This window comes from Meriones unguiculatus, chromosome 21 (genome assembly GCF_030254825.1).
Source record: "Meriones unguiculatus strain TT.TT164.6M chromosome 21, Bangor_MerUng_6.1, whole genome shotgun sequence".
Lineage (NCBI taxonomy): Eukaryota > Metazoa > Chordata > Mammalia > Rodentia > Muridae > Meriones > Meriones unguiculatus.
Genome location: NC_083368.1, coordinates 16904373 through 16974845, shown reverse-complemented (window position 1 = coordinate 16974845; position 70473 = coordinate 16904373). Strand labels below are relative to the sequence as shown.

The following is a 70473-nucleotide window of genomic DNA, read 5'->3' as shown; positions in this document are numbered from 1 at the left end:
AGAACCTGCACCAAGGCGGAAAGAGATAGCCAATTCCGCAGAGTTGTTCTCTGACTTCACACGTACTCTCCAGCACAGGCTCAGCCACACACAGTCTGTGCACACAGCAAGAGAAACAACGGTGCTGCAGAGAGAGCGGCTAAGAGCATTCGCTGCTCTTCCGGAAGACCTGGGTTTAATTCCAGCACCCACAAGGCCGCTCACAACCATCTGTAACTCCAGTCTCTAGAGACATAACACCTTTTCCTAGCTTCAGCAGGCATAATGAATAGACATACATGCAGGCAAAATACCCATACGATAATTGATTGATTGGTTGGTTGACTGATTAATTAAATGAATGGATATTTGAAGAACAGAACACAGGGCAGGGGTGGTGAAGAGATGGTTACGAGGACTCACTGCTCTTACAGAGATGCCAGGTTTCGTTCCCAGCACTCATGCGGAGAATTACAGCCATCTATAACTCCAGGTCCAGGGAATCCGACCTCTTCTGGTCTCTGAAGGCACCAGCCACATGTGATGCAGATATACGTGCATGCAAATAATCACACACATGAACTGAAAATGATTTTTTTAAAACAGAGGGAGAGCTAGAATAACAAAAGCCAGCATCACAGAAAACGTCTTTCAAGGAGCCAGCTGCTGAAAGCCACAAGTCAGCATGACAAAAATGACTGTGGGAGGGAGGAAGAGGGGCATGACGACCCCAAAAAACAGAGGGTGTTGCAGGCTCAAGTCATGGGTGAGGATGAGAGAACCCCAAGGAACTCAGACTGCGCCCTCTGAGCTGCACAGAACAGAAAGCAAAACCAAAGCAAACAAACGAAAAACAGCACGGAAGAACACTGCTGAGGAAGAAGCCAGAAGGGTGAGTTCAGGGCTGGTGGGGAAAGGAAGAGAACTAGGGGAAAGGTGAGCAGGAGAGGGAGCCAGGTCCCGGTGATCAGGAGGTGGAGCTCTGGAAACGTTCCCCAGGAAAGACAGATGCAGGATCGGACAGTCTGAAGAAAGAAAAGAGGGGTCAGGGTAGAAAGAAAAGCAATGTTCTAGAAATAAAGACCAGATCAGAAGGCGCACACCTGGGAATAAACACCTGGAACGTGACATTTTTGGTGAAGTAAAAGGAAAAAAAGGGAAAATCTGGGGTCAAAGGGCAGAGAGGAAAGTGGAAAGGGTTTGCAGGTAAGTAGGCAGAAATAGACGCAGAAGGTCGGATGTTCGAGTACCAGTGAGCCCCGAGCACACAGGAGCACGTGCACCCATTAAGCATACTAATACTAAGAAAGGGAGCTCCAAAGTACCTCTGAGCTAGAGCCTCTGAAAACTGCACCTCAAAGGGCACAATTCATAGCAAAAGCACCCACGAGGCTCATGTGCCCGGGAAAGTACATCCTAGACTTCAAATGTGTGGGGAGGGGACCATCACCACAACAACAAAAAAAAAACATCCTTGGTCTTCAGGTCGCGTAGACCACAACTCTCTCATGGGGTCACAAGTCAGTTCTTCTACAGCCAGGCATTATGCCAGAAGACAATGGAAGAATTATCCAGAGCACTCACAGGAGAAAATGGAAACCACAACCGCCATAGCTGCGAACACTGCAGACCTCTCGTGAGCTCTTCCTGAAGAACCTACCAGAAAACTGACTTCAGGCGACAAACACCACTGAGAGGGCATCACCAGGAAGGCAGTCAGCATGAAACCACAAACAAATATGCGGGAGACTGGACCGGAGGCCAAGGCTAAACAAAGATGGAAAGAATCAAGAGACAGCTCACTTAGGTAATGCTTGCCTTGAAGCATGAGGACCTGAGTTCAATTCCAGGCATGGTAACCCCAACATCAGAGGCCAGAAACAGGGGTTACTTGCTGCTCTCTGGCCAGTCAGCCTAGCCTGGCTGCTGAGCCCGGGTCCAGTGAGAGACACTAGGTGGAAAGCTCCCGAGGAACTTGAGGTTGACCTCTGACCCCTACGTAAACTTGTATATGCATGCATGAGCACACGCAAAATATGCAACACATATGTCGAATAATGAATAAAACTAAGCCTGCGAATGTCCACCAAAGCAGCAGAAGAAGGCTGCATGTTGCCTCAGGTACCATTCTGGGGCACACAGGGAAGAGGGGACAGAAGAGCTGACTTGCTGAGTCTAACACCGCTGAGTGGAGAACTCACAGAGCAAAACCAAAACTTAGCAGTACTGTGTACAGAAATAAAACACATGGGCTGGGGAGGTGGCCTTGCAGTTAAGAGCACAGGACCCAGGTTCAATTCCCTGCACCCACTTGATGGCTCATGAATGTCCATAAATCCAGTTTCTTCTTATGGCCTCCACGGGCAACAAGCAATCACACAGAAAAGTAAACAAAATTTTTTTTAAGATTTATTTATTTATTTATGCTGCACGCCAGAAGAGGGCACCAGATCTCATTATAGATGGTTGTGAGCCACCATGTGGTTGCTGGGAATTGAACTCAGGACCTCTGGAAGAGCAGCTGGTGCTCTTAACCTCTGAGCCATCTCTCTAGCCCCAAATCTTCTTTTTAAATGACAAAATTGTAAACCTTCACAAATGCCAAAGGAACAAAACTGACACCACTGACATTCAAATAGATGCAAACACATACGTACATCACAATATATATGGCCACCCACTGTGACAGACAGAGCTGAAATCAGATATATGCCATATAAACCATGTCAATCAATGTACCCTGATTCAGTCTCCTAACAAAAGAGAAAGATGTCTGCGATGGTTTAAAGTAAAAAGGCCAAAAATCTAGTGGTGTGCTCTAGATCATGTATTTCTGAAAACTGAGATTTACAAAGGCAAAAAGAAAAGTTTTTTTTAAGGAGAAAGAGAGAGAAGTTGAGGTTGTGTGTGGGTGGATCTGGAGGGAGTTGAAGTAAAGGAAAAATATGACCAAAATATAGTGTATGTGATTCTCAAAGAATTAACAAAAACATTATCAAAACGAAAGGATATAAAATGGAAAATGTAACTGAAAGGTACAAAAGGCAAATAACGGGTAAAAAGAAATTGCGTCAAGCCAGCAAAATAGCTCCAGGTGCCTGCCAACCCTAGCTCAACTCCCGGTACCCACAAGCTGTCCTCTGAGACACACACACACACACACACACACACACACACACACACACAAATAAATAAATAAACATAGTAAAAATATTTTAAAGCATGGCCACCATCTTGACATCCAGCAAAGTGGAATTGGAACCAAAGGGCATTGACCTGAGAAAAGGGCACTGCCCGCTTCAATAGCCTGCCGTTTGTGGTGAGGATTGCACAATAGGTGCTACGTAAAAAGGTGATGCTTGACCTTCGAAAGCAGAGAGTGCAGACAGAAGCACATATAAGGCACACCTTTGGGAAAGCAAATTTTGCTCCAAGAGCAATGAACCAGATGGCTGGCTAAGCTGAACGAATGCATGGACAGACAGCAAATAGAGAAATAAATGAAGATCTTACAGGTAAGATTGGCCTTCGGAAATGAGTGACTCCTCGCCACCCCTTGTGTAGGCCTCCAAGGATGTCCCTCTGTTGCCGGCCGCCTGGATTTGCAGGAAAAAAAAAGCGAAGGTGACACCTTCTAGGGCAGCCCACATCTGATGATGGATTACCTTGGAAAGAAAGCAGCGAGCTTGTCTCCCAGCTCAGCATCTCTGGAGGTCCTTTCCAGCCCCACAGGTCCCGGTGGCCTTGGCAAGGTCCCCTGCAAAGATGGCGTAACAACTCAACTTGCCCCCAGCCCTTACCCAGTCCTACGTCCTTCTTTTCTTTCGATCTCTGAAACCCTGCTCCCAGGAACCTCAACCCATGACAGAAACACACAAATTTAAGACCCTGGGATACTCTTTCTCATCTGTCAAATGGGGCAAAAATCCAAAAGAATGGCAGAGCATCTGTTGGCAAGGTTAGAGCAAGGATTCCCACATTGCCAGTGGGAAAATAAGCAGCGTCTCACAAATTAGCTGTGCATTAACCTTTGAACCAGAAAGATCAAGGGATTTGTTCCAAAGTTATCTAGTAAAAACATGAAAAACTACATGAGCTAAGATGGATACCTATTGTAGAACAAATTTTGTAATAGCAGCTGAACACTGTAAAAAAAAAAATGAACAATGGGTAGGGGACTGGCTAGGTCACCTGTGCACAGCCACCTTGCAGCAACATGAAGCAGCTGCGGAGAGAGTACTGTACTTTCCTGATCCCCAGAGCAGACGTAGAAGAGGAAAATGCGTGCAGATGCTCCCACTCATTTAAAACAGGCGTAGAAGCTAGAAACCAGACCTCACAGTGATCCCAGCACTCAGGAGGATCAGGTGTTCAAGGTGACATCCTTGAGCACATAGCCAGTTGGGAGCCAACCTGGACCACAGGAGATCCTGTTTGATGAAAGCAAGAATGGGGCTGGGAGAAAGCTCTCTGGGTAAAGTGCTTACTACTCAAGCATGAGGACCTGAGTTCAAATCTTCAGGTGCCATGTAAAGCTGGGCTCAGTAGCGTGTGTCTATAATCCCAGAGCTCATCCAGAGAGATGGGAGGTAGGGACAGCCCAGAAGCTGGAGAACACAGCTGGTAAACAAGAGACTCTGTCTCAATCAAGGTGGATTTTTTGAGAAGATGAAACAGAAGATCACTGAAAAAAAGGGGATGGAAGGAGAAAGGGGAAAAGGGAGGACAGGGGAAAGGGAAGGAGGGAGAAGGGATGGAAAACAAGGGAGGGGAGAATGGTGCTGCTTTTCAAGCCATAGCGGGCAACTGTGGTCATTAGCAGCTCTGGCACAAGAATGGCTTATAGTCAGCCAGCCCTTCAGCAGCTGGCCTTTACTGTGGGCATTTGGGCTATGGCCCAGCGACCGGAGCAGCTTCCTGGCTTCCCGAAATTACCCTTTCCTCAGGTTTATTTGTGCAACTCGTCTCCTACCTCCATAACCAATGTTCCTAATTTTCCCGGAGCCACTTTCCTCCTTGCTTTCGGTACCTGGACTGAGGTCTGCCTGCAGGATTGACCCCTTAGGATATGCAGCCACAGCAAGGGTGCAGCTGGTGAGAAAGGTGAATAGGGGAACATTAGGCAGGGAAAGGGGTTATTCTCATCTCATCTCAATCATATCTTGTTTCCCCCCCCCCCAGCTTGTGTGGTGACGGCATGGTCTCTGAATGATGGGGCTATGAGAAAATAAGAGGTAGGGCCTACGGACAGCACTTGGGTCACTGGGAGTGTATGCTTGAGCAGTCTACAGGGGCCTGACTCCTCCTTGCTTCTCACTGCTTCCTTCCTGAGGTGAGAAGTCTCCCTGTACCAGTCACTCCTGCCATGATGCACCATGTTGCCGTAGGCACAAGCCAACTGGATCAAGCAACTATTGTCTGAATTCTCTGAAGCCAAGAGCACAAATAAGTCTCACAGTTTTGTCATCATCAAGAGAAGGTGACTAACACCAGATCTTAAGGTGACTAACACCAGATCTTAATCACAGGCAGGGTGTGGTGGTCTGAATAAAAATGGCCCCGGTAGGCTCATATATTTGAATGCTTGGTCACCAGCGAGTGACACTACTTGAGAGGGATTAGGAGGCGGGCCCTTGTTGGAGGAGGTGTGGCCTTGTTGGAGGAGGTGTGGCCTTGTTGGAGGAGGTGGGTCACTAGGAATGGGCTTTGAGGTTTCAAAGGCCCAAGCCCAGCCCAGTGTCTCTTTCCACCTGCTGCCTGCAGATCCAGACATAGAACTCCCTACTGCTTCTCCAGCACCATGCCTGCCTGCGCACCGCCATGCTTACTGCCGTAACGAGAAACCTCAGAAACTGCAAGCCAGCCCCAATCGCATGCTTGCTTGTGTAAGAGTCACCGTGGTCGTGCTGTCTCTCCACAGCAATAGAACAGTGACTAAGACACAGGGTGACACTAAGCCGCAAAAGTGGTGGTTAATATAGTCTTCATTCTCAGAGCCCATAAGCTCGGTTCAAAATAGGAGCCTCCACGCTGAAAGAAGAGTTAACAAACACTGAAGACAAATGTTCAGCAGGCTTGGCAGTGCAGAGCTGTGCTGGTTCATCTGCTGGCCCTAGACACGTGACACCAGCACTGGTCTGTCATCCCCATTCTTTCTCCAAACCCCTAAGAAGTCACTTCCAAGGCTGGAGAGGTGGCCCAGCATTTAAGAGCACGTGGTGCACCCCCATGAGGATCCGGTTTCTACATATAGCGCCTCACAAATGCCTGTAACTCCAGGTCCAAAGCCTCCAACACCGCCTGATGATCCCTGTGGTCCATGTACACACATGTACGCACAATAAATAATGATTTAAAGTCGTCTTCTCTATCATGCTTGGGGATCAAGGAGATGTCCCTTGCGATGGTGCCTGGCTCCTAACTGCCTCTCTCTGGCCCTCTGTACTTGCTGAGCAGCTGTCATTCTGGAAGTGTTCCCTTCCCCCGTCACTCTGCCCCACAGCAAGGTGTGTCACAGACTTTTGCAGAAGATTTGCAGGCAACAAAATAATCCAGGAAAGAGAATTGGGGGCACAACCCAGCACTAAATGCTAACACCAATCTCCTCCAAACGTCACCTGACATTTCCGCCTAAAAATAATGTGTCTTCTGGGTCCTCCTTATGGTGCCCCCCCCACCAGGATGCCTATAAAATCTCAGAGATGATTTCCATTATGCTGTCTCTGGCCTGCCCTCACTGGGCCACTGTCTGGGAACTTTAATAACCCAGCAGGCTCAAAAATATATATATATATGAACAGAAGAACCTCCTCTTCTCAAAATGCATATTCTGCTTGCAGGGATGCTCAGCTCAGAGGACGGCTAAGCTTCTAAAGCCTCCACTCTGCCACACATAGGGGTTAGACAGGACACTGCTGCTTTGGGTGAGAAAGCACGGCAGGGGGGAGTGGAGTGTTTGACAGTGACGTCACATCCTGAAGAAGGGCAAAGCAGGGCTGCTCAGCCACAGCCCTGCTCACAGTATACACTAAGTGGGTCTACGTGGGGGCTGTGTGATACTTCACATAGTGTTAGCAATGTGCCAGCCGTACCCCCTCGAGGCCACCTCCACCCCTACCTATCACAACCAAAACCCTATCCAAGCATTTTCAGATCTACCCCAGATGGGCAGACCACTCCTTCTGAGAACTATGGCTGCATGAAGAATGCTCCTGTTTAGACACGGGACAAGTCTCTGTCTGCCTTTGTCCCTTCTGATATGAACACGTCCTCTCAGGTCATTTGAGGCTCTACTGGCAGGAGCCCAAAATGGGGAGTTAGAGGAGGAAAGGGTGGAAAGCTAAGATGATGTGCTGTCATCCACGTGGATGGTGACAGAAACAGATTCCATGCCCCTTCTCCCAAGCAGGACAGCACCTTCTGCAGTATTCTAGGTACATTTGTGTCATTGCAATAAAGCACCCCTGCAAAAACAGCATGACGGGGTGAGGGGGCTTATTCGGCTTACAGCTCTGCCTTAGTCCTGTTCTGTTGTTGTGAAAAGACACCTCAACCCCAGCAACTCCTATTAGAAAAACGTTCAGCTGGGGCTGTCTTACAGTTTCAGAGCTTTAGTCTGTTGTCGTCATGGCAGTGAGCATGGCAAAGAACATGGCAGTGGACATGACAGTGAGCATGGCAGGGGGCATGGCCATGGGCATGGCAGGGGCATGGCAGCATGCAGGCACACATGGTGCTGGAGTTGCTGAGAGTTCACATCTTGGTCCGAAGGCAGTAGGAAGAGAGGGACACTAGGACTGACCAGGGATGTTGAGACACCAAAGTTCACTCTTAGTTCATGTCCTCCAACAAGGCCACACCTCCTAATCCCTCTCAAATAGTGCCACTCCCTAATGACCAGGCATTCAAATATGCCTATGGGGGCCACTCCTATTCAAACCACCACCAAGTCCAAGTCACAATCTGTAATTGAGGGGAAGTGGAGGCAGCAACTTAGCAGCTTTTCACATCATATCCACAATCAAGAGCAACGAGAGGATGCACACCACTCAAGACCGCCTGCCTAAGAAATGGCCTACAACGGCCTAGGTCTTCCTGCACTTAGCAATCAGGCAAGACCATCCCCCACAGACACCCCCACAGGCCAGCCTGATCTAGATAGTTCTTTGTCAAGTCTCTCTTTCCAGATGATTCTAGGTGTGTCAGGTTGACAGTTAAAACTGACCAGCACATAGGGAGATGTGGAGTTCCAGACTGAATGACTCCTTCTTACCCAGAGGAAACTCCCCAGGCCAGGCCATTTGGTGAGAGAGCTGATCACATCTTACCAAGGTATGCTCCAAGGACAAGAAGGGTCACAAGCTGGGCACTTGGTGGGAAGAAGTGGCCAGAAGACCTGCATTCTAGTCCTGACCCCACTCTTAGCTGTCTACATGATATACACCCAGTGAAGGTCCATCTGGATCCTCGTTCCTCCATCTCTGTAATGAATAGGCTGGGCCTTGACTCTGAAGAGGCTTCCAGCCGGGTTGTTGGCCCCAAACAGAACCTCCTAGCCTTCAGTTCTTTGCCATCCATCAAATGCCCATGATATCCACCTTTGGTGAAACTTTCAAACAGCCAGTGATAAGTGACAGCGACAACAATGGGCAAAATTAAAACCTCAGGCCTCTGTTTTCTAGACTCAGAAGCAAGGATGTCAATAGAGATGCATCCAAGAAGCGCCATCCTGTGGCTGGTCTGTGTGCCCACCTTTGGGAAAAGAGTCTCTAATACCCCCTCTCGCACTCCCCCGTTCCCCCCCCCCTTTGTTTCAACTGCAGTCTCAGACCTCAAGGAATTTATAGCTATGTTAGGGAGACAAGATTCACACTCATTCTTCCTTTACTTTGCCACCTCCCCACATAGCCTTTGCCAAACTTACCCCAAATAGCTTGGTTTCCATCAGGTCTGTTTTATAATGTTTAACCTGTGCTTTAAAATTCTTCCCAAGAGAAACAAAGAAAAGAAACCTATCATTTTACAGCCGGTCTGTGGTCACCAGCTCCCTCCTGTTCCATCCAAAACCATGCTATCTGACCTACCTAATGCCCAAACCTCCTCCCGTGATTCCTACTTTCTCAGAAACTTGCAAGCTGGTAAAAGAGCTTCATGCCCTGCCCAGGCCTGGGCAGGTGTGGCAGCCCTGGGTGCCAGTGTCACAGTGCCAGCTAGTGAGGTATAGCAGCATGTGACTTCAGTTAAATTTCCACCAGAGTGGTTCTGTGCGAGGACCCAGGGGACCAGTGGCACTCTTTTTTTTTTTTTAATTTTTATTTTTTATATTAATTTATTTTATTCACTTTGTATCACATCTGTAGCCCCCTCCCTCATTCCCTCCCAATCCTACCCTCTCTCCTCCATCTCCTCCCATGCCCCTCTCCAAGTCCACTGATAGGGGAAGTCCTCCTCCCCTTCCCTCTGATCCTAGCTTATCAGGTCTCATCAGGTTGGCTGCATTGTCCTCCTCTGTGGCCTGGTAAGGCTGCTCCCCTCTCGGGGGGGGGGGTGGTCAAAGAGCCAGCCACTGAGTCAGAGACAGTCCCTGTTCCCCTTACTAGGGTACCCACTTGGATACAAGCTGCCATGGGATACATCTGTGCAGGGGTTCTAGGTTATTTCCCTGAATGGTCCTTAATTGGAGTATCAGTCTCAGAGAAGACCCCTGGGCTCAGATTCTTTTGGCTCTATTGGGCTCCTTGTGGAGCTCCTATCTCCTCCAGGTCTTTCTATCTCCCCTTCTTTCATAAGAATCCCTGCACTCTGCCCAAAATTTGGCTTGAGTCTCAGCATCTGCTTTGATACACTGCTGGGTAGAGTCATTCAGAGGCCCTCTATGGTAGGCTCCTGTCCTGTTTCCTGTTTTCTCTCTCTTCCATTGTCAGTCCTGTTTGACTTTCTGAGTGAGGATTGATCATCTTACCCAGGGTCCTCCCTCTTGCTTAGCTTCTTTGGTATATAGATTTTAGCATATTTATCCTATATTATATGTCTAATATCTACTTATAAGTGAGTATATACCATGTGTGTCTTTCTGCTTCTGGGATACCTCATTCAGGATGATCTTTTCTAGATCCCACCATTTGCCTGCAAATTTCATGATTTCCTTGTTTTTAATTGCTGAGTAGTATTTCATTGTGTAAATGTACCACAATTTCTGTATCCATTCCTCACTGAGGGTCATCTGGGTTGTTTCCAGGTTCTGGTATTACGAATAAAGCTGCTACAAACATGGTTGAGCAAATGTCCTTGTTGTGTACTTGAGCCTCTTTTGGATATATGCCTAGGAGCGGTATGGCTGGATCTTGAGGTAGCACTATTCCTAATTGTCTGAGAAAGCGCCAGATTGATTTCCAGAGTGGTTGTTCAAGTTTGCATTCCCACCAGCAGTGGAGGAGGGTTCCCCTTTCTCTGTATCCTCTCCAGCATGTGTTGTCACTTGAGTTTTTGATCTTGGCCATTCTGATGGGTGTAAGGTGAAATCTCAGGGTCGTTTTGATTTGCATTTCCCTGATGACTAAGGACATTGAACATTTCTTTAAGTGTTTTTCTGCCATTCTGTATTCCTCTACAGATAATTCCACTGTGGACTGATGAGGCCCCCAGGAGCCAGGTATTGGAAGAAGAGACATAAAATGGCTCTACTGGGTGCTATAGAAGTGGACCTATCTAGGCATGGAGCTACGCAATTGGACATAGTGATTGTGGTGGTTTGAATGAAAATGTCCCCCATAGGTCCATAGGGAGTGGCACTATTTGCTGAAAGAAGTGTGTTACTGGGGTGGGCTTTGAGGTCTCAGATGCTCAAGCCAGGCCTAGTGTGACTGTCTCTTCCTGCTGCCTTCATATCCAGCTCTGTATCCCATTTTTTAATTGTTGCTTTTTAAGTTTTTGCCACTATTAAGTGTATTTGCAGGGTCTTCTCCTCTTCCTCCTCCTCCTCCTCCTCCTCCTCCCACTCCTACTCCTCCTCCTCTTCTTCTTCCTCCTCCTCCTCCTTCTGCTGCTGCTTCTGCTGCTGCCGAAGTTTTGATGTTGAATATCCCCTCAAGGGGGCAAAATGGAAGGAGAAAGAGTGATGGGGAAGGTGGGGGCATTGTTTCCTTATCTTGAGCCTGCCCTGCCATCTGCATACAGACTCCAGGTGAGGTGAGACTTTCAGGTAACCAGGAAACACAAGAGACTGTGGGAGCGATTGCTTCTACTTGGAGTTTACCTGAGTCCCAGGTCATTATAACTCACTCAGAACCTGGTCTTACATAGGAACACTTGGATTTTGTGGGAAGAGATCATTGCAACATGGCAGATAAGCAGTGGATGCCCTCTTTGAGTGAAGAAAAGGTGAACCTCCTTCCCCAATCTGTAAGTTCTCCTTGACCAACACAGAGGTAGGGCCAGAAGCAGGCCCAGAGGTACCACCCCAGAACTAGTGGCACCCCACAGCCAGGGAGGAAAATGGAAGTTAGAAAGATGGGGCAGAGGTGGAACAGCTGGAAGAGGGGATAGCAGGTGCTCTCAGATCCTTGCTACTCGCTGGTGTATATATATACAGGTGTGTGTGTGTGTGTGTGTGTGTGTGTGTGTGTGTGTGTTCCCCCTACCTCAAGGGAAGCCCTGGGTGAAGCAGAAAACATATGCATAAGTTCAGGCAAGAACTTTTGAAGGAGTAGACACTGTCATTATTATGGCTTGTCTAATGCCATAATATGGTTGTCAAGCTGTACTTGACAACACAGTCTTTAAACTAAGCTTGGCTACAGATGGTGTGTTGCAAATGCCACTGTGGACCACTGTGGACTGATGAGGCCCCCGGGAGCCAGGTATTGGAAGAAGAGACATAAAATGGCTCTACTGGGTGCTATAGAAGTGGACCTATCTAGGCATGGAGCTACGCAATTGGACATAGTGATTGTGGTGGTTTGAATGAAAATGTCCCCCATAGGTCCATAGGGAGTGGCACTATTTGCTGAAAGAAGTGTGTTACTGGGGTGGGCTTTGAGGTCTCAGATGCTCAAGCCAGGCCTAGTGTGACTGTCTCTTCCTGCTGCCTTCATATCCAGATAGAACTCTCAGCTACTCTCTAGCACCATGTCTGCCTGCATGCCGCCATGCTTACTGCCATGATGATAATGGACTAAACCTCTGAACTGTAAGCCAGCCCCTTTAAAAGAGTTGCCATGATCATGGTGTCTCTTCACAGCAATAGAAACCCTAACTAAGACAGTGGTGCACATATGTAATCCCAGAACTCAGGAGGCAGAGGTAGGAGGAACACGAGTTCAAAGTTGTCCTCAGCTACTAGTGAGTTTGAGGTAGCTTGGGATATATGAGACCCTGACTCAAAAAGATGGCCAACAAGATTGTTCAGAGTATGTCTTAGGCTTTCTTTTATTTATTTCTTTTTCTTGGGGAAGGTGTTCTGTTTTGTTTCAAGATGTGCTCTAACTATGTACCTCTGGCTGGACTACAACTAGCTATGTAGATCAGGTTGGCCTCAAACTCATAGAAATCCTCATGTGTCTCCTCCCAGGGGCTGGGATTAGAGGTGTGAGTCACCATTCCACACCCCTTATTAAGACTGCCACCAGAAGGCGTGGCCTAGAATTAAAGTGGATTTTTCCACCTGGAAAGATTTAGGGTGGGTCTTCTCACTTCAAGCGATTTTAATTAAGAAAAATTTCTCATTGATGCCCAGCCACTTGAGTTTTAGTTAATTCCAGATGTAGTCAAGATGACAATCAGAAATAACATCGCATGTAGTGAAACACTGACCAAAAGCAACTTGAGGGAAGGAAAGGATTTATTTCATCTTACAACTTCCAAGTCACAGTTCATCACTACAGGAAGTCAGGTCAGAAACCTAAGGGAGAACAGAGGCAGAGGCTGTGGAAGTGTGATGCTTATTGGCTTGCTCCTCATAGTACCCTCAGTCTTTCTTCTATCTATCTATCTATCTATCTATCTATCTATCTATCTATCTATCCATCTATCTATCTTTTGTGGGCATTGGTGTTTTACTTGCATGTATGTCTGTTGTAATAAATAATAAAAAAGTGTTGAGCTATATAACGTTTATTATTATTTGCCCTATGATTATCTAACTCTTTATCACAAATAATATGACATAGACACCTGTGAGATTTTATAATTGCCTTATTTACCTTGGTCCAGGCAGTTATTTTCCTTACACTGTCTCAATATCCTCGCCATTCATCTCCCAGCCCCCATCCAATGCCATCCACCTTAATCCTCCTCATTGGGTCTGCCTTCCATACATAATCTCATCGTACTTGCTTTTATTCTTTATTTGGCCCTTTCCAAGCCATTATTGGCGTCCTTTTTTTTTTGGCCCACATCTTTCTTCTCCATCCTAGCCCATCATGGCATCCTCCTTTCTACTCTCTTCCCTTCTGTCTGTACTCTCTGTCCTCTTCAAGTCCGGGAACCTTAGCCACGCCCACCCCATTCTGCCCTGTTCAGGTATAGGCCATTTAATTAGCCAGTCAGGTAGGTTTACCCAACATGAATAGGTGTATCCAGATCTTGAGGGCTGGTAACATGCATCAGACCAACCTTCCACATATGTCTGTGTGAGGTTGTCAGATCTTGGAGTCATAGACAGTTGTGAGCTACCATGTGGGTGCTGGGAATTGAACCTGGGTCCCCTGGAAGAGCAGTCAGTGCTCTTAGTCGCTGAGCCATCTCTCCAGCCCCCTAGCTTGCTTTCTTATACCACCCAGGACCACCTGCCCAGGGGTGGCAACACATGCAGTAGGCTGAGTCAACTACTAATCAAGAAAATGTCCCAACAGACTTGCCTACAGGTGGACCCGATGGAAGCGTTTTCTCAGCTGAGCTTTCCTCTTTCCAGGTGACCCTGGCTTATGTCAAGGTGACCAAAAAAAAAAAAAAAAAAAAAAAAAGAAATCTGAGACAGTCTTGCCACCAAGCCTGATGACCTGAATGGTGGAAGGAGAAAACCACCTCCCAATAACTGTCCTGTCATGAGCACACCTGCTGTGGCCCATAAGCTCTACACACACACACACACACACACACACACACACACTTTAAGAAGTAAATAACCCAGAACAGGTTAAGGTGGAAAAGAAAGCGAGGAGGAAGGAGCTCAGTGTGGCAGAGTGCATGCCTAGCCTGGACCAAGTCCTGGACTCCATCCCGGCACTGCCTAAACCAGGTGTGGTGTGCACACCTGTAATCCCAGCACTGCCACCATCCCAGTAGAGGGTCAGGAATTCAAGGTCGTCCTCAGCTATGTAAGAAGCTTAAGGCCAGCCTGGGCTAGAGACCCGGCCTTTAGAGAACTGAGCCAGCCCATGCCTATTCTCTGCTTTCCTCATGTCTTCCCAACTGCTGATATCACTAGTCACCATGGCCTCCCACCTTGCATCTGGCCCAGCTCCCAGCATGCTGTGCGACTTAGTAGGCCTTGTGGCCAGTCCCTCTCCAATCTTGGGCAGAGACTGTTGCCTAAAGATCTTTCTTAATTCTGAGGATCTGGATGGAGCTCATAAAAAATTAAAAATAAAAACTTTATTTGCAAACAATCCTACTTTATTACAGTAGTGAGGTCATAGGAGAAGGCCTGGGGGATATGGGGAACCTGAGACAGGATGGCCACCCACTCGGCTTAGAGATCTTCCTGTTCCGGAAGCAAACATCTTTGTCCCTGCTGAAAAGTGGATGAAGAGCCAAAGAGATACATGGTAGCAAGGACAGTTGTGTTGGCTACTTTTCCTGTGGCTTCGAGAAACTCACAGCTTCAGAGGGATTTCGGGACACCACAGAAGGGAAGGCAAAGTGAAATAACTGTCCATGGCAGAGGGCAGCATGGACCAAGAGAAAGAGCAGCCTGAGCTAGAAGCAGGTATAGCTTTTCTTAAAGCTTGGCTATGAAGCGCCCCCCCCCCCTTCATAGGCATATGAGTTTGAGACCTTTTTCTCTCTCTGGTAACACTGTTTGAGGAAACTGTGGACTGTCTAGGAGGTAGGGCCTCCCTCCCTGAGGTGTTCTGTCACAGCAAGGAGAAGAGAATCAATGCAACGTCCAGCGTGCGACTTCTACTGACCAGGCCCTGCCATGTTCAAAGTCGTGGATTCCATGCCAGCACTGTATAACCATCGATTGCTCCACAATCTAAGACAGTGCCACCAGCTGCAGGCTGCATGTTCAAACACGGGAGCCTGTTGAGGACATGTCATGTGGTGTGAAGACACACAGAGCTGTCTTGGTCCCACAGGCCTGGGTTTATTCCAACAGGCTAAGCGAGAGACTAGCCAAGAGATTTGCAGCTCTTCTGCGTTTGATTGATCTCCAAATCATGAAGACAGCTACGCAAAACATTCATGTTTGCAAGTCACTTGACATTAGCAAGAAGCCTCAAGGTGCCTGGCCTCAGCCAGCAGCCCTGGGAGCCTTCCTGGGAATGCTTCCTTCCTGCTGCCAGCTGGGGTTGTCCTTGGCATGGTTATCAGAGTCCCGCCAGCCTCGGCCAAGCGGCTGAGCCTCAGCCTGTGTCAGTGCAGGAGAGGGGCACATTTGCCCAGCTGGAGGACTTTCCTAAGACCGAGCTTTGCTATGCTACTGCTTGAGGCCCTGGGACAGCAGAAGAGGGGAACCACTGAATGCAGCCTCCTCCTCAGGCCCTGGCTCCAGTGAACTCCCCACCTCCTATCTGCTCCATCCCTTCCTGTCTTCCTCACCTTCTCTCTCTCATGCCATCTCTGCAAGTGGATGCTTCATTGCAGTTCACTGGTGATTGTTTTTGTTGTTGGAAAACTGCTCCTAACAATAAGGAAAAAATCAATTTTAAAAGACACTGTGGCCCCTCTCCCTCAAAATAGCACGGTATAATTCATCTCTATGGTGTGCCATCTGACACCCTCATGGTATCTCAATGGCCTTGGGAGGGCCGGGAAGGAAATCAACCAGCCAGAAAGTCCTCAACAGCAAAATGGCCAAAAGCCTGGGGCTGGGATGTCCGAGATCATCTCTTAGGTTGCTTTCTGGCTGTCCAGGGAGATGACATCCTCAGGGTCATTACAACCTCCAAAGAGGTCACTGGTCATCTGCTGCATGCAACAAGCCTTTGGCTAGTGATAATTTGGGGTCATGAAGGAGGAAGGAAGCATCCAGCTGCAGCCAAGGTGGCATGGAAGAGAGATGACAGCAGGGTCTGGGGTCGTGAACAGAGACTTGAGCGGTAAGTGGATTGGCCCAGAAGTCAGGCCTCCCTCGGTCACAGCACTCCCAGGGCAGGGGCAGCCATGGACACCCTCTACTCTACATTGTGCTCAGCCCATTTTTTAATACCCGCAGGGAGGGCTGCAATGGGCTAAAGGAGAGCTAAGTCCCATCATTTACTTGTATGCCTAATCCGTGCCACACCCTCACTCCTGCTTTCAACCCTGATAGTAACCCCTGTTTGTAGTCACTCCGAGACCTAAAAGGAGCAAAACTTCCCCGAACAGTCACAGTCCAAGCGACCAGAGCATCTTGACAAAGTGTTTCACGGCCATTGCCCACGTGAGAGTTCCCTTCTGTTGAGCCACCCAAGCCCACCAGGCCAGCCTCCTCTGGGTGGACACCACCCAGCTCAGTGGATACCTCAGCTTTTCTGCCTGCTGTCACCTGGTAGAGCAAGGAGGGAAGGAAGCACAAGCCTCCCATATGGCAGCATCTCCAGGAACTCGCTCCAGACTGTCTCCCCAGAGAGAACTTTCCCTGCCAGTTAGTGCTGAGCCTTTTGCAGCCAGGCCTCGTGCTGCTGCTTATTTAAAGGAACAGGAAGCCAGCCATGCAGAGTGAGACAGCCTTGCTAAATGTTCCTGTGTCTTGGCCCCATCTCCTGCAGGTTCCCACCTCGTTTACAAGGTGTGATCATAAAATAATAAAGCCGATTATTCAAGCAGATATCTCCTAGAGTGTGTGTGTGTGTGTGTGTGTGTGTGTTAAGATGAAAGTTAACGTTACTCTCTACCTGGACCTTCAAAGCATGATGCATCAAAACTATTACTTTAGGCTGCCCGGTGTGGTGGCACACACCTTTAATCCCAGCTCTCAGGAGGCAGGGGCAGGCAGATCTCTGTGAGTTCGAGGCCAGCCTGGTCTATAGGGTGAGTTCCAGAACAGCCAGAGTTACACAGAGAAACCCTGTCTGGAAAAACAAAGGCAAAGAAAAAAAATTGCTTTGTTTTTGGTGCTACTTTGAGAGGACAAAAAAAGTTGTTTTTATTCCTAATATAGTGTGTATATGTAAGTTCAAGAAAAATAACTAGAACAGCTGGAGAGATGGTGCTGGCAGTTAAGAGCACAGAGCACATACTGATCTTACAGAGGGCGTGAAATCCTTTTCCACACCAGGCAGGTCATTACTGCCAGTAACTCCAGCTCCTGCATATTTTCCCCTCTGTGGACACTGCACTCACACAAACAAACCCACACTCAGACACACATGTACGTATACTTCAAAAATAATTTTTTAAAAAGTCTAAAAAGAAAGTGGTGGTTCAAACCAGATTGGCCTGCGTGGGATCATATATTTGAATGAACAGTTAGTAGAACTGATTGGGAAGGATTGGGAGGTGTGGCCTTGCTGAAGGGGGTGTGTCACTGGGGGTGGGCTTTGAGGTTTCAAAAGCCCAAACCATTCCCAGGCTCAGCCTCTCTCTCTCTCTCTCTCTGCAACTACTTGTGAATCATGTGAGCTCTCAGCTACTGCTCTAGCACCATCCTCTTGGCATGGTGATCATGGACTCAATTAAATGCTTCCCTTTAAAGTTACCTTGGTCATGGTGTCTCTTCACAGCAATAGAAAAGGAACCACTGTTCTATTGACAGACGGGTAACCAGATCATTATCCATTTTTATATCACCTACTCTTAAGATAGACAATTACCTAAAAATGTCTCAGAATAATCCCCTCCAAAGTCCTCTGCTTCACATTTGTTTTGCTGTTTAGAGTCCTCACTGGCCTTGTTGTTTAACACGAAGACCCCAGGGTAGAAAGACTCCCTCCTAGAGGCCAGTGTGAGTTCTCACCAAATGGCAAGGCTGGCAGAGTTTCATTGTCCATAAGACTCTGCCACGTGGGGAGCAAAGTGGATCCCACAGCCCTGAAGTTTCCACTGCAAAGCCCCAGGAACTAGCTGCTCTCCTCGCTGGCCGTGAAAGGACATACGAGCCTCGCACACAGAGCAGACTACTGTCCACCACACGAAACAGAGACAGATCCTGCAGTCTCCCTCACCCCCACCATGGAGGTTTCTCCCAACCCCGAGGGGAGCCCAAACCTGTTCCAGAGCAGCACAGACAGACCCAAGGGTTCCATTTACAAAAGAAATCATCTCTAGGGCTCTAGATCTCCACCCTTGATTAACACTCTTTCAAAGCGTTAATCAAGGCATTCTGAAAATGCCAACCTGCTTCCCTTGTAGCATAATTTTTTAAATGTGTTCATACTGCATTTGTTAGTGAAGGGTTAGAAGAGAACGTATAGGATTAATATGTATTACAAACGGTCATTATAAGGTTGTAATACATACATGAAATGCACTGGACAGTCCAACAATGGCCATCTGTCTGCATGCTGGACAGGCTAAGAACTGGCAGCTGCTCAGTCCGGGAGGCTGGATCCATTCTATGTCCTGAAAGCCTGGAAGACTCCAGAGAGCTGCTATGCTCTAGTACACACTGGAAAGACAAACAAAAAAGCTGGGTTTCATGTTGTATAAAATTCTCAAAGAAAAATATAAAATTGTAAAAACATACACACTTCCTGTGATCATGTATGCATAATAATATACAAGACTGATGAAACAGAAAAGTAGAGGAGGGGGGAAGAAAAAGAAACTGGGTTTCAATTCAGTGAAGGATAGCAAGCGCAGCAGCAACAGCAAAGCAAATGCACTTGCCTCATGGAGAGAAGGCAGACAAGCAAAAGGAGGACAAGGAGGAAGGAAAAGGAGGGCGAGGAAGAGAAGGAAGAAGAGGAAGAGGAGGAGGAGGAAAGCAGCTTTTCCCTCAGACCTCTTTTTATCCTGACTGTTGCCCACTCCTAGGGAGGATTTTCCCCCCTCAGTTAATCTTTCTGGAAATACCCTCTGACTTGCACAAAGGTATGCCTGTCAGTTGATGCCAAACCTGACCAAATTAAAGAACAAGATCTAAGCATCACAGAGCGGAACCTGTATTCCCGGTAGGATGGGGTCAGGGAGACAGTAAGTATAGAATGCCATCCTCCAAGCAGCCCTCTTCATCAGCTCATCCACGCAGCTCACTTCAAGCAGCCATCAGGAGCAAGCCTCTTGACTGTTGGTGTTCCCTCAGAAGAGGAGGATGTGGGGAGGTCATCAGAACTTCAGCTGAGATTCCTGCTGCTCCTCTCCACTTGTGTATACAATTCTACCCCAAATGCACAGCAGCCTCTCGGCTTCACCTTTCTGGAGATGCTGGAGTATGTAAGCTGGAGGAGGTCCACTCTGCAGCCATGGGAAAAACCACCATTCATGCAGAACGGTGAAGACTTTCCAGCACAGCTGCTTAGGGGTCACCCACGAGCTCGTCAGTAACTCCTCATTTATATTTTATAAGTGACCCTAACAAATGTCTTAATGCCTACCGTAAACTTGGGAGGAATGATACTATTGTGAGGTTCCCAGCAGAGAAGACCGCTCAGACATGGGTTCAAGCCAACAGAAAGTCCTTAGAGCCATCTGGAGACTACATGGGGTGTTCAGGACCTGAGGTTTTCCCAGGGTGCGCTTTTAAGCACAAAAACCACATCCTGGGTTGACGCACCTCAGTTGGCAAGAACACTTAGCAGAACTACAGAAGCCAAAAAGCAAGGCTGGTACATTCAGGAACTTTCCCAGAACTATGAGTTTTGATGGATTAGATCTTTGTTCTCATTTTGGCAGGTGTTGCTGCCTATGTGCTGGGTGTCAAGACCTCAATGGCACTTCCATTATGGTGTCAGTTGCACTGGGGTCTGGGGCCCTGTTACATTCCACACTGGTTCAATGAGTATGAGCCAAATTGTGGGTTCATCGGGGGCAGGGGGCATATAGCCTCCTTAGCACTAGCAGTTTAACAGGATTTATTCTCTGGTTTACCTAGTTAAGCAGGCAACTGAGCAAGCAGGGTCCTGTAGTGAGCAAAAGGCCTGACAGCCCAGCCACGGCCATAAGAGTAGTTAACCAGGAGGACCAGAGAACAAAGACTGGGACCCATTGTTAGATTTTTGACATCTTTTTTTTTTTTTTTTTTTTTTTTTTTTTTTTTTTTTTTTTCTTGACAGTGGCTAAACTTTTTCTGCTTATTCCTGACTGGTTGACATAGAAGCAACAGGTGCTCCCAGGGCCATACAGAGCCCTCCTAGTCTCCTAAAGACTAAAGCCCTCTTTGATTCTGAAGAACAACCTTGGCTAAGGAGTCCAACTGGGCTTCCAGATAGGAGCAGAACTTTCTAGATCATCTAGGTCCATGTCTACCTAAATACTGAGCTCCTTAAAATTTTTATCCCCGAAACTAGGGCTGAAGTTCCCACTGCAGTGGAACCCAAGATGCCTGCAACGAGCATTGCAAACAAGAATAGAAGGGCTCCCCAGGCATGGTGGGGCCCCGCCCTCTTCTCCATTATATGAACACCTGTAATATAGCATGCAGGAGGACACAAAGGTGTGGGTTCTCCTCCTTGTGAATGATTTAAGACTATGCAGGGATCCGAGCGCTCCCCGGAGAACTGAGTTCCACAGTGCCACCGGCACCATGGTACTCTCTTGGTTTCTCTGCTCGGGGACCTATCAGCTGGGCAGCCACAGTACTGGGGACATCAGAACTTCTCTCTTTCACCAGCAGACCCACAACCCCAGGGCATACTCCTCCCCAGGAGCAAGCAAACCATCTCCCAGAGCTTCTGGATGTAAATTTTTTTTTTTTACAGAAATCTACCTGCAAGATAGATTGAGTCTCAGTGAACAGAGGCTGTGAGCTCCCCAGCTTAAAGTCTTATTTATTTATTTATTTATTTATTTATTTATTATTTATACGACATTCTGCCTGCTCACCAGATCTTACTATAGATGGCTGTGAGCCACCATGTGGTTGCTAGGAATTGAACTCAGGACCTTTGGAAGAACAGCGAGTGTTCTTAACCTCTGAGCCATCTCTCCAGCCCCCTTTTTAATTTTTATACCCAAGTCTTTTTAAATCTTTTTAAAATTTTAAACCTTTCTTGCTTAGGGGAGGATCAGGCCTTTCCTGCAGTGAGACAAAAAAGAGAAAATAGGGCAACCAATAGGGCCCGTGTCTGTCTTATCTTTAGGGGGTCAGAGGACCTGGTGACGACCCATCTGTTGTTATCTTTGTAGCCCCCTTTAGCTAGGTTCATGAGGTGAAACCGGCTCTAGGTCGGGATCCTCTTCACCCACACAGGCCCCAGGCTGGAACTTGTGGACAGGCTCAGACATGGGGAAGGGCACAGCCTCCCAACCCATCTGAAGAATAGTGCTCTGAGTCTGTTGCAGTGCCTGTGAGGACCTGAGGAGGGAATGGTTAGTAATTTCTGTCTTAGAAACCCCTTGATATGGCGCATCTGGCTCTCAGGAACACGTTAAGTTTACCTGAGCTTTGTGGCCCCTAGGAACAATGTAGTTTTAAGTCAACATTTGTCAGATTTAGGGAAACTTCGGCCATTGTCAGACCTTATGGAGAGAAGCAACCAAATCTAGAAATCATATCTGAGCCTGAATAACTCAGCAGTTTTAGTTGCCCCAAGATGGGTGACCTAGTGGAGTTTGACAAACATCTGTTTTCCAATAAAGGCAGGAAGTATGAGTCTCTTGTCTGGAAAAACCCACCACCCATGTCTCCTTTGCGGCATCTTTTCTTTTTGTCCTGTTGGTTTCTGTGTGTGTAGGTTGGGTGCTGTAGCAATTCGGGTTAAGGCTGGGTAAACAAGATAAAGAGATCTCACTTGTTCTAGAGCCACCTTCTAGGTGGCCAACTCTGCTCCCCCGCTCCCTTGGGCCTCAGAGATTGCCCCCTTTGATGCCCTGTGTAGTGGACAATGGCTATCTCTCCTGGCAGCCATATGGCCTCTAGTAAGTACAGGTGTAGGTACAATTTTTTTAATCTATTTTAATTGGTGTCCCGTATGCCTCTGCCTTCCTCTTCTATCCCTTATCTCTCCTTCTAACACCCCAATACTAGGTCAAAGAGAAAGAGGGTTAGTGGAGAGGGGGCAGAATTCTCTTTAGCTGCTTTCAGCTTGTTAGTGGTGTCAGGTTCTTTGGGGCAATAATCACTGTCAGTCATCAGGATATCCAGCAGTCCAGCTAACCAGCAAACATCAAACTCAGCAGTAGCCTTCTTCCTTCCTGGAGCATCCTTCTAAGCATATTCTCTTTCTCTCTCAGAGAATCCTCTTCCTCTCCCTGGGATCTGGTATTTATATCCTCTCAGAGTCCTCAGAATTAAACTAACTGTTGCTGGCAAAGACCACACTGGTCCCACATCCCACACTTGAGATTAAAACAAAAACATAACTGGGTCTTAAAGAAACCAAAATGTCCACTACAGCCAGAATTTTGTTGGGTTTTTCATTTCCTTTCAGCTGAGGTGGAGAGCCCCTCTCCCTGTAGAGGACCCCATGGACCTGGGCTGTAGTGAATGCATACCAACTGTCTGGCTTTGTTCTTCCCCCAATGAAGTGCCTGGGTTAACGTCAGAAGCTCATACCTTCATCCTGAAGTCCCTCTACTAAGGGGCTGAGCCCACACCATTTTGTCCAAGGAGACGACTGTGGCTTCAGCATACCTGATTTCATCTTGAACAAAACTGCTCCAGACTTTCCCTAGGCCGTAGCAGCCAAATGATCCCTTTCCTTGGTCATCTCGGGGTCCAGAAGCTCCCACCCACCATCTGGCTCTCTTGGGTTGGGATCACTCTAAACTCTGGAAGGCTGGTTCCTAAGCCCGCAGGAGAGAAAGTGTTGCAGCTCCCAAGGTTCCTAGGATTCCTAGAATTGGGTGGAAGCCCGGGGTCCAAATCCAGCCCAGAGGACAGTTGGTTGCTTGAGTGCAGAGCCATGCAGGCATAAGGAGGGGTTGGGGAGGACTCAGGAGTTAGACATGCCTTCCTGCTACTAGCAGCATGACCACCAACCAGCCAGTTGCCAAGCCATCCAGATGAGAAAGCTCATTTCTGGGAGATTCCAGATGTTGCTGCTACAGAAGCACCTGAGCCAGGTGTGGTGCTGCATGCATTTAATCCCAGCATCAGGAGGCAGAGGCAGGCAGATCTTTGTGAGTTCGAGGCCAGCCTACTCTACACGGTGAGTTCCAAGACACACACACACACACACACACACACACAAGCACCTAGAAGTGTAAACTGACTGGTACAGTCACTATGGAAATTGGTGTGAAGGTTTCTCAAAAAGCTAAAACTACAGCATGACATGGCTAAACATGTACCCAAAGGATTCCATAGCCTGCTACACAGACACTTGCTCATTCATGGTCATTGCTGTTATGTTCCTGATAGCTAGGAAACAGATTCCCCCTAGATGTATACACAATGAAGCTGCTCGGCTATAAGGAAAAACAAAATTTTACATTTTCAGGACAAGTAATGGAACTGAAAGAGATTATACTGAGGGAGGGAGCCCAGACCCCTGTGATCTAGCTTCAGGGGTTTTATTTGTATTAATTTGGAGTTCGTGTAGAGGTCAGGAAGCTAGAAATGGGCTACTGGGAGGAATTGGAGGAAGAGCTTAAATCAGGTGAAAGAGTTGTAACACGTTTACTATGGAGGTGCAGAGAGATGAGGAAGACAGGCCACGAGGGTGGACATTAACCGAAATAAGGGGCTCATGGAAAAGCGACGTGGCGTTCCAGAGGACCACAGCTTCGTTCCCAGCACCCACATCAGGCACTCACAACTGCCTGCATCCACAGCTCCATGGGATCTGCTGGCATCCGCTCACATATGCACATCCGTAAAACATAAACCTTCTTAGTTTTTAATTTTAAAAACAGTATGGTGAGAGGGGGGAGGATCATAGGAGCCAGAGGGGTCAAAGCCACCAGGAGAACACCGCCCTCAGAATCATTTCAGCGGGTATCACGGAGGCCCACGGAGATTGAAGTGACAGTCACTAGGCCTGCATGGGACTGTACGGTCCTCCGCGTATATGTTTTGGTTGTGTAGTTTGATGTCCTTATGGGATTCCCAACAGCGGAGCGGGGGTGACTCTGCCTATTTAGCCTGCTCTTCAGACCCTTTTCCTCTTTCTGGGTTGCCTCGGCCAGCCTTGATATGAGGGTTTGTGCTCAGTCTTATTGTAATCTGTTATGCTGTTCTTTTCTGAGGGGAAACAGAGTGGGGAGTGGGTCTGGGGGAGAGGGAAGGTTGGAGAAGGGAATGGGGAGGAATGGAAGGAGAGGAAACTGTGGTTGGGATGCAATGTATGAGAGAAAAATACAAACAAGAAAGTACTATGGAAGCCTTATTATTTTAACTAAGCAGGAAAAGGCACATGCAGCCTGCTCCCCCGAGTTCAGGCCCTGAGATCCAGCTGGTAGGAGAAAATTAACTTCCACAAGTTATCTCTGACCTCTACACACACCACACTGGGTGCACAAACACACATGCACACACAACGTAAAAATATCTATAATTTTAAAAAAAAAGTTTGGGCTAGGGGTGGTGGTGTACCCTTGCGATCTCAGCATTTGGGAAGACAGACGCAGGTAGAGCTCCGTGAGTACGAGGCCAGCCTGGTCTACAAATCAAGTCCAGAACAGCCAAGGCTACACAGAGAAACCCTGTCTCAAAAGAAAAAAAAAAAGTTTGTATATAGATACAAACCCTACATGGGTAGACGATGCTGCTCCCAGAAGCCGTACATTATTTTTCTTTAACATTTACTTTGCTTTTATCTTATATAGCTGTTCAAGTGCTTTCATGTATGCCTGTACCCCACATGCATGCCTGGTGCCCACAGAAGTCAGAAGCGGCCATCAGAGCCCCTGGGACTGGAGTTACGGAGAGTGTGACCAGCCTGATGTTGGTGCTGCACACTAAATCCAGATCCTCTGTAAGGGCTGCACGTGTCCTTAGCTGCTGAGCCACCTCTCCGGTTCTGGAAGCCGTGAGTTTTTAAATAAAAAGCTCAGTATCAGGTACAGGACACCTTCTTATGAGTTTTGGGGCAGGTAGGATTTAGAAGATTCCAAAATCATACAGTGATTGCCATTTCTCCTGAGTGACCACCAGCACCAGATAAAACCTTGGTGCCAAACGCACCACACGACTTGGTAGGACAGAGAAGTGGAGTTAACACCGATATGAAAGCCTTCTCCATGCTGCCCGGCTTTCACGGTGCTGGAAAATGCTCTGTAAGCTAACGGGGAGAAAAGACATCAAATCTTACCTAACTGTGACCCCTACAAGATACAATAGGAACTAGGTAAGCCCTGTCCACTGGAGAAACTGTGGCATGAACATTATGGGAGAAATCAACTGCTTTTCCCCCTTGGTTTTTGGGGACAGGGTTTCTCTATGCAGCCCTGGATGCCCTGGAACTCACTCTGTAGACCAGACTGGCCTCAGACTCAGAGATTTGCCTGCCTCTCTGCTGGGGTTAAAGGTGTGTGTTACCACCACCTGGCTCAAAAGTGTCTTTATTAGACTTTACACTCACTCCAAGGGAAGAATCCAGGTCCTCTGTAATAGCAAGAATTCGTACTTAGTGCTGTAAACCAAGTCAAAAACACATGAGCAGGAAGTGTTATTCTGTTAAACAGACTCAAAGAGCCTTCTAAATATTCTAAATATTTATGTTTACACTACTCTCAGCATCGATCAGCTTCTGTTTGCAGGGGACAGGACTAACACAGAGACTCAGAAGTGGTCAAAGTGTTGAGTGCTCAGCCCTAAATGCGACATCACCTCCTCCAAGGCTCAGAACATTGCAGAAAGGAAGAAGGAAAGAATATAAGAGCCAGAGTGTAGAGGGGTGTGCTGGGAAAGCTGTCCTCTGGACTTGACTGTTGCCCATGAACCCACAACAGCAATGGCTACCTGCACTAGACCTGTTCGAAACTGTGACTATCAACACTCCATCACAGCTGTGGAGGGGCTTCCGAGGCCCACCCCTCCCCGAGGGATAGACAGATGAGAACAAAGATATAATGCGACAGGTAGAGAGGGACCGAATGATAAATGGAGCCACAGTGACCTTGCAGCCCACCACTCAGTCTCCAACTCCAGCATGCAGTTCCTAGAAGGGACCTCGCCCCAGGCTGCCATGCAACTCTTCTTCCATCAGGCTACACAGTGGGCCCCTGGAATAGCCATGCGGATCAACACACAAGTGTTACAGTTCCCTCCACCAGTCTCCTCCTAACCACGGACACTTGTGTGCACACACACCCGTGTCACTCCCCACAAGCACTCAATCTGTACCAGATCCCACAGCCCAGGCAGTGTCCTCACCTGGTGACGGGCAAGTGACTCATGCTCAGATGCTGCCCTCAAACAAATAACCAGCATGAACTTGTCACAAAGCCCTGAGGCGGGCCAAGGGGCCTTCCTCCCACTTCTCCAGGGGCCACCAGGCCCAGCCTGATTCCCAGGAAGCCCAGCTTACAAAGGGCATAGGGCTCCATGTGAATCTATAATTCCCACCTATTAGTCGCCTTGGGAAGGAACTAGCTCGCTTACATAGTCCACAAATAGAGCAGCATCCTACGGACACCCAATTTCGGCCACTCATAGTAAGACAAACCCCCTCATATACCAGCCCTCGAGGAAGGCCTATATTCATTTCTCATCTATCATCAGAAGTCTGTCCATGCCAACAAGTGTCAGTGCTTGTACCAGTGTGTCAACCTGATGCCCAAAGCCTCCCTTTTGCCCTACGCCACCTCTCTCACTCCTCTCAACCCTGAAATCCTAAGTCTCCTCCTTCTATCTCTTCCCTACATTTCTAGGCTCTGGTCCAGGTGAGACACCCCTCCCTTCTCCCTGTCCGGTGCTGGGAGTCTCCAGGCTCTCAGGGACCGGGACCGACCCCCACTGTGCTTGTCTTCTGAGTTAGCACACCCATCTCAAAGGGACAGAGGAGGTGAGGAGTCTTGAGAACCCGGGGCTCTGGCAACTCTGACAGTGCTGTCACCTAGGAGCCAGTCTGACCAGGCAGAAGTCACCACTGTGTTTGCCTGGCACATGGCGGGCAGCATCTCGGGAGGGTGTGTTCAGAAACCCAGCCACACAAGCACACACCAGCCTGTACACGTGAGCGCAGAGGAGATTTCCCTGTCCTCGAGGTACCTGCTCTGACTTACTCCCAACAGAAGGAGCCACCTTGCAGCATTCATCTTCAGCAGCGCCTCTTGTGACCAACGGTCACAAGGAACCAGGGTAATGAAGGTACGGTCCACCCAGAGCCACGCACAGGTATGTACTGGTCACAGCGGGGAAGCCAGTGTATGTGTCCAAAGCCAGACCCACGCGAGGCCCAATCACACAGGGTCAACGCAAAGCCAGTCAGCGCTACGGAGGTTGGGCTCAGACCAAAGAGAACCCAGGTGAGAACGAGTGTGACGCTGGACTTGTGAGCTATTTGAGAGGGCCAAGTGGATGACTTTATCGATGTGGGGCTGACTTTGGGGGCCGGTGTGCCACAAAGCTAATCAACACGATTGAGAAGGACTGCACTCAGGACAGAAGTATCCTATTAGACTCAAAGGCGTCCCAAATCCAGGGCCATATTGTCTGGCCCCAGGGGGTACCCTCCATCTTTCCTAAACATCAGTGTACACACACACACACACACACACACACACACACACACACGGGTTGGGGAAATCTGGAAATCTGGTCAGCCCTGCAGGCTGGGACATAAACAGACCAGGATTCCCCACACAAAAACTCTCCTACTCCCACTCAAGTACGCTCAGAACATAAACAAAAGATACAGCAGGTGATGGCTGAAGCCAACCAGCACCCTGGAGTCTCCTCAGGATAATTATTTATTATTCATAGTCATCAGCATCTTCATTAATTATTCATATGATCCTTAATTATTATCCTTAATAATAAGAGCAGTAAATAGCAGAAAAGTCCTTGAGGTGCCTAAGGCCCAGGGCCGGGTGCCTCCGGGCAGTTAGACCAGCTAATGCCCCCAGGGCAGTGGGGGGACCACAGACCCCCTGTCCACTGCCCAGCTCTGCCCCTGCCCCTCACAGTGGGGCCCAGGGTATTGCAGGAGGAGATGCCAGTCCCAAGGGCAGGGGAGGAACTGCTCCTGCACTGCTCTCCCCTCCAAACCAGGGTCTCCAAGGAGAGCGGTCGGGTAATGCCCTGAACCAGGGTGATCCACATGTCCACACCGGCAGCATCACTAACTGCCCGGATCCGAACCATGTCTGTGCAGGGGCTGGGAGGTGAGGGCCCCCAGCTGACCGGGCAGGGAGAGGCGTCGAGTAGGGCCATCTTGGGGGAGCTCTGGGGCTCCTACAGGAAGCTCCTCGAACGCCATAAACTGGGAAACCTGCAAAGAACACAGAGCATGAGCAGGCAGGAAAAACTGTGGGGGAGGAGAAAGGGGCAGAGGCAAAGACAGAAAGACTGGAAGTCAGAGGAAAGGGTTAGGTGGGCACAACCGGGGACCTGAGGGGACAAGAAGGCTGTAGCTGGAAGTAAAGAAATGCAACTTTGGGGCAGGAGCCAAACAAAAGAGGTATGAGCTACTCTGGAGCCTCCCTGGCAGAGGACCTTGCTCTGGACCCAGGAAAGATGGATCCAGGCTCTCGCCTTCCCCTTCTCTAGGGAATGTGGCAGGGCAGCGAACCCCCAAATGGAATAAGAAGTCTCTGCTTTGGGATGGCAGCTGGGACAAGGTGCCTTCTTGCAATTCTCCAAAGCACCCTGGGGCCCTAGAAATGGCAGCAGGCCAGCAGCCAGGCGGCTGAGGCCAGGGAGAGTGCCAGGGCAGGTGGGAGGGGTTTGTGGGTGCTGACGTGTTTACTGGTGAGATCCCTGTGGGGGAGGCTGTGAAGGGAGACTGGCACATTTGCTGACGTGGGCCCTGGTGTCTACAAACAGGAGCGAGCAGCATATGGGAGGGGGAGCAGCACCAGGGGAAGGGGAATCGATCCCAGGCCACCTCTGGGAGCCACAGGAGCCCCCCTCAACCACCCGTGAGAGCTGGGCTGTCTTAGGAGACACAGCTACAGCTGTCCCTCAGGATGCTACTCAAGGTAAAAGAGCTGTAGATCGAGGAGGTCCTATCTAGAGTCTTGACTTTGGCACCCTGGAAATGCCAGCAGCCTTCAAGATGGTCCTTATAACACTGCTAGAGTAAGAGCCAAGATGAAAGGCAGCAAAGCTAGGGGACTGTAACCACAGCAGGGGCCAGGATGCTGTTCTGAGGCACGCTAGCAAACAGCATCCAGACCCAAGTCCCAGGCTCAGACACCATGTTTACATCTGGCCCCTACATGTGCTGGCAGGTTCCCTGGCTCCGGTCCTCTTCTGCATTACTGCTGGAGCACAGGGATAGGAGGAAAGCAGGAACAGGTAGAGGAGGGGAGGGGAGGGTGAAGAGAGCACATCCCATGCCCAGCTGAGAGGTAGCGGAGCAGCTGCTGGGGTGCTGCTGGGGCAGCCAGGGTGTGGCTGGGGGCTGGGAGTGGGCTCCAGAATATACCTGAGAAAGCGAGTCCAGGGTGAGAGTGGGGATGGGGCCGACAGGCAACAAAGGGGATGTGGACGTGGGGCCAGGCCCAGGGGTGGTCACAGCACTGTAGGCAGGGGGGACCAGTGTCATTTGCCTCTGTAGCAGCTGTAGGACAGTGGCCATGTCTGCACTTAGCCGGGTTTCCAGCCTGGGCAAGAAGGAAGGAGAGCACTCAGAGAAGTGGAGACAGATGGTCGGCTCCCGGCGTCCTCTTCCTCCAGCTGAGGAAGGAGAGGGTCCAGCTGCCTAGCACAAACAGGCCTGGACAGTAATGTTCCTGAAACACTACCAGAAACCCAGAGAGGACCCCGAAGTGCAGCCTACCCTGTGCCCGTTCCCTGGGCCACCCCTCTTCACCTGTTCAGCTGTCTCTGGAGAGCATCCAGCCTGCTCTCCACATCACCCCGGGAACGCCGACCAGGGCTAGACAATGGTATGTTGAGGAGGCTAGGGGCCGGGGCAGGGCATCGAGGCAGCTCCTGGTACTGGTGCCCCCGACTGTCCCCCCAGAAGCTGAAAATATTGGACACCCCAGAGAAGGCACCTGGAGCCAGAAAGGAGGAGTGAGGTCAGGAAGAAAAGTCAAGCACCTGCCCATCCCCCACCCCCAGGCCCAGGCCTACCTGACAAGGGATTACAGGTGTCACCGCCTTTCTCCCCGTCCTCCATCAAAGGCTCTCCACCTGGGGGGTCTCCAGGGGGCCTGGGGCTGGAGAAGGGCACCAGGCGGAGGGGGCTGGAGCTGCGACCCGGACCCTCATCCTCACTGCTCTCCGGGCTGGAGGGGCCGCTGGATGGGCTCTCCCCCCATGGCCCTCCTGGCTGTCCCCGGCAACTCGGCCCTGCCCCAACTCGGACAGGGCCCTGCCCCACGGTTGACACCTCCCCCGGCTGCTCTGTGTCTGTGGGAAACAGAGAACAGACCTCAGAGAAAGGGGAGAGGACAGAGGGGAAGGGACAGAGGAGCTGAGCAAGCCTGGGAGGGGGCAGGGTGTATCTCCAGCCGTTTTCTCTTCCTCCCACCTGCCTGAGAACCCCCTGCCACGCCTTGGCTGGTCAGCACCCTCCAGGGCACTGCTGATTTGGGCTCTCTGTAGCCTGCTGCTCGGGTTCCTTTGTTCTCGTGCTCCCTCCCACCTTCTTCCTCCCTCCTCTCTTTAAGGGGTCAAAGACCGCCTGGCAACACTGGAGCCTAAGGAAGACCAAAAGCCCGCCTTTGTTCTTGAAGGTAGATGAGGTCTACCCAAAGGAGATGATGGTTCAGGCATGGCATGAAAAGGTGGCAGAGTTTGGACGGCAGAAGGGAGGCCTGGGGGTGGGGGAGTGGGGCCACTTAAAGATGACTAGATAACAGTCTGCTGGGCAGGGGCCTGCACAGCCTGACCCTGCCCTCACCCCCCTCTGCCCTCCCTCTGGACACCTCACCCTTGTCAGTGCGCCTTCGGAATGACAGCTTGCGCTTGCGTTGCCTGTTAAAGCCGCTCTCTAGTTCCGCGCTGCTGGGGGAGCCTGGAATCATGTTGGTCTGCAACCAAGAGCAGAGTCAAGGCCCTTAGGAGCATCCTGCCTGTCTCGCCTGGAATATGGGGTGGGGTAGGAGTGGGGGTGCCACCACACCCTTTCACTAACATGAAGAAGCCCTGAACAAGCTGAGGTTGGGACTTTCGAGCCTGAAAGCGACAGGCGGGAAGAGGCAGGCAGAGAAGCTGCAGCTTCAAAGTCACACAGTGAAGGGGCAGCCTCTCAAGAGGCGTCAGCTTTCTTGGGGATGAAGGCAGCTCAGGATGGCCCACTCACGTCTCGAAGATTGAAGGTGATCTCCAGGCTAGACCAAAAATGATCTGAGAACTCAGGGTACATGTCCAGCACCTCCAGCAGGTCATCGCGGTGGATCTTGTGCAGGTCGCAGTAGGTGAGGGCTCTCACGTCCCCATTGGATTTTCCAGGACGTGCATACAGGTTCAGAGGCTCTCCAAAGATGTCGTTCTTCCCTGGAGGCCATGGAGAAGACAGAGGCTTCAGCCCATGGCCCCAGCATGGAGACTAGCAGGTACCCTCCTTTGGGTAAATTCTACCCTGGGCAGGAGCATCTCCAGCCACACAGCCAAGGAAGCATGAGCCAGCCCATGTTCCCAGTGCTCTAGGCAGAGGGGACAGCAGGATTTGGAGTCTCTCAAGCAGAATGCCCCAGCTCTGCCCACAGCTATGACTTCCTTGGAACAGCCCTACTTTTATCCCCAAATAGCCTCCTAGCAAACTGCAGTGCCCTATAAGCAATGGTCTTTCGACTGTAAATGACAGCGTGGTGGTTAATCAGAGCCAGCACTGTTTCTCTGAAAGAAAACAGGACAGCATTGCTCAGCACAGCCAAGCACATAAAGGACCAAATGTGTGCATGTGTGTAGGAAAACTTGCTTTAGTCGGGAAGGGAGTAGGTTGTGGCGTGGTATGCATGTCTGGGCTGACCTGTGAAAGTCTAAAATGCCCTGCTGTGAGCCATGGCCAAAAGTCTGGTGTGTGTAGGGCCCAAGAAAGAACACGAGCAGACAGGAAGTCTTCACTGTCCGAGTGTTACACACACACACACACACACACACACACACACACACAATGGCCACAGGCGGGTGACGGGAAGGGCACCAGGCTCCCTCTGGACATTCTACGCTGCACGAAGCTTCCGGGGACCGTGTCCTAATGAAACTGGATGCTCAGCCTCCAGCGACTATTTCCCACTCCTCTGCCTGATGGTGTTCAACTTTAAGGGAACACTAGCTGCCCGCCTATGGGTAGATCTACAGTTCCCCCAAGTTCAGGGGGGGCTAGGTAGTCTCCCAGCCCAATGGCCCCATGTCCTACAGGCTTCCTCTCTGCTGCCCACCTTGGAAGCCCACCCTCAGGCAAGTTAAAAGGACTCAGGAATCCTGCCAGCAACCCTCCCCACCCCCTGCCAGTGTATTCGGAGGGCTCAGATCTCTCTGGGGTTTAGTGGGCATTCCCACCCCATACCCAAGATGGCCACCACGACATCACCCCGCAGGATCTCGATGGAGCCCCTGGAGATGAAGTAGAGGGCGGTAAGCAGGTCCCCAGCGTGCACCAGTGTGTCCCCTGGTGGTGCATGTGTGGTCTTGAACTTCATGGCCAGGGCCCGCAGGCAGCCTTTAGTGGCCCCTCGAAAGGGCTTGCAGTGCTGCAGCAGTGAGCGGTTCAGATGAAGGCAGATGTCAGCCTGCAGGCACTCAGGGAAGCCCTTCAGCACCTAGAAATCGGCACGGTTCAGAACACTCTTGGGACTCGGCCCAAACACCGGCCCGCTGCCACCTCTGGCTCAGGGAAAGCTTGCTGCTCCCAATTCCATCCTCTGCGGAACCTTGGGGGCCTAGGACCCCCTCAGCACCTGGGTCCCCGGCCTGACCAAGTTCTTATCTGGAAGTGAAGCAACTGATGCCCACCTCCGGCTGATGTGGGGTGTGTGAAGAAGCTGGTCTCCCGGTGGGAGAACTCCAGGTGAAGGAGTTTCACCTTCACACGTAATTCTCAGGTTCTTTAACGCTAACTACAACCATCTGAGGCATGCTGGGTGCACCTCACTGCCCTGTTGCCTCACCGCGTTCATGTCGATGCCGTTGGTGTAGGACCAGGCGTGCTGGAAGTACTCCTCGAGGCGCTGGCGCAGGGGGTTGGGGATCTGGTGGAAGCGAATGAACTCCCGCACCCGGAGCATCTGTGTGTGGTAGCGGGCCGTGCCCGAGTACAGCCGCTGGATGATGGCGGACACGTTGCCGAAGATGCTGGCATACATGAGGGCTGGGGGCGTGGGTGAGTGGGGCCGTCAGCATCCGCAGGGACCCCGCCCGCCCACGGGGACCCTCTGCTCAGGCCCCGCACCAGGTCAACGACACTCGCGGTCCGGTCACGTCTCAGTCTGAGAGTGGACATACACATGCTCAAACACACGCCAACCTTCAGCATTTCCTGCCCTGGTGTCCCAGCCTCCAAACTATACTGTGAGCCCAGGACCCTAGGAGGGGAAGAGGAGGGGGCGGGGCAGGGGGCTCTGACTGCCACTTGGCTCCTCCTAGGACTTTCACTACCTTTTCTACCCAGCCAAGGCTCCGCCCCACCCACCCGCCTCCAGGACTCACAGCCAATGAGCATGACGCAGATGGAGAAGATCTTCTCCGAGTTGGTGTTGGGGGAGACATTGCCAAAGCCCACGCTGGTGAGGCTGCTGAACGTGAAGTAGAGCGCTGTAACATACTTGTCCTTGATGGAGGGGCCGCCCAGGCCGCTGCTGTTGTAGGGTTTGCCGATCTGGTCGCCTAAGTTGTGCAGCCAGCCGATGCGCGAGTCCATGTGCGGCTGCTCCATGTTGCCGATAGCGTACCAGATGCAGGCCAGCCAGTGCGCAATGAGCGCGAAGGTGCACATGAGCAGGAAGAGCACCGCTGCCCCGTACTCCGAGTAGCGGTCCAGCTTCCGGGCCACGCGCACCAGCCGCAGCAGCCTCGCAGTTTTCAGCAGCCCGATCAGCTAGAGGAGGGGGCATGTTCAGGGTGAGGGCTCAGGAGTAAGGAGCAGGGCAGCAGAGGGCACTGACTTCTTCTGGAAGCTCTCCCTGATAAGGAAAACCACCTGGTATAAAGCTTCTCCCACACTGCTCCTGGCACGGGTCTGTCATTAATCTGTGTGCCAGTGTTGAGACAAAGTGGTAAGGGTCTCCATGCTGAGGACGAGGAAACAGGGGCTCTGAAAGGACCAACAGTCACCTCAAGCTGCTAGGCCTAAATTTTAACTAGCTTTTGGGGGAGCTTTCCTATAAGTTAGAAAATGATAACACACACACACACACACACACACACACACTCTTTGATAGACAGATTCCAGCTCCTTATGAGCCTGTGGATGAATAAGCATGGATTTGTTAGGGCCCCTCCTTTCCTGTGTAGTATCCCCCCCTTCTACTCCTTCATCCTACTCCCTCCTGGCTCTTTTCTCCTGGCTGCTGTCTTGCTAGGCCCACCTCCTCAGAGCCAGAGCCAAAGATGAGCAGGTCGAACGGGATGGCAGCCACCATGTCAATGAGGAACCAGCCCTTAAAGTAGTGGACAGCGATGCGGCCAGGATGGCTGACCACCTCTTCATTGGCGTTGACATAGGTGGTACGGAAATTGATGAGGATGTCCACGATGAACATGATGTCCACGATGAGGTCCACCACGGCCAGAGGCTGGCAGGCGTAGCCACAGTCAGGGGCTTGGGACCCATCTTCAGTCTCCTTCAGCAGGAAGGCGGCTGAGTAGGGTGTGAAGACGGCCGTGTAGATGACCAGCAGCAGAATCAGCCAGTCCCACACGGCCTTGAAGGGGCTGTAGTGCAGGATGGTCCAGCGGTGTATTCTCGGGGCCTGCAGCTTATATTCAGGAAGCACATCAGCTCCCAAGGACAGGACCTAGACAGGGAGAGGTGTGCGGCGTGATGAGGAAGGGCCATGGGACTTCAGAGAAGATGGTGTCACCCTCACTGTGGCCAAGTAGAGCACATTTCCATCAGAATGCTCATCCTTCAGCCAAGTAGCCATAGCAACGGACTACCCTCAGACCTGGGCACTACAGTTCCCAGAATGCTAACCAGCAAGGGGACGTCCTGGCTGGCTCCACACAGTTCTGACAGCGCCCAAAACACTTGAACTTAGGCCATCATGCAGGAAGGCCCAATATGGTTTCCCACCAGCAAGGCAGCCCAGAACCTCAGACCATGCCAACTCTCACCATACAATCTTATCCCACAGCCCCCAAACACACACACACACACACACTGTCTCAGTCCAGAATATGTTCCAGGATTGCAGTTCCCAGCTGGGCAGTGAGCCCAGGAGCTAGAGTCCCAACACATAAAATAGTCATTGCAGTTCCCTCTCGGCCTCACTTCATACCACTTGTCTAAGGGCGCCAGCCACCATTCTCAGGCCCCTTGGCCTCCCTGTGGGGAGCAACCCTTGCCCTGCACCACTCTTTCTCTCAGGCCGCTCTCCACGCAAGCCCAGAGAAGCCCCCACATCCCTACAAAGGGACAGAGTCCAGCACAGAGAACCTGGTGCCTCGAGTACACAGGGGGATGCACTGAGGATGGCTCAGAGACGCACTTGGCCTGCACAGAACCCCATTTTCTGACAAGGGGGAAGCGTGTGCCCCTCAACACTCAAGCAAAGGCAGCCCACCACAGGGACAAGGACAACAAGCACAGCCAGAACTCTTGCTCCCAAACCAGGCCAGGTGGGGGCGTCAGAAGCCCCCATGCCCACCCGCCCCTTAAGATCATCTGGCCGACCTCTGACTCGGCTGGAATGCCCTCCCCAATCCCGCTAGCCTTGGGCCCTGTCACCCCTGCAGCCAGACTTGAAGCCTTCCCCATCCCCAGAGTTTTCAGCCCTGTCCCAGAAGCACTGAATCCCAGAGCCTCTAGGCCTCTAGGCTCAATGAAGTCCAAAGACTCTCAGCTCAAGTGGGGATCCCCTGATTCTGCACAGGTGGGGCTGCTCAGAGGACACAGGGAAAGGAGCTAGTCAAAATGATGGGTCTTGGGGAAGGGGTTGCCCATCCTGGGATGGACACAGAGACTTCAGAGAAACCAGACGGGGTGAGGATGAGCTCCAGGGCTCTGGAGCAGGGGAGGATCGTAGGTCTGCCCTGACTTCAGCCCGAGGCTTGTTCATTAACTGAAGGTTAACACATGAGGTTAGTGACCTCTCAGGCATCTCAAAAGAAAACAGGCTGGGACCCCACAGGCAAGAGGCAAAAGAGGGTGCTGACACTCCATAGGACCTCTCTGTGCCTCAGCAGTCAGTCCTAGGGAGCCATGCTGGACCACCCTAGACAGCAGTGACCCTGTCCCCACGTCCACCCCCAGCCCCCAGTGTACATCTGCACTCATATATACGGCAAGTCTTGGATTCAAGGCCCAAACCTGCAACTTCAATCTACCCAAGGGCCAGTCCTATCTCCGAAACCACTGGCTTACCACATGGCCTCGGGCCAGGTCTATGATCCCTGTGATTTGCTGTCCTATAGAAGACTGACTCACCCTTGGATCTTCACCTTGGAAGGGAAAATTCTCACCTGTGCCTGTTCCCCAGCTGGGAGAAGCATATGAACCCAAAGAGAGGGAGTCAGGGACAGCAGGGATGGTGGCAGGGTGGGATTCTCCAGATCACCCAGAGCTACCTCCGGGTTGTAAAGCAGGAGAGCCAGTAGGGCAGAGAGGCGGCTCCCAGGAGGCAATCGCCAGCTGAGGGGACAGCACACCAGGACACCCTAAGGAGGTGAGCCAGCGCTTCCCTTCAGTCTGCCCTCGCTCATTGGCCAACCCCTGGCCCCTACTCTCCTGAGACCCCCCAAGAGCACTCCAAGCCTCCAGTGCTGACCCCAAGTCTCAGAGCAAGGGAGCCCCAGCACCCCTGTGTCAAGTCTAGCTGCTGCTTGATGGTTCCTGTCTCTCTCCATCTCCCCACCATCCTCTCTGAACACTACCTGCTTCCTAGCATCTCTTTCTTCCCTTTATATTCTGAACTAGAAGGTTGTGGGCCACAGAAGCCATAGGGAAGGTGTTGCCAAGGCAAGGGAAACCCCGGGGAACCTAGCCAGCGGCCAGGAGGAGAACAATGAGGAGCTCAGTGGTGGGCCACACTAAGGAGCACCAGCCTCCCAACCTATCCTACTTCTCAGAAGCCCTCTCCCCAGCTGCAGCCAGAGCCCGCTGGGCCACACCCCAGCCTGCCTCGGTGTCCCAGCCCAAGAAAAGGATAGGGTGCTGAGGGGATCACCTACCTCCTGGGCCACCAGGCTGGAGATGCGCACTGCCCGCCGCACCCGGCCTTTCTGGGCCCTGGGCTGCAGAGCCCCTGTCCTGCTCTCCTTCCCTGCTGGGATCGCCATGGAGGACTTGGCTCCCCCCAGCCTGATTGCCCTAGAGTCCCAGGGCCCGGCCAGTGCCTCACTTGTGCCCCAGCAGCAGTCCCAGCCCAGGCTGCCAGCCCAAGGCTGGCCGACTGGCAGCCAGGACTGCCTCTGGCATGAAGCCAGAATGGCTGGGGCTGGGCCCTGGGGCTGGGGTCACCTAGGCAAGGAGTATGGACAGCTGCCTGCGTGGCTCTTGCTCCACATGGCCCTTTGGTGTGGGCCCCCGCTACCAGGGTGCTCTGCTCTGCCCGCCTGCCGTCAGCCCAGCACCCGCGGTGGGAACCGCAGCTCCTCTGCCGGCCGGCCCCTCCTCCTCCCAGGTTCCCACCCCCACTCCGCCACTCTGCCCCCCTCCCCCCGCCCAGCCCGTGCCCGCCCTCTGCCCCGTGCCCGGCCAGCGGCCCCCTCCCTCGCAGGCTCCTACTGCAGCCGCTCCCGCAGCCCTAGCCCCTCCCCCTCCACCCGGCAGCCTGGCCTGTCACCGCAGATTAATGGTCTCCCCAACACCCCCGCCCCGCCGGTCCAGTGCCGAGCCAGCCAGAGTCAGGCAGAGAGACACCCAGAGATGGAGAAACGCCAGGTGACTGGCAGGGGCACCACAGGCAGTCAAACAGACGGACAGCGGAGACCCACACACACGGCATGCACACTCTGAATCCAGGAACAGGGCAGATCAGGTACCCAGGTGGGAAGAGAGAGGAAGGACCGGGAGGGGGAGAGGAGTGAGCCAGATAAAGGCTCTGAGGTGAGGGGCATGTTTTGGAGGCAAAGCAAAGGGGCTGGAGATCTGGCAAGGACCCGAGAGTTAGAGACACGAAGGATGGCCAGGAGGCTGACCAAGCGAGCCCAGTCCTGGGCAGCTGCCTCCCAGGGCTGCTGCTATGGGCGCAGCTTAAACAACAGTCCCGTCTCCTCCTGAGAGCCTCATGGCTAAGAGCTCACCACTGCCAACGTGGAAAGGAGCTGTGACCGAGTAGACGGAAGAGGGCTGTAACCTACCTCACTGTTAGGAGAGGCAGGAAGACCAGAGGAGCCCTAAAACAGGGCCACAGAAATCAAAACTTGGTGTTCTTCTCTGGGCAAGGATGCAGGGACTTGACCCCTAGTAGCTTTATACCCACCAACAGCGCTCCCCACTCATCCCAAAGAGGAAATCCTACTCTCCACACTAGGGAGACAGGGCAGGTCCCCCAGGCCACCTGGTAGGCCATCGTGGCCTACAAGAATGAAGACCGTCCTAATTCTGACTTGTGTGGCCTTTCTAACCGAGGCCCACTCCTGTTGGCCGAGAGACCCCTCACATACATCCTTGTCATCCCTCTAGCTCCCTTCTCTCACCCACCATGGCCTCCCCAGGGCCATGTTTCAAGTACCTCACCCTCACCCTGTACCCTGGGGCCACACACTCCATCTCTCGGTTATCCACACCTGCCCATCCTAAAAGCCTCCTTCTTCTGCCCCTCCCTAATAGCCTTTCTCTTCAAGCCTTCCTTGTATCCCAGCTCTAGGCATTTTCCCCACCAGCCCCAACAGCTTCTCTCACTGACCAGCCGCTCAACCCCACCTTTGACTGCAACCTCTTCCCCAACTCCATCTTCCTCCAAGGTGAGCAGTGAACCATTCACTTGGACACTTACCTGAGTGACCTTCTCGGTGACATTGTGGGTCCGCTCTTTTATCTTGGGTGCTATAATTTCCCGGTCACTGGTGGGTGAAGCTAGGAAAGGGTCACCTTTGAGGTCCACAAAGTTGAGGGTGATTTGGGGGATCTTGCTAATGGTGCGGTAGCGCACGAGGTCCGAGTCGGAGGTGGAGTTAAGCAGGCCACTGCGCAGGGGGTGCATGGCCCCTGGGATGGAGAGACATAGCTTGGTCAGGTGGGCAGGCCAAGGGCTGATGGGAAGCCAGGCCTCGGACACAGAGACTACAGTGATACCAAGCCCTACCTGGCAAGGGCCAAGGGGGTGGGACAAAAAGCAATGAGGGAGCTCAGAAGACCCATGAAGACAAGCAAGGCCTGGACCCCTCTTGGCATGTCACCATGAGAAGACAGGAGAAAGGAGTGGAAAGGATCAGATAGTGTCAGGAGCCTCTAAATCTCCCTTGTCTCTTCCCAGTTCCATGGTCAGCCCTGTTCCAGGATGTCCTGGGACAGCTAGCCCCTTGGGCCAGCAAGGGCTCTGTGAGTGGAAGAATGCAATGGGATAGATGGACATTTAATAGAGTAAAAGACTGCTTAATGAGATTAAATAAGTGCTTAATGAGATTTCCATCTCCCAGACTCCCAGGCACCTAAGAGGTAGGAGGGAGAGAGGAAATGGCAGGCCTAGGATGGGGCAGGCTTGGCTACATGCAGGAAGCAAGGAGCTAGAGGAGGGTCTCCCAGGCCTGTACCCTCACCGGTGCTAGCATGACGGGGCGGAGGGGGAAGCACCCCAGCCCGCATTGCCTCGATGTCATCTGCAGAAGACGCCCGACGAACACTAGCGCAGCTCTCTCGGGAGCGTGTCCGGGCCAGGCTGCAGCTGGAACCTGAGGCATCAGGGTTGAGGCTCTGAGCTCTCGGTGATGGGTGAGGGCCACGGACGCTTGCCACCGGTGAAGCAGACCCTGGGCCCACCAGTGCCCGCCTCTCTTCTGCAGGCCCAAGCCCTGCCACATGGTTGTCCATGGCAGACACCTCATCCAGGGCCAGGGACTCACTGCTGGGTGCTGCAGGCGTCAGATCCACATCCACCACCACTGCCCCGGGGGCTCCAGCACTGCCCATGCTTCCTGTCCGAACTGACGAGTCCCTGGCAGTCAGTGCCAATAAGGCAGGCAGCTTCAGGCGGAAGGTCTTGGCTCGGCCTGTGGGGAAATGGGAAGCTTGTGAAGAACTGGAGGACAGTGGAAGGCCCTCACCTCATCCCATGCACAGCACTTGATTCCCAAAACCCAGACAGTTCTATCTCAACCTAGTCATCAACTGCTCTTTCCCACCACACTTACGGCAGATTCCATGAATTCTTCATGATTCCAGAATTCATGGACAGTAACATATTGAGAGACTGATCCATGCTTTGGGTGGGTCATTGAAGGTCACACAGTACATGAGGAAAGATGCCAAGAGCTCTCTCCCACGCCCTGCCACCTAGCAGCTGGTGGCCATAGGGCTAGTGCTATCAACACCCAAGAGGGGGACTTCGTTGTCCTGACTCTGAGGGGAAATTTTTAATTAAACCCCAAAAATGACAGCTGGGGAAAGCAGAGGCTCTGAACCTTTGGAGCAACCAGGGGAAATGTTGAAGCTGCTATGTTTACAGCCAAGGCAGCATGCCTTCCCATCCTCTCGTCTATTAACCTCCAGGCTTGGGGCTTGGCCAGACCACAGAGGAGCTGAGTCCATGAGACAGAGCTTTCTAATGAGCCGGTGGCTAGTGCTGCTTAAGCAAGCACCTATTATTCCTCCAGGGTGCTGGGTGGGACCCTGGCGGCTAGAAAATATGTGTTCTGCCTGAAGAACCTGTGACTCTGGGCCTTGCTGCTGCACTGGCGTTTCTCCAGCATGATCCCGGTGGGCCTGACCATATCATCTCTTGGTGTCCCTTGCATCTTCACACACACACATGCAGCTCAGGGAGACAGGAGTGAGTATTCCTGAGCTAACCCAGGAGCATGGCTGCACTTACCAGAGGCCAGCCAGCTGGTGGGGGCCCCCCTGTGATTGGTGTCACGAGCAGGGGACCCTACCATGTCCTTTTCCATCACTACTTCAAAGTTGAGGATGAACATGATGACAGCCCCATCCTCATTCTTCACGGGTACCACGTCCACCAGACACAGAAAGCAGCTCCCTGCAGGGTAGGAAGGGCATGGGCCACGGTGACACCAGATCTTCCCCAAATGGGCAGGACACAAAAGGGCCCGCACCTACTTTTACTGCACCCCCCACTGCCCACACCTGCAGTTCCTGACCCTGCACCTGGCTGTGCCAGACTGCATTTCTTCCTTCACTGTCTGTTCACCTTACTGCCCATCTCATCAGCTTTCTTTCCCTGCCTCTCCTCTCTTCACCTCTGTCTCCATCAGCTTGTGGCCCTTTCTTCCTCCATGTTTTTATCTGTATCCCCACCTTTTCAATGTACCTGTGCTTTTCCCCTCTGCCAAGGGCCACACCCATGCTTTAGTCCAGGATCACGTGCTCCAGCCCTAGTTCTAAAGCTGTTCAAAATCCCTGCTTGGGTGGCAGAGGCAGGAAGATCTGTATGAGTTTGAGGCCAGCCTGGTCTACAGATCTAAATCCCAAGACAGCCAAAACTATACAACAGAACAACAACAACAACAACGTTACAGCATTTTGAAACTGCCACAGTGTCGAAACATGCAGTCTCCCATCTCAGGAAAGTACTAGACTGAGACATGGCAGAAACCAAGAACCCTGAAACCTCACCAGAGACCAGAGACACTGCTATGAGATCTTTCTCTGTCCTTATTCTTGACTCCTTCTCCCCTTCCCCCTGAGTCCCTGCAGCAGATCAAATCAGCCCACTAGTTCCCTTAGGCTTTCTGAGGAGTACACAGCCCAGTGCCCTCCGTGCTGTTTTCTGACTTGAGGTGGTCTCAGAGCGAGTGCGCCTGCCAGGGCCAAGCTAAGGGTCCTAGCTGCAAGAAGTCCTCCTTGATGAATCCGAAGAACACACTATTCCCGGTACTCTCACAGGGACCCAGGCAGGTCATCATCTCCTGTCCATCATCATCTAGGCTTCCTTCCCCCTGCTCATCTGACTTCTCTGCCTCCCAGTGGTCACATCCCTTTTGAAGGGCCCAACACCTAGAATGACTAAGGTACCTTGGAAGCCAGTTGTGGCCGTGGTGTCAGTGTACAGCAAGAGTGACATGGAAGAGGAGATCAGGGAAGAGGAAAAGGATGTGAAAGAAATGAAGAGTCACATGGTCTCAGGAGAGCCCCATCTGCCCGGCTTCAGCCTTCCGCTTCCGCCCTTGTCCTAGAACCTCCCTAGGCTGGTCTTCCTGCTTCCGTCTCTCCTCTCACCCTTCCCTTTCCCTGGCTCAGGTGTGCAGGCAGGGTGGTGACTAGAGTCAAGGGAAGACTGGAACCTGGGGCTCACTTGGTGCCTGTCAGCCAGGCCTGAGGGGGTGAGCAACAAGGTTACAGAATAGTACAAGCTGTGACTAAGCCAGCCAGCCATGAAGGGCATGGCTCTTGGAGACAACCACAGGGCAGACATGCTGGGTAGGAGACTGAGACCACAGTAGACGAGTGATCCTAGCAGCTGTGGGTTCCCCAGTCAAATGAGAGCCTCTGAAACCCCTTCACTCACCATAGCCAGGGCCCTCCTGACCCTACCCAAGAGCCCCGAGCTCAGGAGCTCTGCCTGGGTGTCCCTTTAGCAGCTGCTCTTGTCCCCTGACCTCCGGCCTCTGACACACAGCTGTGGTGTTGAAGCTGCGGGGGGGGGGGGGGTGCTTGGGCCCAGCTGGAGACCGTTTGGCACCCAGACAGCCTGCCTGGAGTTTATGCCCTAATATGGTGATGGCCAGCAACGGCCTAAGCAGAAACTGGCCTCCTCAGGACTATGGAGAGGCAGAAGACCAGCTACCTCTCGGCCTAAGGGACCCCAGCACCTTTCCCCAAGAGGCCCAGAGACCTAGGCCCCAAGCTACTCTGCTCACCAGGGCATGTATCAAAGAAGCCTGGAGTCTAGAACCAAGATGACTCTCATTATTCCAGATGACTTATGTCCCTCAAAGAGGACAAGGAATCCTGACCTGGCATCTTCAGAACTCTATCCCCACATCAGCCCAGGCTATTCAGCAAGAGAAACCACACTGCCCAGGACTCCACATCTTAGATGGCTACTTCAAACCTTAGCATCGCAGTGACCCCAGGTCCCTGCCTCTGAAAATAATCGTTTTTAGTTCTCCCAGTAAGAAACTTCCAGATAATGCCCCTCTCACGGGACAAGCTCACTTCCCACTTCCAGATACACAGTCAAAACCCTGACGCTCCCGCTTTGTTGACATTCAAGGAATGTTTCTTTTCAAATATCCCCTCAAAGGTCTGGTTGTTCCAAAAATGTGATCCACCCCCAGCACTATGTGATCACTGAGGGAAATAGACATGGCAATGCAGTGCATGGAAACAAAGAAAGATGAAGGCCAAGCAGGCCCTGGGCTCTTGGGATACCATCTCGCTTGCCAAGCTGGCCGAGTCTTATGTGACCTACCGTGTCACCAACCCCAGCTGGCTTTGCCAGGCCTGCCTATAGAACCCTGCCCTGTGGTTGGCTGGTATGCAGGGAGATCGTGGGAGTAGGGGAAGGGCAGCCAGGCTGCAGGCAGGGCCCACAGGTGGCTGAAGTTAGGTGCTAGCAAGAACAGGTGGCCTGTGGTCAACTTCCCAGCAGAAAAGAAAGGCTGTGAGCAAGTGGCTGGGCTGTCCCCAGGGAGCCTGGAAACTAGCTCCTACCCAGCCCGAGGAGCCCAGACACCACTCTGCTCCTCCCTCCTTCCCGCTCTACTGGGGATCCACCAATGACCCAGCTCATGCAAGGAAGCGGTAGCCTCAAGGAGGGCCCCGGGACCAGAGCTGCGGGAGGCTGCAGTTCCACCCAGCACCACTCTGTGGCAGCCACTGCCTACATTCAAGAGGCAGGCAGCTCCTGGGGCACTGTAGAGGGATGGGTGGGACTGCGGGGAAACCGAAGGGGACAGCAGGAAGCCTCGTCCTCTTTCTCAAAGAGGAAGCAGCACACGCCACGGGAAAGTCACCTGACAGAAAGCTTATCTGCCATACAAGGCTGATGACGCCTCCTCCACTGGGCCAAAGTCTGGATGAAATGGCATAGGATACGACAGGCTTGGAGCCTGGCCCAAGGAGAGCTCTGCATGCTCAGAAGAAAGAAGAACCTTATCAATTGGCCCCTGGAACAGGCTGATTTAAGTGGCTAACACCAAAATACAACTTTATAAGCCCCAACTCCAGCTAGGCTCTAAGGGCCCCATTTGGGTGGTGAGGCCTCCCTGCCCAATCTAAGTCAGCCCCTGCGCCCTCAGGGTAGAGATAAGAACAGGGATGGCAGGCATGCTAGTAGCTACATACCTACAGGATCTGGCAGAGCCTCTGGTCTTAATGACCCAGGCCAGCCAGTGTCCCAGCAGCCTACAGAGGTTAAGCTACTCAATGTAGCTCACTAAGAGAGGAGGCAATGGAAAAGACCCCGGTACAGCAGGTTCAGCTTTCTGTCTGACAGCACACTATGAACCCTGGCTTGCCTGCATTTGGTGCTAGGTCCCTAAGGGGTCCACCCTGGAGTAACACTGCCCTGCCTGGCACCCTCACTCACTGAAGTCAGGCACCCTTCCAGTGACCCAAAACCTCATTTCCCACCTCTGGGTGCCACCGGCCCAGGCCTGCCTTAGCGGAAGTTATGACAGTTTGGGAGAGAAGACCTGCGGAGGACCCTAGGGCAAGCAGGTGAGCTCAGGGCCTCACCTGGCACACATGTTCAACAGCAGCAGCCTTTATGGCGTCCCCGTCACCCCATAGTACCTAGCATACCAACACAAGTGAAGCATTTGGGATACGACCAAGAAGGTGGCCTGGTGCCCATCGTGACTGAGCCAGGTGTTCAGTCGGACCCTGATTTGGCATCTGGACAAGACACAGCAAGACAGAACAAATCAAACAGTGGGTGTGCCCTGGGAAACTGAGATATTCTGCCACAACAACCAGGAGAGCCGGCCCCTCGCTCTCCCACATTGCTGTGTGGCTGCAGACAGGCCACCACCTCTCTGAGCTTAGACTCTCTGTGGGTACCACAGGGACAAGAGATTCCTGCCCTGGGTGCCAGATGAGGTAACAGATGGCCTTACAGGAGCATCTGGAGCTGTAATGAGGCAGAGTAGCAGGTCCCTGCAGGGAAGGTGACCTCCAGCACCCGCATCCCAGTTGCCTCCCTTGCCCCACTCCAAGCAGGAGGAGCTGTGCCAAAATGGGCCCAAAGTCACACCGAGGGCAGGGAGGCTGAGGCTGCAGTTGGCCCTGTCCGCCCCCCAGGCAGAGGCTGTCTCCGGAGGAGCAGCCCAGGGCTGTGCAGTGTCAGGTTATATTTAGCCTGGTGGCGGCGACAGGAAGATGCAGCGGGAGCCGCTTCTGGCCAAGGGCCACCGTGTCGCTAACACCACTCTCATGGACAGCCAGGGGGGCTAGGGAAGGCCAGGGACATTGTGGACTCCAGGGACAGGATGGGGGTGTCTGAGAGGCCAACCAGTCAATGAGTTTGTATTCTGTATGTATATATCAGAAAAAGAGGCCAATCCTAGGCTCCTAAATCCAGGAACTATAGGGGTCTTGGGGCACTCCCTGCCAGGCAGATTGGGAAGCCACAAGCCATACTCCAAGTCTCAAAGGAACATTACTTCCAGACTCGCTCCTCCACTACCCTTGCACCCTGACGACAATCTCTGTGTAGCGCCAGGGCCTCTGTGGGCATCCAATTTCCTGCTAAAACCAACAAACAGCCTGTGGCATGCTTGAGTCTTCTCGGACCACAAGTCCTCAAAAGACAACCTCTACCCAGGAAAGTTCAAGCTGGCTGTGCTCCAGGGTCATGGGGCCAGGCTCCTCCTGGCTCATAAGTGAGCATCATATACTCTGCCTGAAGAAGGTAAGACAAGGCCCTGAGAGAACTCAGCGGATAAAGATGCCAGCCTCCAAGCCTGGCCATTTGAACTTCATCCCTTGGGCCCAACACAAGGGAGAGAACTGACACCTGCAAGTTGTCCTTGTCCTTTGACCTACACAAACATACCACGACACATACATCCACCACACATATTTATACACAAATATGTATGCTTGTGTGTATCTGTAATCTTCTTCTATAAACAAGGTAAGATGATGTCACACTGACCTGGGGAAAGCTGCCTCCACTGCTGTAACCTCAGCAGCATCCCTCCTGCCGCTGACCCCCCACTTCCTCCCTCCCCAGCCTTCCCAGGCCCCTCTGCAGAGGGTTTCCTGACTCAGCCTATATGGGTGCTTCTCTCTGGGAACATATCCAATACCACACACTTTGCAGAGGATATATCCACAAGCTGGCCTGTTGGGTAAGTCCCCCAACCCTCGCATTCAGACCTACACTAGGCAGACTGGCTTCACAGCAGTGCACAGCTTTGGAAGGTCTGCTAACGGTCCCTGGAGTGGTGACCTGCAGTTTGGCCAGTGTGAACACAGTGTACCTACCTCTCACCTCCCTTCTAGATCCTAGGGTACCGACCACTCAACACAGAACCACCCCTCCTCCCCCAGTCCTCAGTGTAGACAGATAGAGCCATCGTGGGAATTCAAGCATCTTTCCCAAAGCAACATTACATTTGATTACCAGTTACTAGCCAACAAGATGGCGCTTGGATCCTAAGTGAACTATGCCTGCTGTGTGATTTCTCAGCCTTGCTCCTTTTTGCCCCCTTCACTATGACCCTGACCCCTGCATTTGCAGCTGTCACAGAGCAGCAGGGCCACAGAGCTGTCACCATTCACTAGAGAGACAGTCCTGGAGTCCCTGCCATCTTCTGGGGTTCTGTAAGCTCCTGCAACTGTCCTCCATCTTATCTCCCAAACACAAACACATCAAGGGCCTGGACGGGCTGTATGTAATAAGGCTCTGCCATTGGTCTCCTTGCAGGCAAGCTGTCTGATCATTAACTCAAGAGGATGATTCCCCATGGCTTGCTCTCCCATAAGACACTGTGAAACACCCGCAGCAAATACGGTTGTCAGTAAAGTCCCCCTGAAAAGTCTGATGGCACATTCAAGAATGGAAACATACAACCGTGACCCAAACAAACACAAAAACTGTCATTATTTGCAGGGTACAGAGTTATCTCACCAGAGAACCAACAGAGTCAACATATGAACACCAAGAATCAACAAAAGAGCTCCGCCAGACAGATCAGCCCACACCACACAGCTAAAGCAATCAGAACTCAGAGTCACAAGACAAGACAGCACCGGTGCAGTGGTCCACACCTGCAACCCCAGCACTCAAAGCAGCCTTGACTTCATAGTGAGTTTAAGGTTTCAGGAAACAGAGCAGGGCCAGCCAAATGGCTCAGCAGTAAAAGCACTCGCCGGGCAAGCATGAGGAGCTGAGCTTGGTTCCCAGAACCAACAGTGGGAAAAGAGGGACAGCCCCCAAAGCAGTCTTCTAGCCGCTACACAATCACCACGACATGCACAACCACATAAATTAAATGATGTTTTCCTTATCTGTGTGCACACGTGTGTGAGGATAGATGCACATGTGCCATGACATGCATGTGGAAGTCAGGGGACCACCTTGGGTACTGTTTTCTGTGCACACCAGGCTAGCTGGCCCATGAGCTTCCCAGGAGTCTCCTGTCCTCACCTTCCATTTTACCTACAAGCATGAGGTTACAGTGAGATGCTACTGCACCCAGCTTTCATGTGGGTTCTGAAGATGCAAAGTTGGGTCCTCACACTTTTCTAGCAAGCGCTTTATCCACTGAGCCATGTCCCCAGCCACAAAACCCCTTTCTCAATAACAATGACCATAGAGTTGCAAGGGATGATCAAGAAGACACAAGTGAGAAAATGAAACTTTGGAGCAATAAAGTACATGGAAATAAGACAGCCCAAAGAAAGATGGTCCAGGATCTTACTGAAACTTACAAAGCTGTCAGTTCTTCTAAATTAACCTACAGGAGCAAACCTAATTCTGACCAAGGCATTAGTGAAGCCAGCACGTGGTACACGCTTGTTATCTGAACATGCAGAACACAGAAACAAAACAGTGGATTATAAGCCAGCCAGGATACATAGAGAGACACTGACTTTAAAAAAAATGCTAAAAAGAGGGGAGGTGGGGGAACCAGGTATGGCTTGCTATTATCCAAGCCCCTGGGAGCCAGAGACAGTAGCACTGCCACAGTTCAAGACAAGCCAGGACTGCTGCATATAGAGTGAGTCCTGAGCCACAGTGTAAGATCTTACCTAGCAAATAAACAAACTTTTTTTAATAAAAAAAAGTAAAAGAATTTACTTTTTTTAATAAAAAAAAGTAAAAGAATTTACTTTTTTTTTTTTTGGCTACAGAGGCACAGTAAACAAACACCACAGTGTTGTGCTTGTTGCTGTTTTATGTAGTTCTGATGAACAAACTGAAAGAGTGCAATGTTCAGAGGCAGATCCATGGTTACACAGCAAAGTAACCTATGCCAAAGGAGCCCCACAAAGCAACGGAAAAACAGACTAGGTGTGCTGGGAAAGTTGGCTCCTTTCGTGGAAAAAATAAAACTTGATCCTCGCTTGCCACTACATCCAAGGAGGGCTCACGGTGGATCCAACACCCAGCTGAGAAGGAGAGACCAGGCAGCCAGAGGAGAGAGGTGGACTGTGGGGACCGCTCAGCCTTGGCAACGGAAAGGCTCTTCAGTGAAACTTCAAAAGCACACACAAAACCAAAAGTCCAGGATTCGTTTGTATCAAAACTAAGAATCTTTGTTTTATTAACTGAACAGAGGCTAAGAGGGAGAAGGTATTCACAATTCAAAGAAGGAACTGGCATACAGAAGACACACTGTATTCATTTGTATTCCGAGAATACACACGAAACCCCTGGAAACCCACAGGAACAAAAGAGAGCAGACTCACAGAAAGATAAGCAAAGGATACAACCGAGCAGTTGTCGGGGAGGAAAGCTCAATAGCTATCAAGCCTAAAAGAGATACTCTGGCTTACAAAAAGTCAGAGAAACATAAACTAAAGCAGCAAGCCCACAGGACGGGCAAAATTATAAAGGGAGATGATGCCATGTGTGGCAGAGGTGGGAGGGTATGAAGGTGTCCATTCAGGGCGCAGGAAACAGGGATGGCTGTTTAGGTGCACAGTGGGGCAACAGTGAGCTAAGAGTTCCCCTATCCTGTAATCCGGCAATTTCGCTTCCAGGCATGCAGGCCACAGACACTCTTACACGAGTCTGGAATGGCCTGTGTAAGAGAATGTGTCATTATCTGGTGACAGAGAGGTGGAGACCACCTGGGGACAGCAAGCAAGTAAAACTCGTAGATCTGTGCTCCAGGGTATGAAACCTCAGCCTGGACACTCACTGTCAGCCCACCTGCACATAAAGTCACGTTCCTGGGTAAGAAGGGTAAATGCTGGAATACAATACCAGCACAATACTATTTGCATAAGTTAAATCCATATGCATCTATCCAGTCAAAATACACATTTGCAAGAACATATGTGAAGAGCACAGTCATGGGGAATATATTTGAATGGCTGCCTATAAGTAGTGTCGCGGAACTGAGAAATGAAATAAAAAGAAAGGGCAGGAAAGAAAAAAAGAAAAACACTGACATGAGCATTGGGGCCTGACTGATTTGAGGAGCTCGGCCAATAGGAACCTAGAGAAAAAAGACAGCCAGAGGTGCTCTATGAGGGCCACACAGCAGACGGCCTTACTCCCCACAGTCTCTTCTGTGAACACGGGTGATGCCTGCTGAGTGACTCTCAGGAAGCCCTGGCATGGCATGCTGCTGTGTTGGTACTTGTTTGGGGAATGCCCTCGACCCACCATGCAGGGGACAAGCACTTTGATCCACTTCAGAAGCAAGGGCCACCACAGCGCTCAGACTCCAGCCAAACTCAGACCTCCTGAGGCGCTGAGCTCATCACATCCCAGAGGCAGCTTACGCAAGGTCCACACAGGGCTCTAGAATAGAGACAACTGGGCCAGAGGTCCAGTTCAGGTCCCCATCTGCTAGGTAAGTCCCTTAACCTCCGCTAGGGAGAGTTTCCCTCCTGGAAAATGACTGAGAACTTCTATGCACACAAGGCTGGAAGGACCACTGTCTACACACGGCAAAGGGAAGCCACCTGAATGAAGTGCTACCAGGAGCTGCCGGCTCCCAGCCAGCTTTGCCAAAGCTTTGCTCCCCTCTCAGGCCTCCCCTCGTCCTGAGTGAACAGGCTGTGTCCCAGCACACTCCCTGTTGTGTGATGTCTCCCACACTCAGAAGACCAGGAGAGCGCCCTGCTACTCCTCTGGCCCTCCACCCCTCTTCCACCCTAAGGCTTTCACAGGATAGGACACTAAGCCCCAAAGATAAGAAGTGACTTTTTCCCAAGGCCACACAGCCCACAATCAAGCTAGAAACTGCCCCCTAGGCATCTGACGCCAAGAGTAAGGTTTCAGCCACACAGCACTGCCCAGTTTGTCCATTCATTTAGCAAAACATGCAGATATTGAGCTCCTACAATGTTCGGGCATGTAGATGCAACAATAACAACACAAACCACTCAGCCTTCTGGGGACGATGGGCACTGCAAACTCTTACAGGGCCAAACCTGTATGGGCAAATACAGGTAAAGGCACCATACTGCCCAGCCTGCTGGGTAATTCCAAGCCAGCCGACAAGTGCCCAACCCAGAACACAGCCCAGAGATCTTTATGGTCAATGAGGGGTGTCAGCAGCCACTGGGACTCTCCTGAACTGGCACCTAGGCCAGCATCCCTCCCGGCTCTTCTCTGACCCCAGATCTCCCTGCAGGTCACAGAGATGTCTGTCATTCCCTCACCCATGGGGCTAAATGCCTCTGCTCTCCAGCCTGCACACAAGGTGGGAGCAGGTTTTAGAGGAGACGGGTAATTCCCCAGCATGAATGTTTTTTAGGAGAGGTGGCTGGACCTTCAGGGAGGCTAAGAAGGAAAGGGCTTCCTTGGAACTCTCAGCTCTCACTGCACAGGAAACCACCCAAGCTCACCCCCTATCATACCACAAAGCTGGCCCTCCTGCTGTTCCGGTCCCCCTCCCCAGAGCTGAAGGCCACTGTCAACTCTGCTTCCACAGCTCTGCACAAATATTTACATAGTTCCTCTGGGGCTTCGGAGACACCACACACAGGAGCAGGAGGCACCCTCCAGATACTGTCCAGGCCCAGGGGCTCTGAGGAAAGAGCACCCCCCATCCTCATGAACAGGAAGCCCCAGCAGCCCAGGGCAGCCCACCGCAAGGAAGCTAGGAGAAAAGTGCTCAGCAGAGACAGACAGACAAATGGAAGCAGGCCCTGCCAGGAGCTACCACCTGCCCAGGCTACAGGCCCCACCAAATCCTGACAGAAGGACAGGGATAACTGCTCCCAAGAAGGGAACACACCTTCAATCCTAGCACGGCCAGCCTGGTCTACATAGCTAGGACGACACAGAGAATTTTTTTTTTTTTTTAAGGCAAGGGCAGAGGGCAGCACTCCAATGGCTTTGGACCTGTGGAAAAGACTTGCCTTTAAGCCCTTGGCTTCTCTTAGGAAGGCTCCAGGCTGCTTCCCATGAACAGAGCACAAAAACAGATAGGCACTGACAGAGGAGGGCCACAGCAGTGGCAGGGCAGGGCCTATGACCTAGGTGAGTTGGGAAGGCGGAGAAGGCCAGGATTAACGGGCTGGGTTGTCAAGGGTGACAGAATGCCCAAAGGTTGGAGACTGGTTCCCCCACGGCCTGCCTGAGCACCTGGAAGACCACAGTGTGGTACAGCAGTAGAGCAAATGTGGAGACACAGCACACTGAGGAGCTGGCCTGGGCCTAAGGTCCCAACCCCTCCCCCTCAGACACAGCATCAGCTGTAGCAGTGGGGACCCTCTGACCTTGTTGCCACGGCAACTGGCCTACAGCTGGAGTGGAGAAGCCAATAGACTCTTCTCCAGAGACACCACCATGTCCACCCACGCACAGGCTCCTGGGGACACAGGGACATAGAGACAGGGCCAGGACAGTCAGAGGCATGGTACGACAGATAAAGCCTCTGAGACAAAGGCCTGGGGGATGGGGCGAGTAAACAGGGCACAGGAGACAGTGGAAGAAGCAAGAAGGCTCCAGGGTGCTGAAGGGACAGGAGAAACAGACAGACAAAAGGAGAAGGGGGCAAAAATGGAAGGGACAAAGCCAGGCAGGCAGGTCGGAGACAAACACAAGAAGGCCTGAGCGTAGGGAGGGAGACCTGCCAAGAGGATGGGGGCACAGCAGGCAGGCAGGGCACAGCAGTCAGGAGAGGCAGCAGAGAGGCTGAACAAAGAGCAGAGACAATAGAAGCCGGGGACAGGTTGAGGAAGAGCTACAGCTCCTCCACCCCCACTGTGGCCGTGGAGGGCAAGGTGTGTACCCAGCCAGCACCTGTCATCCTAACCCTAACCCTCCACAGAAACGTCACATCCTGCCAGACCTGCACCACAGAGTTCTGCTGTTCACCATCCCATCCCGATCCTGGGCCTGTCGTAAGGGGCATCAACATAAGGCCAGTGAACTGGGCACACTATGTCTTCTCCTCCACCCACACTCCCCCAGTCTAGCTTCCCCACCTCCCAGCAGCCCCAGCAACTAAATAATGGGGCTGTCTGGCTCCAGACCCTGAGACTGCACAGAGCTGAGTTAGAGGCTCCGACACAGCACAGCTGTCCTTAGCGACGCCTGCCAACAAAAGGCCTTGCCTCTTCCCCAGCTATCCCCCTCCCTGGGGCTACAACCCAAGGACCTACTCTCCCAGGGCTGGCCTAGGCAAAAACCCTGGAAAAGGTTTGGACAGAAACAGGAGGTGGCATGAGCACATTTCTCCTCTGGTTTTGTACATGCTCCACGCATTAATACACACACACACACACACACACCCAGAGGCTGCCCAGGTCAGGCAACAAAGATGGCACAAGGAACTTTGTATCACAAGGGATAAGACACAGTGGCAAAAGAATCTGTCTGCATGCCAAGGTAAGTGGGGCCCCAGGTAACTGAGGTCCTACGCCAACCTGTTGGCCACTGGGAGTTATCTGATCCCCATGGAAACTAGGTGAGAACAAAGAAGGGGCAGGAGGCGGCAGCTGGCATAGGGTTTCCTGGGCCAGTGCCCCGTTTGGAATGGTAACCTGGAGGAGGCTGGAATTTGGGCTTGCACAGGGACCTGGACGGCAGGCCCTTTCCCTCCATGGATTCACTGGTAACAGGACCTCCACCATGCAGCTTCTCCACCTGCTACCTCAGGACTCTCCAAGATTCCATGACACCTTCTTTTCAGGAGTCTCCCAAAGGAGTCAGCATGGGCCAAAAAGGTCCATACTGCTTGAGAAAGCTACATCCATGCTAAAGGTAAAGGTAAAAGCAGCCCAACCTCTCTGCTGCCAGGCAGTCAAATCCACAAACACAAGCAATGTCCACCATGGGACTGGAGTGTGGCTCACAGGGGAAGACCCTGTGTTATGAGCATTTTCTCAAAAGGTCAGCATCCTTGCCAAGCCTAGTGATGCAGGCTTATCATGCCAGCTACTTCAGAGGCTGAAAAAGTTTAAGGCCCACCGAGGTTATGGGGTGAGTTCAAGGCCAGCCTGGACAACTTAGTGACATACTATCTCAAAAGAAATAAATTTAGGCCCAGGTGTAGTGGCACACATCTTTAATCCCAGCACTTGGGACCCAGAGGCTGGCAGATCACATTGAGCCAAAGCCAGCTATATCTACATCGTGTGAGACCCTGTCAATAATAATAATAAGAAGAAGAAGAAGAAGAAGAGGAGGAGGAGGAGGAGGAGGAGGAGGAGAGAGGGAGGGAGAGAGAGAGAGAACGAACACACTGGCAAAATGGCTCAGCAGGTAAAGGTGATTCCCACACAAGCCTGACAACCTGAGTTTGATCCCTAGAAACTATGTAAAGGTTGAAGGAGAGAACCGACTCCATAAAATTGTCCTCTAACCTCTAAAAACACATGGTAGCACTCTTTCCCATCACACACGGCCCTGGCTCTGAGCTCCAGCTCTGAAGAAAAAAAAGAAAGAAAGAAAACCCCCGGCATCCCAAGCAACCATTGAGACAAATTTGTGGAGATCAGCTGTTTTGGCTGGTGGGAGATTTCCCACATTACACCTGACCCCGGTACTTATGTGCTCATATGCATACACCTATGGTTTGGAAACTTAAATTTTCCCTGTGTGAAGCACGGACAGCCCTCTAGTTCTCTGGTGTCCTTGTCAATACATGACACACAGAGCAGAACCGCATGGCATGGCATGGCTCTGGTCAGACAGACATGCGCACCCCTCCAGGCCCAGGTGCTTTCAGTCTGTGTGGCTCAGGGAACGGTCTTAACCTCTCTGAGCTTCAGCTTCGTCATTCTTAGGAGCTAAAAGGTGGCATCTCCATCTCAGGGATGTTGTGAGGATTACACAGGCTAACACACAGCCCAGTAAGCTTCCCACTTCTTCATCCCCTACCTGCCTGCTTGCACAGTTTGCACACGCAAACTCGCCTGCCAAGGGCTGCTAGTGGTGCATGCCCCCAAGTGTTGTCCAAGGACATCACAGGCTACACACCTGCAAAGGAGGCCCCTTAGGGAAGCTGGCCTTCACAGACAGCCTCGGCCACCCTGGCACATGTGCAACGGGGGCCTGCAGCTTGCAGAGTCCATTTGCCACAGCAAGAGGCAGGTGTGCTCGGGGTGGGTAGCCAACAAATTCCCTGAGGGCAGGAACTTTGCCCTTCCTGTAGGGCAAAGTTCTACATTCAAGAGCTGGTTCCAGGGACTTAGAGAAATTTAGGAAACACTCACTGGTGAACAACAGAATTCTGGAGCCCTTCCGGGCCCTCCAAAACCCACTACCCCAGCCCTTCACTGACCTCACTGAGCAGAGCCCACCCAGCAGCACAGGCCCTAGTGTGCGAGCAGCTCCGCCCACAGTGTTTATCCGCTCTCCACTTTGCTCTCCGGAAGCCCAGAGCAGCTGGGTTGGGAGGTGGTAGCTGAGCAGAGACACCTGGCTAAGAGGGAGTCGAGGGGAGGGGCAGGGTATTCTGTAGACCAGACAAAGGGAACTGGGGTTTCGGGAAGAGGTGTAGTTGAGCGCAGGGAGGACGGCAGAAAAGTCACCGCAGATAGATATCTCTTCATGGTATTCTTTCAGGAAGTCACCAGGCACAGGCTGCCCTGCAGCTAACTAGAATCCTGTGGCTAGGAATCAGCGCCAGCCCCCAGCTTGCCCTATTGCCACCATCTATGCACGCACCTACCATCCCAGCCTAGTCAAATGCCAGCCTACCTAGCGCCACACAATGACACCTGCCAAGGAGGAAAGTATGAGAGGTGCCAAGGCCCCTGAGCCTTAGCAACTCGAAGGTCATCCGGAATGCCCACCCACCAAAGTTGAGACCTAGGCCACAGGCGCCCCTACACATGGGGCCACGCCCCCTCCTGGATACCGCCCCCAAGGGACCCGCAGGGTTCCCCCTTCTCCTGCAATCACAGGTCCAACTCACTGTTTCCCTTTTCTCCCACCCTAACCTCCCCCCCCCCCCGCCCCGCCCCGCCCCGCCCCGCCCCGCTCCGTCCCGTCCCGCCCCGCAACCCTCATCCACGCTGGTTCTCTGGAGGTCCGGCCCCTCGCCATAGCCACGCCCCGGCCCCGCCTACCATCTTTCCGGTAGAAGGCAATCTCCACTTTGCGCTCCTCCGCGCCCAGCAGGGCCTGCGCGATCTGCGCGGCGGCACGGCGCTGCGTGCGCGGCCCGTGCAGGAAATCGCAGGTGCAGGGCCGCTGCATCACTTCGGCCCGCGAGTAGCCACACAGCTCGCAGAAGCCGTCGTTGCAGTAGATGACGGCGCAGTTCTCTACGCGGGCGTTAGCAATGATGAACTTGCGGCCTGGGGGGGGAAAGGCGGGGAAGAATGCGCACGTGAGCGGGGACACCAGTTTCGGGGGCTCCCGACCCTTCCTCGCATTCGCTTCTCGCACACTGCCGTCCGACACTCCCCTGGCAGGGAGGGGGCGCCCAGCCCAGACCAAAAGCAGCTGTGCCCTGACACAGGTGCTTCCAACGGGCGCGGCCTGGCGACACGCCCCCCACCCCCTGGCCTGCCGGCTGGCTGCGTGGCTTCCCCCGGGCAGAAAGCCAGCGACCAAGGCTGGCCTGGGCGGGTGTCAGCAACGCGTGTCAGCAGCCGCGGCGGAGGGATAAACACAGCCTGGAAAGGGAGCCTGGGAAGGGCAGGAGATGGCGGCCAGCCTCCCCTTTGCACCAGCTCCCCTGGCTTCTTCCTCTTGATTGGGGATGGTCCCTAGAAAATCAGTCCCTCAAATATTCTCAGGCTCCCTCCGGGCAGTGCCTTCTATGACTTCTGCATCCTATCCACAGACAGAGGCTGAGGAGTGGATGAAGCAAAGGATAAGGGAGTGAACTTGTAGATCTGGACAACCCAGCAATATAGTTAGTACTTTATGATGAAGAAACTGAGGCTCAAGAGAAGTTCAGCCCAATGTCCAGGTCTAGCAGCTCATTCATTGTGAATCCAGCTTTTGAATCTTGTCTGCCAGGACAGCTAGGGGTCACAGGCAGAAGTCCAAGGTCATACAGAGCAAGGAAAGCTACCTGAAACTTCATACCCTGGAACTCCCTAGAGCCCAGAGGTGGGCCCAAGACACTGGCCCATTTGTGAGAAAACAAACCTGAGAAAGACGACCGCCTCCGTGGATATGAAGCCTTCCTCTGTGATCAAAGAAAAGGTCCAATAGACCCATTTAAGCTAGACTTGGCTCAGCCACCCCACACTTGTCCCAAAGGCCAGGCAGAGGTGGGAGAGCAGCAGGTCAGGGGCAGCCTCAGGCTGCACCCAAGTGAGAAGTTCCAGGAATAGGTGCCTTCTAGAAACAGAAATTCTGTCCACTTTGGCCTTTAATTCTGGGTGTGCAATTGAAGTCGAATCTCCTTCCCTCCTCACCATGCAGTCTTTTGGGCTACAGGAAACCCGAGGTGCCTCGGCAGGGCTCCCTGCAGCAAGGCCAGGCTATCAGGATCTTGCCTTCTGACTTCTGCCATCTTTTCCCTGCCCTCAAAGAAGTTACTTTTGAGAGTTGGGTCATCTTTAGGTCAGTTCCCAAGGCCTACTGGAACTCTCAAGCAAGCATCAACTCCAGGTTCGAGCTTCTTGTCATATGAAAAGACCTTCTAGCTCTGCCTCCATGCCCACTTCAGCCTAAGGCAGTCCAGAGTACCAATCAATCACCCACGGGAGAAAAGCAACCCACTATCCCCACTCCCACAGCAGGAGAGCAGAGCAAGTTCCTTCGAAGGCAAACCCCACCCTGCCCCACCCCCTTCACTAAAATCCTAAAATACAGATACTGAAGAGACCTCAAAAGCCCTGTAGTTGTCCCCAGGTTCACAGACGTGGAAACTGAGGCTCAGAGTGGGAGGAGTCACTCAAGGTCGCCTGGCAGTCAGTGGCAGAGGTGGGGCCAGAAGCCAAGCCTCTAGGACCCAGTCCAAGGTCTTCTCAGATTCTGCCTGTACCTACCCAGCTGGTAGGAAAAGAAAACCCCGGGGACCTGCGCCCCGCTCCTAGGCCTGCACCACCCCCTCAGGATCATCCTGTTCTTCATCTAGGGACAATGCCCATCCAACTGACCCCTCCCTCCCACCACAGCACAAGCACACGTTGTCCTGTGTGCACAGGGTCACAGGCAAGGAATGTCACTCTCCATCTCCTGGGGCCTTTGCAGTCACACCCTCTGTGGCACAGGCAGCCGTGGGGACAGGCACAGCAACACGGAGACATTCACCTAGCCTAGGTCCGAATAAGGGGTGCTGTAATCCCCACAGTGGGGCGTGGGATACCGTCCGCAGCAGGAAAGCCCACCACACGGGAGCTCCACAGCCAGCCTGTTAGCCCCAAAGCCAGCTTCAGGTCTGCAGCACCCCCTCAGCACCGGAACCACAACCTTAGGGACCTGCTGGAGACCCCTCTCCCCTGCCCAAGCAGACTCAAATTCATAAGTGACACAGGGATTTGGCCATATTACTTTGTCACACGCTCAGGAGCAGATTGGTCGCTGATCCTACACCCTTAGCTTCGGTCTCTCACATACAACATTGGAATGTGCACTATCCTTTTAGGGTCCAACAGCTTGGGTCTTACAGATTCTCACTGACAAACACACACAGACACACACACTCACATATGAAATCCCATAAACTCCGGACGTTTACAGTTGGAAACGCCTGCCTATTTCATCCCACCTCCCTTTCCTGCACATTTCAGGGGTCACACACACCCTCCGACCCCAAGCTGCAACACTAGGCCCCTTGGTTCCTTGCCAGTGAGCCCCTGACACCAAGCCTTATCCCCTCGGCTCCTGGCGTAAGTCTCAGGGCCCACCAGCCCCTTACTGACTCACATTTTGCACTGCACACGGCCCGGGCACGCCCCCCATCCACACTCGGCAGGACTGGAACCACCCCCCAAGCCCCCTCCCCGCCTTGCCCCCTCCCCCACTCACTCTGGCCCTCAAACTTGCGGATGATGGTGTCGAGGAAGGTGTTCTGCGGCGCGACGTGGCCCCTCCGCACCGGCATCCTGAGCCCATGGGCGGGCCGGGCGGGCCCCCACCCACCCTGGCCCGGCCCGGCCCAGCACTAGGCTCCGGGTGGCCTGGCCGGGCCGTGGTCTCCGCACCCCGCGGCCAAGCTGAGCGCGGGCGGGGCCGGAACTGGACTGAGGGCGCGGGGTCCCCCGCTCGGCTAGCGGCTGCCGGCTCCGGACCGCCGGCCGGGCCCGAAGCGGCTGGAGCTGCGGCGCCGGCACACCTGTCTGTCGACCCGGGCTGGCGGTGCCACGGGCCCCGCTCCGCCTCGTCCCCGCGCTGCACTCCGCCCGACCGGGCGCCCGGCTCCCGGCTCACGCCTGCCCGCCGCCGCCGCGCCGACAGCCGCTCCGGAGCCCGCGGCTCGGGCAGCGCCTGCGGCTTGGTCCGGCGGCTGAAGGGTTAATGCGGCGCGCGCCCCTCCGGCTCCGGCCCCCGCCTCCCGGCCCCCTCCTGCCGCCGCGCGCCGGCAGCGCCGCCCTCTCCCCGCCACCCCGAGCGCCCGCCCTTCTCATTGGCTGAGCCGCGCCGAGCGCTCCCCGGGCCCCAACCCCTCGCTCTGCTACTGAGCCCCCGGGACTCGCGCTCCGCCGAGAGGGGGAAGGGACCCTTAGGTAGGGGAACCGTGAGGACAGGTGCGACGGCCGGTTTGGAGGTGGCCGAGGGAGAGGGGCCTAGAGGTCTCGCCCCCTCCCAGACTCGGGACTGAGGGACCGGATTTGATGGGACAGGGCCATCCCTTTATCCCCAGCTTCCCTACTGCGCCTGGGACAGGTTGGGGACACGCAGCTCGCTGGCAGAATCTGGTGTGGGTGACCCGGCTGAGTGAGGCCTAGACTCTGAGAAGATGGGCCCCAGGACCAGGGGAGACCCGGGAAACGGGAAGAGCCGGCAATGTGGGAGCTGTAAAAATTTGAGACAAGGGTGGGTGAGCCGTAGCAGAGTCACGCCCCCCCCAGTCGCCCCTCTCTCCAGCATACACACTGACAAGGTCCCCTCGGGGGTTATTCGATTCTCTTCGTGGATGACACGCACAGAGACGCACACTGACAAGAGTTGCGGCCTTCTCGCTGTGAGATCAAAGAAGGGAGCGCGAGGTCCCAGCCCGGGGATCCCCTTGTGCTAGAGGCCTGCCCTCCCTCTGTAGTGCGGGACCAGCCTCACAGGCCCAATAGACGGGCTTGGGGCCCTGAGGCGGCCGGGGCGGCCCAGCCCCTCGGAAAACCCTGGCCTAGCCTCAGGCCCCTCCCCCTGCCAGCTGGCTCGCTCCAGCTGCAGCTCCCTTATTTAGGCAAGGAGGTCCGAGGATGCTCAAGGGCAGGCAGGGTGTCTGCCCGCCGCCTGCCCACCGCCTGTTGGGGCCTGAGTAGGGGTCTTCGGCAGGCTGAGGTGTCCTCGGTTTGAGCAGCTAAGCAACGCCCAGGGCAGGGCAAGGCCGAGAGGCGAGTGTTGACAGCTGAGCAGGCCGGCTGTGGGGAGGAGCCGGCAGCTGGAGTTGAGGCGGCCTTGAATCCCCTCCCCTGCCTTCAACCCGGATCACAGGCCTGTCGAGATGGATGGGGCCATGTGGGGGCTCCTGAGGGCTTGCAGCTGCCTCTGTCCTTGGAGAAAGGGGCTGGGTCTTGTCACCAACGAGAACCGTCATGGGATGTGGGGGGGAAGGGAGGAACAAAGGATGAAGAAGCCGACTGGGAGGAGGGAGCCAGAGAAAGAAAGGGCGCCATGAGACCACCCCGGCCAGACTCTCGTCTTCACTCTGGAAGCAAAAACCTGCAAACACTAAGGCCAAACAGGGCCACTGGCCAGGAGATGACACTCTTTTATTTGCTAGTGGGTGGGCAGTGACTCAGGGAGGCAGCCGGTGGGAGAGAAGGAGGTGGCTCTACCAGCTGATGCTAAAAAAGTCCAGAGGCTCCTGCCTGCACAGTCATCCCTCAGACCCTTTCTACCTCCAGTGGCTTCCTCAATCGCACACAGGATGTCCAGGGCCTTCCCCAACTGGTAATATGGCAGGAGAGGCATCAGTGCATCTGGGCTCGTGACTGGTCTGGCTTTTGCTCCCCTCCTGGCCTGTGTGAGTGGAGGGTCCTCCTTTCCAAGCCTGGGGACTGAAACTGAGGAAAGGCTGGGAATGGCAGGGAGAGGAAGATGCGGAGGAAGAAACCTCTGGCCCCTTCCTCCCAGACCAAGGCTTCAGGCCACAAAAGGACAGGACTCCTCACCTGACCTGGCCAGCAGGCGTTATGACAGGGAGCCACCTGCTGAGGAAGCCTTTTGGTCTTAGCCCAGAGAGAAGAAGACAGGGCATCTCTGAGACTCTTTATCATGCCAGGAAGGGGTAGCTCTCCTAAAACTCTGAAAGAGCTGTTTGCTTCCTCAGACTAATATGTTTCTCTCTCTCTCTCCCTCCTACACACACACACACACACACACACACACACACACCATCAGGCAACACATAGAGAAAAGTGTGTGTCAAAGCCAATTGCAGATTTCTAACTTCCTAGGAAGCTCAGGGGCCTTCCTGAGGCAGGCCCACAGAGATGAGGATGAAGCCCTGAGCCAGAGTCGCTCTCAAGGCCTCATTCTGGGGTTACTGGTACCAGGCATTCAGAGACTTCCTCATACAGAGGTCCCTCTGCTCTATATTGCACCAACCTCCCACTTGAAGGTGCAGGCAAACCTAATCCCAGAACATCCATACCCCACCCCCACAACAGGCCCCAAGGGTCATTCCTGGGAAGCACTCTCCCCCACCCTGCCTGTGAATGAGGGAGGGGAGAGGCTGCATTTACAGAGAGACACGTAGGCTCCACCCAGCTCCCAGAAAGAGCCGATTAGGGAGAAAAGTCTGCAGAAAGCATCCTACCCATCCCACTCCCTGCTCCTGCTCAACCTGGGGGAGAGGAGTGAGGACTTCCAGGGAGTGGGGGATATATGGAAGCTGCCTTTACTGGTATTTCCCCAAGGACCAAGCCAGGAAAGACACAGCCAAAATCAGACCCAGGAGAGTAAGTGACACTCACAGGGGACTGGCAAGCAGTTCCAGCCGAACAGACTTCAGAGACAGCTGGAGGAGGATGAGCTCTTTGGAAGCCCCACGGGAGGAAGAAGAGCAACAGCAATCCCCCGGTTTCAAGGGCAACTGAATTGGGGGTGAGGGAGTGGGGCGATCGGAAACTTTTTCTGTACAACTGGGTTTTCAGAATAGCGGCGTTAGAGGATGTGACCTGGAGTTGGAGGAGACAAGCCAGGGACAGCATGTCTTCCCACCAGGAGCAGGTACTTAGGAACTACTGAGAGAAGGAAAAGTGAGAGAGGGAAGCCAGAGCTGACTCGACAGAGGACACACTTTATCCTATAGCGAGAAGCAGGGCTCCCTGACTCACCGCCACCTGCAGTTCCTTAGGAAGCAATCTTGCCGCCCCCAGCCCATCCCGAGGTCTTTTCCTACCAACCCCATACTTGCCCTTGCAGGCATGCATTCCTCACTTGGTGGCTTAGAAAGTGAGTAAAGTGCTGGAGGCTGGGATTCAGAAGACTGCCTTCCGATTCTACTGCTACCAGTCCATCAATAAATGTTTCCTGCGGACCTCTTTTGTTCTAGGCCTTGTGCCAGATGCTGGGGGCTGGGGGGTTAGGGAACAGGAGGGCTAAGCCAGGCTTCCTCCTCCAGGGATTCATAGTCTAGTGGTGTCTGAGAGAGGTGGTGGGCCGACCAAACTGTAATCTGTAATGAGTGCTGTAGGATTACAAGATTTCATTTCTGCTGGAGGAGATGTGAAGGGTCTAGGGAGGGGAAGAGGCTTTGGAACAGGTCCTTGAAGGTTGAAGTGGGCAAGGAAGAAGGGTTGCAGGTGGAAGGGACATGAGCCAAGGTATAAAGACTGGATCATGGGGGTCTGGTCTAGGGACAAAACATGTATGGGAACTGGCCCCATTTCCAGAGCTCTAAGGCTGCTCTTTTAGTCTGTACCCACTAAAGGAACTCTAGTAGCAGCTGAGATGCACACACTTACATATCCAATAAAGGTTTGTTGAATTAACAAAATGGAGAAACTAAGGTAGAGACAAGGAAATTTTACAAGGACATCAGGCTGCTGCCTAATGGCCATCCCCCAAACCAATGAGAGTATTTGTTTTGGACAAACAGACTCAGCCAGGACCAAATGACTGTTGCACACACTTAAGACTAGGGACCAGAAGGCAATTATGTTTGATGGTGGAGACTGGCTGTCCTTAGGACCTCGGGTCAGGCTGATAGTCCATAAAGCCCTTCTACATGGCTGCCTGGCTTCCTTGCAGCCTAGCTGCTGGGTTGCAAGGACAAACGTAATGACTAAATTTTGAAAGTCACACCAACAACTCCCGCATCAGCATGGCCCATGGGTCATGGCCCCAGTTTGACCCCCAGTTCTCAATGAAAGAATGCCCTGCCATGTACGAAGAAAGGCGTGTGCAATGGGACACATTGGTGTGACCACTTTGGAAAAGTATAAGTGAAGCTACCCAGTAGCCGAAGGAAAAGACTTAGGACAGATCAGAAATGATGGCAAGGAGCCCATTACTGTGTAACTTTAGAAGCATCGCTAAATCTCATTTTTCTTACCTGTAAAATGAGACTCAACAAGCTGATCTCGGGGACCAGGGACCATCTCCAACGCTGGCATCAAGTGATTCCTTAATTCCACACAACCTATATCCCTGGATGGCCTTAAAGTTACAACCGTCCTGCAATCCCCACTCTCACACAGCCCCTTCATTTCTCTGGGGGGCCACCTCACTGCACCTTCTGCCTCTGCTCTCTTGTCCTGAGTGCCCCTGAAACCAATGGCTGTTCCACAGACAGCATCATGAGCCACTTCACATAGCTGCTTCAGATTGAAAGTAAGTAGAGATGGAAATGGGTAGGTGAGAAGCCTTTGAGGCTCACCGGTCCCTAACACTTAGAGGGGGTATCGCTGTAAACTGATACCCCAACAAGTAAACATAGGAGATAGCTCATCATCTAACAAGGTACATAGACGTCATGAAGGGATTTAGTGCTTCTGGCTATATATACATGAAAAGAAGCTCAAAGCAGGGAGTGCTTTGTGTGGGTGGGCAGCCAAGAGGGCTTCCTGGGAAAGCTGGGCCCTGCCAGTTGGTAAGGATTCTCCCAGGCACACAGAAAGATGGTTAACGGCTTCCTGAAGCCAGATGCCATTGGGACTCAGTTGTGGGTCGTCTCACCAATTTATTCTTGTTCCAAATGAGGAAGTGAAAGTGCTAGTGTGATTCCTCTGGCTGAGAACCTGTCGGCCATCTGTCCCTTTGAATTAGGGACTGGGCTCCCCCCACACAGAAGGGGCTCGAGAGGACTCTAGAACTCGGTGGGTAGAGCTAGGCTGGCATGACCACAGAAGGTGGTTGGCCGGGGTTGTGGGTGGGTTGGAGCTCTCATAATGAAGGGGCTGGACATTTGCCTGGAGACTGCACCTGAATATGTTTCTGTAAAACTATATATGAAGTATCCAGAACCTACCTTACACATTTTAGAAAATAGGGTAGTCTTTGTTGTCTGCTTTGGTTTGGTAATTTGTTTGAGAGATTTGTTGCTTGGTTGGTTGTCCTTTGAAGCAGGTCTCACTCTGTAGCCCACACTAGCCTTGAAATTGCTAGCCTCCTGCCTCAGCCTCCCAAGCACAGGATGATGGGTAAAGCCAGTGGGCTTTTGTTATCATTTCAATAATGCCCTCAGAGTTTGACAAACAAGTACTGCTTCGACATTGAATTGGAGTTTATATTGGAGTGACCTCAGAGGACTGAAAAAATATTAAAGAATGCACCATGCTTAAACTGCCTGCTAGGGAAATTGCCGGAAACAAGATTCCTAGCCCTCTGAGCCGCAGAACCTCGGCTTGACAGGAACTGTGCCTCTGTCCGAGGTGCTGAAAGTTCTTCGTGCCAGGCTCTGCAGGAAGCCAGAAGGGCAACCCAGGTGACCAAGATGAGGGCCCTCTTCTGGACACTGTGAATTCAACAGCTTCCCCAAGCCAGAAAAATCCTTCTGGAGCTGCCCTGGCTCCACAGGACACAGTAAGACCTGGTTTTCCAGGATGGCTGAAAAGCCCTGGTCTCATGTGTACCCAGAACTTTCCTATCTCTCTCACCCTCCCCAACCAATGCCACAGAACAGTGTCACCCTGCCCTGGATTTTATGCATAAAATTCTCTTGTTCCACTGGGGGTTGGGGCCTGACACGTTAGGAAACATTAGAGCAAGAAGCAAACACTTTCTTATTCTAGGTGTCAGGGACGCAAAGTAGCAATGAGTTAGCAATGGAGCTGGGGCTCCTGGTCCTAAGTCAACTGATTCAACCACCATAACAGGGTAGGCTGTGGAATAGAATATTCGTGTGTGTGTGTGTGTGTGTGTGTGCATCAAGAGCTAGGAAAATAGGGAATTCAAGGAGAGAGGGAGATGGGGGGATGAGAATATGAATGTGAACTATAAAGATGGCCATGTCAGAGGTGACCAGAATCAGGCAAAATTCAGAGCCAGTCTGGGGTGGGAGGAGCAAGAGAGTGGGATGCTAATCCACCCCTAGCTCTGAGTCCTGAGGGGAACTATGCTTTCTCCATGGATCACTGAGCAGCAAATGCTAAGGACCGTAGAAAAGATTTAAGACCCAATTTGATAACGTCTGACCCTGTCATCTCCTGAACTACTCACAATTACCTATCACTTCCAAAAATACTGTTACATTCATTTACTTATTAGTGTGTGGATTTGAATGTTACTGCCCACATGTAGGGGCTGGAGAACAATCTGCCAAAGTCCTTTGTTTTACCAGATCAGACTCTGGTCACCAGGCCTGGCAGCAAGCACCTTCACCAGCACACCCATTGCTTTCTATGTATGCTGTGTTATGCAAGTCACCTTGTTGAAACATGAAGTCTATCATCGATCCCCTGACTTTGAAAAGTTGCGGTCAGTTATGAAGAAAGGATGCTGACACATGAAGACAATACTGTGGGAACCAAATACAAATGCCTTCTGGCAAGAGAAGTTGCCTCGTCCCTACCTGGTGGGGCTGAGAACTGGAGTCAGGACTTCATCTCTTTCCTCTTGGAAATCACCAGTGAGCACAGCCAGTGAGTATGGGGAGGTGACAGTAGAAACCATTCACAGTGTGGGGTTAAGTCCTCTTACCCTGAAAAAGAAAAGGCCCAGGGCATTCTGCCTTCTGGATCCATGGGGCATACCCTATTTATTTTAGGTTCCTCTAGAAAGGGGCCACCATCACCTAAAGCAGCATAGGCCAGGGTTTAGGAAAGCACAGCTCAAATGAGAATTCCCTGGAAGACTCAGACTATCAGCAGCAAACAAATGAGAGCTGCCTTGCTCACTGGTTTTCGACTGGGAACCAGGAGTCTGCCTGGAAAGACAGAAAGAAAAGCCCACAATGCCTCATTTCTGGGAAGTGAGCAGCTTTATTCCATCATATCTGTGATTTGCTCACTGGCCACCAGCAGAAAGCAACAAACCAACTAACAGTGGGCTGGAACCTCCAAAACCATGTGCCCAAATTGACCTTTCCCCTAAAAAGTAAAGACAGCTACTTCAGGATGATCAGAATCCCCCCTTCCCCCGTTTGTGGTCACAATGCCCCATCTTCACATCTGCAGGGCTCTAAGGGCTGATCCTCCCTCCTTAGTATGAAGAGGGGATACAGCTCCTCCCTGGGGCACCCAGGACTCTCAGGAAGCACCCCCACCCCGGCTGATCTCCAGGGCTGGTTGCTACGGAATTTCCATGCTTGGCATACTTGATGCTTAAAACCCCGGTTCCCAAGGGACCCAGCACCACGGCAACCACACCAGGAAACTGGGCCAGCCTGAGGGACTGCAGGGAAGAGGAGGGGAGAAAGTGCAGGGCTCTTGGGCAGGTCCCTGACAGCTGTCTTTTTCAGGTCTGGGTTTATCGCAGAGCCTTGCACTGGCAAGAGATACAGAGTTCCATTCAGGGTCTCCAAGGCCTGATTCAGAGATCCTGTCATCACTCAGGAGATATCAGCCTGACCCTAAACCCTCATACTCACACCAGGCACCAAAAATGAATTGTATTTTTAGGTCCCTACGGATGTTAAAACTTTCGCATTCACAGCCACAGTTATGTCTTTTGGTCCAAATAAGCTTTGGAAGCACAGGAACCAGATAATGAGATAGGTCAGTGAGAGAGCCCCAGAACATACTGGTCATGGGCACATACATGTGTTTGCATACATATTACATCCCCCAAACACACACACATACACACACACACATGAATACATACATACATACATAGACACACATGTATACACACATATGCACGCACACACACACTTTTGTCCTTCACCACTACTATCAAAGTTCTGTTCTGAGATCCCGATTCCTAGTGTGGAATCTTAGCTGGGACTGCTGGTGCATACTGGTAACCATGGCACCCAGGAAACTGGGGCAGAAAGATCTCAAGTTCAAGGCCAGCCTGGGCTACGGCTAACCTGTAGCTACAAAGTAAAATCTTGTCCCCCCCCCAAAAAAAAAGAAAGGAAGGAAGCGGATTCTCTGGGTGGTGATTGGACCATGTAGAACCCTTCTGAGCATAATTATTCTCTATGAAACAGACTGCCAGAGGCCCCCTAGCTGTCGGTTACTGCCAAGACAGGTACAGAGGATTCCAAGAGCTTCCCTGTCACAAGACTTTCTCATGAGGCTGAGAGCCGGCAGACAGATGTAGTTCCAGCGCATATTGGGAGAGAACAGGAAACTCACCAGGCTCTGCCCTTGGGAGCCCACCAGTGGGATGGGGATTGTCCCGAGGGGCTGAGGGTCCATTCCCTGGCTCCCCAGGCTGCAGAAACTGCCTCCTTTCATAGGAATCATGCTATCTGATACTTCACTCTCCTAGCTGTGGTTTACATGGCTCCCTGTGCTTCTGGCTTGCCAGGCCCTGTAGGGTTTGTGCAAGAAGTGGGACACAAACGTTTTACCCTCAAAAGAGACCCTTGCTCCCTTCCTTTGAAAATGGGCTTCAGAGAGAGTCACCAGTGGGAGGTTTGGCCAAATGAGCCATTTCAGGACCCCCAAAAAGCCACTGTGGGCACACCATTAAATCAGAGACGCAAGGCAGTTGGATGTTTGGAGTCTGACCCCAAGACTTACTAGCACAGATCATTTCTCTTTGGCTCTCTGCTTCCCTCGTGTGGCTATCTCAGGAATCGCAAAGGCAGCTAGAGGGCGCCCAAGGCCAACAAAGCCTCCCTTTTCAGACAACCAAAAACCCCTTCCATGCCTGCAGCAGGCACCTGCATTTCCTTGGCTCTTACCCCAAAGTCCTCCAAAGGGCCAGCCCCACCTTGCAATCTGGAAGCAGAGCAGACCTCTCCCCGCACACATCATGAGTTACATCCTGAGCATAAAGGAGGCCTCCAGGCTGGCAGACCCTCCTCCCTTCCCTCCTTTTCCCTCTGCTCCCCCACCCAGTCCTTGCCAGCAAGCAGGAAGGAAGTTGCTCATAGTGAGGAGGGTGGGGCACTTCCAGCTCACACTGAACAACTTAGGGTTGGGCTAGAAGGAGTCAGAGCCTTCTGCTCCTGCCGCCCACCATCCTCCTTAGCCCCCCTCCCACAAGTTCACACACACACACACACACACACTCTTGGACTCTCTGGACTTTCCCAACATAGAAACCCAAGACCAGAGCAACGGCTCCCCTCCAAGACTTGCATAGACATCATCTAATCTAAGCTAGAAGGCAAGACTAGAGTCTGTGGGGTACAAGTGGTACCAGAGACCTAGCTGTTCCAGGAAGGGGCCCCTATGTACCCACAGAAGCCTGTCACCCTATCTACTAGGACCAGTGATGACTGAGGTGGGGGTTAACCTTCCCACCAGCTACGACACTGCCACTCTCAGAGATACAGGGCCTGTGCTCCTGACTAGCCCTATCAGGAGAGTCCATCTAGTTTGATAGCCTACAACTTAAATCACTTAAATCTGTGGTTTCCTTTCAATGGTGATGCACTTCTGAAACCTTCAAAATCTCTCCCAGATATTACTCTTTAAAATGCAGTTATTAAACAAATACAATGGAGTTGCCCGTCTAAGCAGACAATCAGTCATTAAGATGTAAAGCATTAGTGAGGTTCCCACAGGACCGCAGGCAAACGGCAGCAACAGAAGCTCTGATGGCCTGGTAGGGAGGGAGCGAGAGAGACAGAGACAGACAGACAGACAGAGCCATCCTAGAAATGGAAGGAGCTGAGAAAGGGGCCACTGGTCTTTGACTTGCTTTGGGTTTTTTGTTTTGTTTGGGGGGGGGGAAGTTTGTGTTTTTGGTTTGGTTTGGGGGTTGATTTTATTTTGTTTTGTTTTTGTTTTGAGACAGTCTTGCTAGGTAGCTCTGGCTGGCCTATGTAATCCGGGCTGGCCTCAAACTCACAGGAATCTGCCTACCTTTCTAATGCTAAGATTAAGTGTGCACACTACCATATCCAGCCTTGGTTTGGTTTTTAATTGATGAGCTAAACTATACGTACACATACAGGGTGAGCTCTGGGTGATTATGAATAGATAAATACCTGTGCCACGCTGAAATTAAGGTGAGCCTGGGAGGGACTAGGAAGAAAAGCAACAGGGAACAGGGAAGGATCTAGAACAAGTTTTGACTCTGATATATAGGACTAGGAAAATCACAGCGGCTGAGATTACAGACATGGTGGAACATGCCTGTAATCCCAGTACTTGGGAAGTAGAAGCAGGAGGCCCAGGATCACCCTTGGCTACACAGCAAAATCTGAACTGTATCTATCTTCTCAAACATTTATCATCATTTACAGTAAAAACAAGACTATCTGAAACCCTTTCTTCTCTAGTTGTTAACATTTGGGGTAATTTGTCATTATCATTCTCTGCATTAGAAAGTCAGGAATTACCATTGGTCCTCTGTAAAGAAAACTTTGTATCTTGCCCAACCTTTTCTAATCCTACCAAAAGTATCTCAGTGAAATCAGGACAGACTGGAAGTGCCTCCTCCCCCATTGGGAGGCTCTGCCTCTGACTTTTGGGGGATATTTTTTTTCTCTAACCTAGTGTGTCCTGCCCCACAAAGAGCCTGTCTACTCCTGTGGCTGAACAGTGCTCCCTCTCGAGTCTGTCCCTTCATCCAGCCATTTACCTCAGCCACACCAATCCTGAGAGCTTATCCCCTGGGCCTCCAAAACAAGGCCCTGAGTGCCTGATGGCTGCACACATCTGCAGCAAAATTTATTTTCTCACTGTGTGT

General features: G+C 52.2%; 1 protein-coding gene and 1 long non-coding RNA gene across 4 annotated transcripts in view; one reads left to right on the top strand and one right to left on the bottom strand.

Moving 5' to 3' along the window:
- LOC132649700 (uncharacterized) overlaps nucleotides 1–10846 on the top strand; it is an 18098-nt gene extending 7252 nt beyond the window's left edge. The window contains exon 3 of the long non-coding RNA XR_009588195.1: nucleotides 10592–10846. This is a non-coding gene — a long non-coding RNA (uncharacterized LOC132649700). The remainder of the gene's footprint in view (nucleotides 1–10591) is intronic.
- Nucleotides 10847–28059: 17213 nt separating this feature from the next.
- Nucleotides 28060–59496, bottom strand: Kcnh2 (potassium voltage-gated channel subfamily H member 2). Of its 3 annotated transcripts, XM_021659344.2 has the most exons (16): nucleotides 59080–59496; nucleotides 56217–56447; nucleotides 41416–41580; nucleotides 40448–40594; nucleotides 40145–40276; nucleotides 39382–39593; nucleotides 34810–35238; nucleotides 33932–34319; nucleotides 33394–33593; nucleotides 32793–33045; nucleotides 31584–31777; nucleotides 31212–31311; nucleotides 30410–30688; nucleotides 30144–30330; nucleotides 29757–29934; nucleotides 28060–28598 (listed from the first exon to the last, which is right to left on the bottom strand). In XM_021659344.2, exons 1-16 carry the CDS (start codon nucleotides 59153–59155, stop codon nucleotides 28449–28451), a joined length of 3321 nt encoding a protein of 1106 aa, XP_021515019.1. In that variant the 5' UTR covers nucleotides 59156–59496; the 3' UTR covers nucleotides 28060–28448. The 3 variants fall into 3 exon arrangements, with proteins under 3 accessions (XP_021515019.1, XP_021515018.1, XP_021515021.1); XM_021659343.2 differs by having other exon boundaries at nucleotides 40145–40594; XM_021659346.2 differs by lacking the exons at nucleotides 39382–39593; nucleotides 40145–40276; nucleotides 40448–40594; ... (1 more) ...; nucleotides 56217–56447; nucleotides 59080–59496 and adding an exon at nucleotides 37613–38075.
- Between the last annotated feature and the right edge of the window lie 10977 nt (nucleotides 59497–70473).

Coding starts and splice junctions, on each gene's coding strand:
- Kcnh2 (XM_021659343.2), bottom strand. CDS start 59,155: ATGCCGGTGCGGAGGGGCCACGTCGCGCCGCAGAACACCTTCCTCGAC. Junction 41,581..56,216: donor TGCCTTCTACCGGAAAGATG/GTAGGCGGGGCC, acceptor CCTACCCTGCAG/GGAGCTGCTTTCTGTGTCTG. Junction 31,778..32,792: donor TGTCGTGGTGGCCATCTTGG/GTATGGGGTGGG, acceptor CATGGCCTCCAG/GGAAGAACGACATCTTTGGA.